This window comes from Rutidosis leptorrhynchoides, chromosome 7, assembly GCF_046630445.1.
Source record: "Rutidosis leptorrhynchoides isolate AG116_Rl617_1_P2 chromosome 7, CSIRO_AGI_Rlap_v1, whole genome shotgun sequence".
Classification (NCBI taxonomy): domain Eukaryota; kingdom Viridiplantae; phylum Streptophyta; class Magnoliopsida; order Asterales; family Asteraceae; genus Rutidosis; species Rutidosis leptorrhynchoides.
The window spans coordinates 160,778,364-160,850,452 of NC_092339.1; the positions used below are offsets into that span (position 1 = coordinate 160,778,364).

Consider the following 72,089-nt stretch of genomic DNA (forward strand, 5'->3'; position numbering starts at 1 on the left):
TTCATCTGTTCCTGTGAGACACACCCGTCTGGGAGTTTGTACCAACCCTTTTCGATTATATATCAGATTTTGTTTGAGTTGGCATTACACCTTGTTCATTTTCGTTTTCCATGAAAATCATCACGTTCTCGCTCATCAACCATAATGTTTATATATGCTATCAATACCGGTGCTGAGAGAAGCTTTAACGCTAGAGAAACTGGTCACGACGTTTATAAACCTGTACCTTCCTTAGACAATGTGTACTCTATAAAACTATTAAACTGGGAAGTTTTAACTTAGCGGTTGAAACAAACTGGTTATCTGAAGATACAATCGAGGCAGCTACGACCAGAAGACTATTCGAATTTCTTTCACCGACGATAATAGTGTACGAAGAAGAGATCAGTACACCATCATGTTACACTAATTACTCGAAGGTCCAGAAGTACAGGAGATGAGAATGTCTCGCAATTCTGGCACATGTGAGCAAAGATGAGCCGACATTTAAGAGACCCAAATATTTCCCAACTATTAGAGATTGTCCTGAGGTTACACGTCCACCCCACCATGAAGTTGAATTTCGGATTGATTTGGTGCCAACAGCTGCACCCGTTACGCGTACAATATACGCATTTGCACCTTTAGAACTACAAGACCTTCCCATAGTGAAGAACATAAGGGTTGTAATACCCTAAATTCCCAAGTTGGAGCTTCAGTCTTGTTTGTTAAGAAGAAGGATGGGTCGATGAGATTTTTTATCGACTACAGAGAATTGAACAAATTGACAATCAAGAATCGGTATCCGCTACCGAGGATTGATGACTTATTTGATCAACTACAGCAATCTAGTTGTCATTCGAAGATTGATTTGAGATTCGGGTATCACCCATTGAGAGTCGAGGAAGATGATGTCCCGAAGACAGCGTTTAGAACACGTTATGGACATTATGAGTTTACAGTGATGTCGTTTGGTTTGATGAACACACCAGCAGTGTTCATGGACCTCATGAACCATGCGTGTAAGTCATACATAGATAAATTCGTCATGGTGTTTATTGAGGATATATTGGTGTACTCTAAGAACAGAGAAGAGCACGGACAGCATCTATGTTCGATACTGACTATGCTTAGAGATGAGCAGTTGTATGCAAAGTTCTCTAAGTGTGACTTTTGGTTACCAGAGGTACAATTTCTTGGCCATGTTGTAGGGGCCAATGGAATACAGGTCGATCCAGCAAAGGTTGAGTCGGTTAAGAATTGGGAAACTCCAAAGACGCCAACGCATATTAGGCAATTTTTGGGTCTAGCTGGTTACTACCGGAGATTCATTGAAGGATTCTCTAAGATCGCCCGACCATTAACCACGTTGACTCATAAGGGCAAGAAGTTTGAGTGGTCAGAACCGCAAGAGACTGCATTTAAGTTGTTGAAAGAGAAGTTAACAACTGCACCAGTATTGTCTCTACCCGAGGGAAGTGAAGATTTTATGGTTTATTGTGATGCCTCACGTCAAGGAATGGGTTGCGTGCTTATGCAACGAAACAAAGTTATTGCTTATGGATCGCGTCAGTTAAAGATACACGAGCAGAACTACAATACGCACGACCTTGAGTTAGGAGATGTTGTCTTTGCACTTAAAATGTGGAGACACTACCTGTTTGGAACCAAGTTTACTATCTTCACTGACCATAAGAGTTTACAGCACATATTCGATCAGAAACAACTCAACATGCGACAACGGCGTTGGATGGAACTACTTAATGATTATAACTGCGAACTTCAATACCATCCCGGCAAGGCGGATGTTGTGGTGGATGCTTTAAGCAGAAAAGAGCTAGAGGAACTCCTTAGGGTTAAAGCTCTTAACATAGTTGTCCGTACGAATCTCACATCACAAATCCGCGAAGCACAACAAGAAGCCATGAAACAAGGAAATGTCAATGTTGAATTTCTCAGAGGAATGGATAAGAAGTTTGACATCAAGGAGGATGGAACACGGTACTTTGCTAACCGAGTTTGGGTACCAAAGTTTGGTGGATTGAGAGAACTAGTGTTGGAGGAAGCACACAAGTCGAGATACTCAATTCATCCGGGATCAGATAAGATGTACCAGGATTTGAAAGCGTTTTATTGGTGGCCAAATTTGAAAGCTGATATAACTACTTATGTCGGGAAGTGCTTGACTTGCGCTAAAGTCAAGGCTGAACATCAGAAGCCATCAAGATTATAAATTCAACCAGAGATTCCCCGGTGGAAGTGGAAAGGAATTTCCATGGACTTTATTACGAAACTGCCGAGAACGGCGGGAGGTCACGATACCATTTGGGTTATCGTGGATCATCTCACTAAGTCCGCACACTTCTTACCGATAAGGGAAACCGATAAAATGGAGAAGTTGGCTTAGATCTACATTAAGTCATCTCTAGGCATGGAATGCCTATATCCATTATATCCAACCGCGATAGCAGATTTACTTCTAGGTTTTGGCAATCATTGCAGAAAGCAATGGGGGCCTGTTTAGATATGAGTACAGCATATCACCCCCAGGCGAATGGCCAGAGCGAATGAACTATTCAGATTTTTGAAGACAAGTTGGGAGCGTGTGTCATGGATTTCGAAAACAGATGGGATAAGTATTTACCACTGGCTGAGTTCTCATACAATAACAGCTACCATGCGAGTATTAAAGCTGCACCTTTCAGGGCATTATATGGAAGGAAGTGTAGATCTCCCATTTGTTGGAGCGAGTTGGGAGATAGTCAGTTGACAGGTCCTGAGAATATTCAGGAGACGACTGAGAAAGTGCTACAGCTTCAGGAACGACTGAGAATGGCTCGAAGTCATCAAAAGAGTTACGTCGATGTTAGACGGAAGGACATAGAGTTCCAAGTTGGTGACACACTTATGCTTAAAGTATCACCTTGGAAGAGTGTTGTACGATTTGGGAAACGAGGTAAACTGAGTCCTAGATATGTTGGACCGTTTGAGATAACTGAAAGAGTTAGACCAGTAGCTTACAGATTGGAACTACCACAAGCACTCAGCGGTGTTCATGACATTTTCCATGTATCCAATCTAAAGAAGTGCCTAGCCGATGATAATTTGATTATTCCTTTAGAGGAACTACGCATCGACGACAAACTTCATTTCATTGACGAACCTGTTGAAATCTTGGGCCGTGAGGTCAAACAGTTGAAGCAAAGCAGAATTCCTATCGTTAAAGTTCGGTGGAACGCGAGAAGAGGACCAGAGTTCACGTGGGAGCGTGAAGACCAGATGAGGCTGAAGTATCCGCAATTGTTTCCCGAGGAAACTACTTCAGTGGACGATCACTAAAATTTCGGGACGAAATTTTCAATAACAGGTGGGTAATGTAACAACCCTGATTTTTCCGTTACTTTCGTTAACCTTCCGTTAGTTTATTTAATGGCGATTATTTAACTTTTATGCGTTTATGTGTATTAAATGCGTACTTGATCTTCGAAGGGTTTCAATAATTAATATGGGTTGATATTAATTCAAATAAATATTTCGGATAATGAAATACGATAAAAACAATACGATTTTGATAATAGCTTTTTGAGCAACGAAACGCTCGGGTTTATTTTAATAATTAATTTTATTAATTATTAACTTTTTAAAATATTTAATTTATTGGGTTTTTAATAAATTAAGCGATTGGTTGCGTTTAACGATCGGGTTAGCGTTTCGGGCCTTCGGTACGACTAAACAGCACTTAAAACGGACCACGATTACACGAAATTGCAAAACACGAGCCCGGGCACTCCCCATGGGCCCCATTCGAACTCCCCCTCCCCATCCTTTATTTTTAAATTTTTGCAACTTGGAGGACTTAAGTGTTGATTAGTGGAACTATGGCTTAATATAAATAGTATGTGTTAAACCTAAACTGCATTATCTCCTACCCAATTTTTTTGTGCAGTCGATTTCTTCCCCTCCCCCATGAACCATCGCCCATCACCATCCCATAGCACCATCAATTTTTGCTTTTTAGCTTAAGAGTTCAACATCAAAGTTTCAATTCGCGTTATCCTCTACGTATTGGTGTAATTTATTTGGCGATCTAAGGTATATTTACATGAACCCTAATCATAAAAATCTGATTTTTAATAAATTTTCATAGTTATGTTGTCAATTGCTTAAGTCTATACGCGTACGTGTTAATCGTTATCGTTATTTTGATCGTTTGGTGCGCTAGGGTTTAAAAACGAATTTGTATTTGCTTGATCAGAAAAATTAAGTTTTTCAAATGTTAATTATTATGTTATAATCAGATTCCTTGCGAAAAACTATTGAGTTTAGGCTTTGGATTCGCTTGATTTCGTTTCCGTATGATTAAGTTATGTCGATTTGAATTATCATTGTGTTTTTGTTGCTTGATCAGAAATCTGGTATTGATAGACAACGAATTGGCATGTGAGACTTATATCACTGGAAAGATAATTTAAAAACACTCAATTTAGATTAGGATATCATGTCGTTTGCTTATGTATAGCCCGAGATATGCTAAAATTAGTGTAAATGTAGTTTTATACAGCACTTGCATGAAAATAACCTTATATGATAAAATGTAGAAACTTTTGTGATTAAAGCTTTGCATATTTGAAAAATATACAAAAATTACTTCATCTTTCATGTAGATATCATAGGTTAATTGTATCTAGATCTTCAGATAATCGTATGCGAATGTGACTAACGAAATGGGAATCGAATCTGTAAATTGAACACGGTTTTGTACTTTGTGAATTTTTTATATTGATTGAGCATGTATGCTTCTGAAAAATGAAACTTAATATGATATGTGACTTATTGTTAGTTTATGTCAATCTCTGAAACCTTATGCATTGGGCACAATAGAGCTATACTTTATGTGAATTCTGACTTGAACTGAAAACTGAATGATCAACTTGCACGAATAAACTGCACAAATTGGCTAGACAAAAGTGGCTAGATTTTTGAAATGTGTTACTTTGATTTGTTCTTGAACTATGGCCACTGGTCTTGTATCAATTTCATGTTCCTAACTCCGGATATAGCCAAAATGAAATCAGTGCGCGGTCAGAAACTGACTTGTCAAACCCCAAATGTATTCCTTCTGATTCCTGACTTTTAATTGTCGTATGAGTCCCTGGCTGGACTTATTGGAAATGATTTTAAGTGTAATTATGATCTGGAGTTTGTCATATTTACTTGAATTTTGTACTATGAGATAATGTGCTAAGTATGCTACGTGTTCATAAACTTTGTGCAGAACGATAAACTGAAATTGTGAAAATGATCATTCATGACCTAAAACGTATTGTTTGACTTAGGTTTGACTTATTGACCAATATTTGACATGAAACTACTGATGTTGACTTTAGTTGACCTCATTGACCAAGTTTGACTTTCGGTTTGACTTCGGTTGACTTTGTTTGACTTGCATGATATAGTTGACTTTTTACTTTGAAACGCGTCGAGTCGAGCAATAAGACAACATACACTATGAAACCACACTTATATAAGATACATATATTGACCAACCTACAAACGTATACTTAGGTTACATTACTCGGGTCTAAACCGTACAAGTCATTTGTCTTTCATTCCGAGCTTATTCAAAGGTGAGTCTACAGTCCCGCTTTTTACATGTTTTCAGGGATGAGAATACACGCTGTTATATTTACATTTTCAATTACTTTTATATTGACATGAGTATTACACATATGTATAATGAGTTTGTTCAAAAAGCCTCTAGCTTGAATACTTTTAATACCATCGGTGTAAGCACAATTTAGATGGACGGATCCGTTAGGTTGACAACCTCACCCACTATAAAAGCAGTGGTGCATTTATTTTGAACATTAGATACACTCGTACAGGTGTATAACATTTTAGGAGGTAAAGGCGGGTATAGTGGTTCCTATACTCGGGTCATTGCTAGTATTCAGGTGCTCGGTGTATGCAACGATGGAATCTCATGGTCAAGGAAATCAAACTATTTTTCTGATAACTGTTTTTCTTCAGATACAGTTACATTACTTTAAACCTGTAGATTCACCAACATTATTTGTTGACCTGTTTTGCGTGTTTTTATTCTCAGGTATTAATTGCTTCCGCTGTAAATTGTTGTCGTTACGTAGAAGTCAAGCTAAGCACTGGGACCAGAGTTAACGTTCCGTCAAAGGGATTTTGACGGGGTGTTACAGTTACGAATGTTCCTGCGGCTTGCATGGACCTTATGAAGCTAGTATGCCAACCTATGTTGGATAAATTTGTAATTGTGTTCATTGACGACATACTCATTTATTCCAAGAGCATGAAGGAACATGCATATCATTTGTGTGAAGTGTTGAAAACATTGAAAGAGAATTTTTATGCTAAGTTCTCTATATGTGAATTTTGGCTAAGGGATGTGCTATTTCTTGGTCACATCGTTAATAAGGAAGGGATTCAAGTGGACTCGGTGAAGCGAAGCTATAGAGAATTGGGAACGACCGACTATGCCAACGGAAATTCGGAGTTTTCTCGGATTGGCCGGTGCTTATCGTCGGTTGTTCAAGATTTTTCCAAGATTGCTTCTCCTTTAACGAAGTTGACAAGAAAAAATGTAAAATTTAATTGGGAAAATGAGCAAGAAATTGTTTTTCAATTGTTGAAAACCAAATTGATTCAAGCTCCGGTGTTGATGTTACCGGAAGGGGTCAAAGACATGATGGTATATTGTGATGCCTCGATTAATGGTCTCGGTTGTGTATGAATGCAAAGAGGTAAAGTCATTTCTTATGTCTTGAGATAGCTAAAAGAACACGAGAAGAACTACCCGACTCATGATCTCGAATTGGTGGCGGTGGTTCATTCCTTGAAGATATGACATCATTATCTTTATGGTGTTGAATGTACGATTTATACAGATCCTATGAGCTTGAAATATATCTTTGATCAACGGGACTTGAACAACCGTCAGCGCCGATGGTTAGGTCTCTTGAAGGATTATGATTGTGAAATACTTTACTATCGTGGCAAAGCTAATGTTGGTGCGGATGCGTTGAGTCAAAAGAATCAATACCCGAGGATACGAGTAGAATCATTACGTTTGACCATTACTAATGAATTTCTCAAAAAGTTTGGTGAGACTCAAATTGAAGCTTTCATTAATAATAAATTTGAATATCGAATTAAGGGACAAACAGAGTCCCTTAACTACTACATTTTGACCCTACAAATTGCATGTTTGTACTACTGCATTGTCTCATAACAAATGTACACAATGCTATTTAGAGTTTTCCTAAATCAAATATCCACTTTGTATTTGAAACAATCAAAAGAGTTTTCACTGAGAAAGATGATATTTTATCAGTGAAGAGTGAAGTTGGTAGATTTTTAATGGAAACTTATAATGGGATGAACTTGAAATGTATAAATTACGTGAGCACTTTCGATAGAGTAAATTACTTTGAAAATTACACGACATTGGAAACATATGAGCGGTTGTCAAATCACCAATTAACAAGTGGCAAGTCCAGTAAGGACACATTGTGGGTCCCTCAACTACTACATTTCTTTCTTTTTTTACGTCGGTTACACTATAAAGCTCATATATAAAATATATACTGCACAGATATCTCGCTTACTACTTTGCTAAATTTCATTCCTTTTAAAAAAAATTTACCCAAAAAATGCATATATACCGCAAAAAGAGATATCGTTCACACTTTCGATTAGTAAATAACTTTATAAATATAGAATCGGTGGCAAATTTAGCCAATCACTCGTTAACAAGTGGCATATCTCGTAGTGACATTATAAATTCAAGGCTTTACGGGGCTTTTGTGGTCCATCAATTCTTATATTTATTTCTTTTTATGAATTTTTTTACCCTATAAATACAGTAACAATGAGATGGATTAAATTCATACTATAGCTCAACTTTCTTCATGTTCTTCTATTATATTATATACTCTCACTTATATTCGTTTAAATTCTCCTCCCGATTTGAAAGCTCCAAAAGAAGAAACACATAATTACAATAGGAGAGACAAACAACGAAATTTGGCTCTTGTGAAGTTGGTAGGTAACATTCATTTTATTTTTACTCTCTTCTCATTTTATATTTCCACGTTACTGTTTTTGTTTTTCAAAAAAAGGTTCTTCACTTGATAAAATAACCAATAAAAATTAGTAGTAAACTTCATATTTTATCATATTAATAATGTTAATCATTTAATTCATATTAATTTTCAAATCTAAATTAATTTAAAAATAAAATTAAAAATTACTCAATTAAAATCTATCGATGGATAAATATATATATATATATATATATATATATATATATATATATATATATATATATATATATATATATATATATATATATAGTGGTAGGATCAAGAGGGAAGTAACCATTCGGGGGGAAAAAAATATTTTTTTTTTCGTTTTTTGAAAAAACTTTAATCACGAACATTATAGATGAGATGAAAATATGAATATTTAGTAGAGACACTTTGTGATAAATGTTTTTATTTTGGCGGGAAAACGCTCGAAGAAGTAATATATAACAATTATCGTGTTTTTCGAGCGTACTTTGAAGTTTTAGCTATTGGGGTTTAGATATTAGGGTTTAGATATTAGGGTTTATAGGCTTTAGATATTAGGGTTTAGAAATTTAGGGTTTAGGGTTTAGATTTAGCGTTTAGATTTAGGATATAGATTGAGTTTTTAACACGAACGGTTTAGAGTTTAGGGTTTAGGGTTTAGGGTTTGGTGTTTTGGGTTTATGGAATAAACCCAAAACACCAAACCCTAAACCCTAAGCCCTAAATCCTAAACCCTAAACCCTAAACCCTAAACTCTAAATCGGGCTAAATTTTACTTCACAAAACATGAAGAAAAAAAACGTTCATATTCTTCACGAACAATATTATCTTGAATGTTATTTTTGTCTATTGTTTTCCCGCATAAATAATAACATTCATCATGAAGTGTCTCTTCTAAATGTTCATATTTTCGTGTGATCTTGATGGCGGAAAAAAAAAAATTCAAAAAAAAAAAAAAAAAAAAAAATTTTTTGCTTCCCCCGCTTCCCCCCGATTGGTTACTTCCCCATTGATCCTGCCCCTATATATATATATATATATATATATATATATATATATATATATATATATATATATATATATATATATATATATATATATATATTGAGAGATTAAAATCTATTGAGAGATATGTTCTACGTTAATGATGTTTTTATAAATACATAATTTCATATATAATTGTAAATATTGAGGAATATTTATTTAAATTCATAAATTAAGTTGAGATCTAATGGACTAATGAGAGCGCGACATGTACCGCGAAAATCACATGTGATTGAAAAAAATTGAAAAAATGTTTTTTTCGAAAAAAAGAATTTTAAATTTTTTTTGGAAAAAAAATTTTAAATTTTTTTTTTACAATCAAATGTGATTTAACTGCACAATCACATGTGATTGAATTGTACAATCACATGTGATTCGATTTGACATGCATAATCACATGTGATTGGGTTTACAATCGCACCACATGTCACGCTCTCATTGGTCCCTTGGATTTCAAGCAAATTAATGGATGTAAGGGATTACAACTCTGTAAATATATATATATATATATATATATATATATATATATATATATATATATATATATATATATATATATATATATATATATATATTGGGGGGAGATCAAGGGATAAGTGACTTTTTAGGGATAAGGGGATAAGTAAAATGATATTTTTATATCTTTTACATTAGAGCTCCAATTTAAAAAAAAATCCGTGATCTACTGACATTGTGTAGATTCTGAAAAAAAAAAAAATTTCAACAGGAGCTTAAAATGCACCTGATTTAGAGTTTTTTTTTATATCTTTTTTCAACAGGGGATAAGTAAAAAAAAAAATTTTGAGTTTTTTTTTTAGGATCTAGCCCGATTTAGAGTTTAGGGTTTAGGGGTTAGGGTTTTCGGGTTTACTCCGTAAACCCTCAACCCTCAACCTAAACCCTAACCCCTAAACCCTAAACTCTAAACTGTTCGTTTAAAAACACGTTCTAAACCCTAATTTCTAAACCCTAAACCCTAAATACTGTTTTTTTTAATCAAAAGTTATTTTTTCTTTGTTTTTTTATTAAGATACATCTGCTGCATGAAAGGCAGTTAACATGCATCAAACATCGGATAACATGCATCAGATGCATCTTAACGCTCCAGTTAAAAAAAAATTATTTTTTTTCTGAATCTACACACTGAAAATAGATACCAACAAATTTTTTTTTTTTTAAATCGGAGCTGTAGAATTAAAGATATAAAAATCACAAAATTACTTATCCCCTTATCCCACTTATACCCACTTAGCGCTTGATCTTCTCCTTATATATATATATATATATATATATATATATATATATATATATATATATATATATATATATATATATATATAACCAAAAAGTTTTTCTTAATTGTAGTTGAAAGTTATTTATGAATTGTTATACATATATATTATATTATATGTATAGATTATATATATTATTTACAATTATTATTATATATATTATTACCTTTTATGTAAATCCAAATTAATTATTATTACTCCGTATTACTCTACCTTTAATGGAAATTAACGTAGTACTTTCTTTAGCATATCAATGGTTGATTTGCTCCCTAGCCTCCTTATCATCTTGTATTTATTAAAAGGTAACTTGATAAATAAAAGTATTTTTTTAATTATAATCTGTCATTTTTAAAGTTAATTTATCGTATATTTTTGTAATTTATATAAAATCATTTTTTTTTCTTCAATTTATCAATTATATCTCACATACAATTTTATATAGATGAATTTTTTACTAACCAAATATTTCATAGTTAAACTTTTCCGCTCATTAACAGTAATTTAACGCACGGGCTCAAAGTCCAATATTTATATTTACGAAATCATAAATATACAACTTCCGTGCAACATACGGGCTCATAACCCTATATATACACTAACATGTGACTTACATATGTTTTATACAAGAGTTATTATATATTATATAATGATAACATATAACAAATATAAATTAGACTTTACTAACGTATTTTCATGTGACACGTTCCATGAAAAATATTCAAATGACTCATATAAAGATATTAATTGTGAAAAGTAAAAAAATGTGTAGACGTTAAGTTAGTAATACCACCCAATATCACTTTTAAAATTTATCAATACCATGGACTCTTAAACTCAAAAGAACTTTTAAAATTTGTCAACACCACGGGCTCTTAAACTCAAAAGAATAATTGTTTGAAAAAATCAATTAATTTTGTACGATTATTTTACCCACCCGTGCAACGCACTGGGTCTAACGTTTTTTTTATCTTCGCTATTTACATACTTGAATGATATAATCTGTTACAATTTTTGCACGGCTTTTTACACACCCGTGCAACGCACTCTAATTCTAATTAATTAATATATTTTGTTACTTTTAGAAGGTGTTCAATCCCCAACCTCTTATTCCATTGAGTTCGGCTCAGCCCCATAATATTGAGAGAGCTCTTGTGAGTATTCAATGATAAACACCATTAACGAACATCAAATTGGTAAAGATTTGTTGTATTTTCTAAATATGGTGAATGTACAAATTTGTTGTTAGTGTATTTATCTTTTAAGTCTTTATAATAATTTTTAAGTTAATTTTAATGTGCTTTCTATGAAATCTCGCAGGTAACAAGACTTTGTTTCAATCCAAAAACATGGAAGATGGCATAGAGAAGCTAGCATTTAATCTACAAAACATGCGATTCGAAAACTTCTCGACTTTCATAACTTGCCCGAGGTACTACTACGCCTCGATCGCCTCGCTAAACAATACCTTTCGTGACCTCGTTGAAAGTGGTGAGATCTATGAGCAAAGACGCGAATGTCGAGTAACTGAACATTGGGTTCATTTTTCATGCGAAATGTTGAAATGGGAAGCTTTTGATCCAGTTACCAAAAACTGGATTGATATGCCCATCATTAATGCGGATAAATGTTTCGAACTATCTGATAAAGAGTCACTCGGTGTTGGGACACAACTTTTGGTTCTTGGTAAAGAAATGTTTGGCCAAGTGATTTATAAGTACAGTTTGTTAACAAACTCATGGTCCCCACAAGAACCAATGAGGACCCCACGGTGCCTATTTGGGTCCGGAAGTCTTGGAAAGATTGCAATATTTGCGGGAGGAGTAAGTCTGACAAGTGGCAAAACTGTTGATTATGTTGAGAGCTACAACAGTGAGACGGGAGCGTGGGAAATGCTCCCGTCCCTTTTGAAGCCACGGAAGATGAGTTCGGGTGTTGTTATGGACGGAAAGTTTTATGTCATTGGGGGTAGCGATGGGATTGGTAAAAAGGCTATGATGTGTGGTGAAGAGTATGATCCGATTTCTAAGAAATGGAGACATGTTCCAAATATGTCTCCTGGTGGTGGGGCCGATTTAATGGCTCCACCGCTTCTTGCGGTTATTGATAATCAACTGTATGCAGCAAACTGTGCTGAAATGGTGGTTAAGAAGTACGATAAGGTGAAGAATGTGTGGGCGAATATTGGACCGCTACCGAGAGCAGATAGTATGAATGGATGGGGGATTGCATTTAGAGGATGTGGGGATCGAGTGATCATTGTTGGTGGTTCTAGAAAACAAGGTGGCAGTCATCTTGCAATATACTCGTGGGTTCCAAGCAAAGGGCCACCAGAATGGACCATAATTGGGCACAAAAGGACAAATAATTTTGTTTATAATTGTGCTATAATGGGTTGTTGAGCCAACTTTACTATCATCAATGGGTCAATCTTAAGTATTTTAGTGTTTAAATAAGTTGTAATACAACATAGTCAAATTGGTCATTGGTCTTATCAATTGCTTAAAATCTAAACTGAAATATTTCTTCAACTTTAAAGGATAATAATTACTCCGTAATTAATAATTCATAACTTATGTATGATAAAGTATAGATAATATGGCTAATAATTTCATGTTTAATATATATACAACATAGTCAAATTGGTCATTGGTCTTATCAATTGCTTAAAATCTAAACTGAAATATTTCTTCAACTTTAAAGGATAATAATTACTCCGTAATTAATAATTCATAACTTATGTATGATAAAGTATAGATAATATGGCTAATAATTTCATGTTTAATATATATATATATATATATATATATATATATATATATATATATATATAAAAGTTCAAACGGGAAATAAAAAAAAGGGCGAAAACTACGGTAACAATTAAATTACAAGGATTTTACAGGTTAGTTGGTTGAATCACTTATACATGTTGATGAAGAGTATGATTAAGCACAAAGAATATTTTGAAAAAACCTATAATTTAACTATATAATCAAATATAAAATTTTCCGTTCACATGTACAGATGTGTTTATGAACATATAAACATTTTGTATAATTCACAATTGAACATGTGATTTTTGATTTTGAACATTATACATACATACATGCATGCATGCATGCATGCATGCATGCATGCATACATACATACATACATACATACATACATACATACATACATTAATATATGTTTTGAATAAAAATAGCTTGACTATAATAATAATAATAATATTACTCCATTAATATATATATATATATATATATATATATATATATATATATATATATATATATATATATATATATATATATATATATATATATATATATTCATGAATTCGCGTAATTAATAATTAACTCATAACTTTAATTACGGATTATAATTAAGAACTTACAATGGAAATAAAAGTTAGTTTTTTATATAATTAGTCTTGTTTTATTTTTATATATAAAATATATTTATGATATATAATATAATATAATATAACATAATATAATATAATATAATGTAATGTAATATAATATAATATAATATAATATAATATAATATAATATAATATAATATAATACAATATAATATAATATAATAGAATATAATACTCCCTCTGTCCCATATTGATTGTCTCCAGATAAAAAACACACAGTTTTAAGAAAATGTCATAAAAGTACCGTATTTTCTGTTTACATTTTAGTTTTACCCTTACATTTTCTTTTACCTTTAATCCTATCCACATACATTAAAGGTTTAATAGAACTTAAAGTTCTTCTTATATTCTATTTATGGAAGTCGATAATTAATTTGTTACATCTTAAAATAGAATACTGGACAATATATTAGAGACAGGGGAGTATAATATAATATAATATAATATAATATAATATATAATATAATATAATATAATATAATATAATATAATATAATATAATACAATATAATATAATATAATATAATATAATATAATATAATATAATATTGTCTTTTTAATTACTCATATAATCAAACATTAAAGCATAAGGCACTGTAGCAAGCATCAAATCAAATTTTTTGTTTTTAATTTTAAAACTCAAAAGAACATATTGCAAAGTTAATAAATTGATATTTAATAATTACTCATATAATCAAACATAAAAAGCACGAGATATTGTAGTAAACGTCACATCAATTTTGTTTTTTTTATTTTAAACTCATTATTATTTATTTCTTAGTTAATAAATTGATATTTAATAAAAGAAATGTAATGCTGCCCAATTAGTAGTTTAGCCAATTGGTTACCTGAAGGTCCCAGGTTCATCCCTGCTAACGATAATTTTCATTTTAATGTTCAGCCAACTCCAATCCTTTTTAAAATTATTTCAATTTAGTCTTCTCAACATTTTTTTTTCTTAATTTTCTCATCTTTTAACAATATTTCTATTAGATTTTTAATTACTCCATTTCTTTACAAAATTTTTTATATTTCTCTCACATTTTACAATCAATTTCATTTTAATTTTCAGCCACTTCCCATCCTTTTTAAATTTATTTCAGTTTGGTCTTCTCAACATTTTTTTCCCAAATTTTCTCATCTTTTAACAATATTTTTTACTAGGTTTTTAATTACTCAATTTCTTTAGAAAAGTTTTTATATTTTCTCATACATTTTACAATCAATTAACAAAAGTATCTAAATTATGTAGGTTCTCATTAGTTTAATTATTGATGATTAAGTTACTTTTGGTTGATCTCTCAAAACGGGATATTGTCTTTTTAGTAATATGGAGTATTATTTTTATTATAGTCAAACTATTTTTATTCGAAACATATAGTTAAAAAAAACTTGCATATGCACCGGAGCGTTAAAAAAGCTTTCCTTACGCGACGGAGTGGTGGCTACCGCAACCCGCAGAAGACCCCAAAGCTTTTTATAATCAAATTACATATAGCTTGTTTGATTTTTTATGTTCTTTTTTTAGCTACATCTTTACCTTAATAGACATAACTCAAATTGTATTATTATTTGGTTGATAACATTGCCAAATTTACACCATTACTGAACAAGCTTCAATCACATAAGAAATTGTTATGCAAATTTTATTAATTTCGGGTATCTGATTCCACGTTGCCTTTTGACATTTCTTGATTGTTTTAGTAAGATAGAGAATGGAAATTTTGTTAGAAATATGTGCATTATGCTAGTGAATTATGTTAATGGTGAATCGTGTTAGAATTATGTGTGTGACGAACCGAAAATTTCTGATCAAATTTAAACTTAGTCTTATTATGATTTCGACACGATAAGCAGAATCTGTATATATGAATCTCAAAAAAATTTAAACTATTACATGAATGCATTTAATCTTTGACTATTCCTGACGATTCACGAACAATTGTTTGTAAATAAATATGTGAACAATATATATATATACATATATATATATGATTTTTGTACATAACTAAAATACTGTGTTTATTGAAATAAATATTCGTATATGATGAATGTTACATAATCATTAATATGTAATATTAATATATTACATGTAATTACAGGTTAAGATTATAATTGCTATGTTAATATTATTATCATTATTTTATCATAATATTTTTTTATCATTCATATTATTATATAAAGTATATATATATATATATATATATATATATATATATATATATATATATATATATATATATATATATATATATATATATATATATAATTCGATAAGTATAAGTTGATATGATGTTAGTATTATTATTATCATTAATAAAAATAATAAAATTTATAACTAATAATATAAATGGTACCAATAATAATATTAATATTGTTATTATTATTAGTATCTGTATTAAAATCAGTGTCGAAAAATATTATTATTATCGGTAGATAATATATGAAAGCTACTATATATATAAATTGATATAGTATTATTATTAGTAGTATTATTGTTATCATTAAAAATATTAGTACTAGTATAATTAGTTTTATTGTTATTAATAATATTATAATTATATATTTTATAGTTGTATTATCAATATCATTAGTAATAATATTATTATTATTACTATTATATTACTATAAATTTGTATTACTATTATTTATAATATTAAGAGTATTATTATTTTAGTTATATTTAATAATAAGATTAATTATAAGGTATAAATATAAATATAAATATAAATATAAATATAAATATAAATATAAATCAAAGAGATACACAAATACGGTTCTAAATACAGTTATATGATTATTGTTAAATACAGATTATAAGTAAATATATATGCCAATACAAAATACGGATATATATAGTTACAAATACAGTTCATATATTTATATAGGTATATAAATACGAATAAATTTATATATATATATATATATATATATATATATATATATATATATATATATATATATATATATATATATATATATTATATTTACGTAATCCGTTTCCCATCATTATCAAGTGACGTTGCAATTTATTTTAATATTACAAGCTGGTACGAATCAATCCCAATTAGTCCTATAAACAAACAAATTCTGTTAGTAACGATTAGAATTTTCTAATTTTTACCTGATGTGATTTTCTGGTTGTACCAATCAAGCTAGCCAACAAACGATAATTGTGATTACATTAGCTATAAATTATATCGGTTAACATTTATATATTACTCCACTAGTGCCATTTGAATTAAAACAACAAAAATCAAATTCAATTTGAAGAAAACTGCACGATATCTCTGTTTTACTTTCATTTTTCAATTTCAACGAATTTGAAATGAATTTCAAAATGTGATAATGCAGTGTTACTAGAAATAACTCGTTTAAACTAACTGAAAAGTTTCAAGTTCCAATTTTTCCTATCAAGTTCAAATTTTCAAGTCAAATCTTATTTTCAAAAGTCAAACGTATAGTTCATAAGAGAAATTCGAGTTTAATTGGGTGTTTTCAGATTAAATTGAGAATGGAGAAAGTTTCCAGTAATGATTTAACATTTTTTCGTGTTATGATCTTTAGCTAAACGTCTTAAAAATGCGAAATTGATTTTTAGTTCATACGTGTTCTTGATAAACTATTACAAATTGAATTTCTTTAAATTTGTTTAAATTAGTTCAATAAGAAATTATGAGTAGTTTCTGGTTGTTACTAAGACTTAATTCCACTCTTGAAATCATTGATACAAATGGTTTAAGATTTTGATCGATTAATTTGGGGAAGATGATGACGATTTTTTGAATACAGTTTAAATATTTAACTATGGGTATTAAATCAGAAAAAGTTCAAATGGAGCATTGGTTGGCTGTTTGTTTGTGTAACCAAGAGGTCTCGGGTTCGAGCCCGGCTTGGGGCATCTTTTTGTTTAAAACCTATTTTAGTAAGGTATAACTTTTTATTTTTATTTTTATTATTATTATTATTATCATTACTTATTATTATTATTATTACCAAATATCATTACTTAGTACTATTGTTATTATTAATACTAATATTAATATATGAAATATTATTATTATAATTATGATCATTATTAGTATTATTATCATTATTATGAACATAATACAAATTATTATAAATATTGTTATTAGTAACATTTTACAAATCGTTAGAATTATTATTGTTAATATCGACACAAGTATTAGTAATAACATCATTATTATTAGTATGGTTATAATTAAACTTATTATCATAATTAACAAAATAGATATTGTTATAATTATAATTATTATTAAATTAGGTATGATTATCAAAAATTAATATTTTCATAACCGTTATTATTAAAGTATCCATTTTATTAAAAACTACCGATATTATCATTATTATGAGATTAATTATTGAAAACTATCATTAATATATTTATTAAAAGAATTATAAATAATATGGTCATTTTTATTATTATTAGCTTTAACACCTATTATTACCTCAAATATTACTTAGTATTACTAAAGTACTGTTTTAACTAACAAGTAATATATATATATATATATATATATATATATATATATATATATATATATATATATATATATATATATATATATATATATATATTTGTTACATATAACATAACGAAACTTAATTTTTTTTATATAAAATGAATATAGGTTATTAATATAAAAGTTATATCATTAATAATAATATATATATATTTGTTCGATTGCAAGTATAGGTATTAATATATATACAAATGATATAGGTTCGTGAATCTGAGGCCAACCCTGCATTGTTCAATGTCGTCATATGTATTTTTACTACAAAATACAGTATTGTGAGTTTCATTACTCCCCTTTTAAATGCTTTTGCAATATATATTTTTGGAACTGAGAATACATGCGCTTTTATAAATATTTTACGAAATAGACACAAGTAATCGAAACTACATTATATGGTTGAATGGATCGCAGTCGAATATGCCCCTTTTAGCTTGGTAGCCTAAGAATTAGGGAACAGACCCCCTAATTGACGCGAATCCTAAAGATAGATCTATCGGGCCCAACAAGCCCCATTCTAAAATTTGGAATGCTTTAGTACTTCGATATTATCATGTCCGATGGGTGTCCCGGAATGATGGGGATATTCTATATGCATCTTGTTAATGTCGGTTACCAGGTGTTCACCATATGAATGAATTTTTATCTCTATGCAGTTTGCGAAATGCCTGATATGAGAATGATGTTTATGAAAATATGAAATCTTGTGGTCTATTAAAATGATGAAAATGAATGATTATGATAAACTAATGAACTCACCAACCTTTTGGTTGACACATCTTACTACAGTTAGTGCATCGATAGTGTATAGACAAAATTCATATCTTAGCGTATCTGTTACTATAGACTTTACCTAACAGCTTCCGTAGATTCCTCCGTAACATATGGGATTTTAGTATTATATATGCATATGTAAATTATGTATTGCAGGGTACTATTCTACATCCTATAATCTATTTCCTAACGAAAATCCTTCATCTGATCGTACGAGATGAATCCCTCAACCAGTTCGAGTCCTTCGGATTCCGATAAGCTATTCCGATAGTCGTTCCGATCGCTATTCCAACATGGATGTTCACCTAAGCTCCGAAAGCAGCATCACCAGCATGAATCAGCCATCCCCAATTTATCTGATGGGTTTGTAGTTGACTTAATCAAAGGAGACGCGAAGAAGGCGATTCTTTCCACCAACCAAATTGCCCTCTTGACGAAGAACCTGAAGCACTTACCGGCGAATCTATCTGAAACACCATTTTCAGCCTCATTTCTAGAGTAGTTAGACACGATTATATTCTATCCACAATTTTAAACCTTATTTATCCGCTTATTCCGACCGACAATCATCCCGGAATAATAGAAGAAGTCAACGAACTTCGCGCTCGAGTAATCAATTTGGAGAATATAGTGCAAAATTTACCAGCTTCAGCAACATCATCGGCACCAACAGTACCATCAATAATAGCACCAGTACCATCAACAATCCATGCCTCAACATCTCATTCTGTACCTCGAGTATAATCATCATTCTACGTGACGTTCTACATCATTTATCTTCATTCGACATAGCGATTATGTAATCTCTAATGTTTTAGAGATTATATATTCTTATTCTAACGGTAAATCAAATGAGTTTAATATCATATTGACTCATTAAATCCATGATTACATCTAAAGAAAATATATAGGTATATATATTTTTTCATAAAGATTGTGATTAATTTTTTTTTTGTACAAACTGTTAATGGTGAAAATATTTTAACGGGTAGGTAATACTCGAGGAATATTTAGATTTCACATTAATAATTACACTGTACATTCTTTTAAATCTAATTCAACAGTCATTTACTATCCTATTTACAACCACCGATATACGTATCCGTTCACCGCATAATAACCCTTTTCATTCAATTTCATATTTGGATTTTGATCTATCAGAATCCAACAAGTGGCATAATGAAGAAAACATTGAACAAAATAAAATTTGTTAGAAACAAACAAATTAACTATGAGAAATTTTGTTAAGAATCCACGCTAACAAAATTCTAGCTAACTGTTAATTCCCTATTACATTATCGCAATTTATTTATCGCAATTTATTATCGCAATTTTTATTCTCGCAATTTTATTTATCGTCATTTAATTTCTGTTATTTATTTTACGCACTTTAAATATCGGGACACGTATACAAGGTTTTGACATATCATATCGACACATCTATATATATTATTTGGAATAACCATAGACACTCTATATGCAGTAATGCGAGAGTTAGCTATACAGGGTTGAGGTTGATTCTATAATAATATATATACTTTGAGTTGTGATCGAGTCTGAGACATGTACACGGGTCACGATACGTATTAATTAATTCGAATAGTATATATTAAACTATATATGAATTATTGGACTGTTAACCGTGGACTATCGACTGTGGACTAATAACATTGGACGATTAAAATGAATTAAAATATTGATTATAACATATGAAACTAAACATTTCTTCAAGTTTGCCACTTGATTTCATCTTAACCCTCATTTGTATCTTGACGATTACAATCTGTGTTCAAACCTTTCATGATTCTTGAAAACACCTCAATCGAGAGGATGAACTAACCGCACTTCATCTACAGAAGAAAAGATTGATGCATATAGTTATCCACTTAAAAACACTCAGAACCTGAGTAAACGTTTAACACGTATCTGTGCTAGCTCCTTTGGCGTTGTTATTACCGAAAATCAATTTGCAATCCCATTCAAAAGTAGTCAATTTTTTCACAGCTTCAGCAAATCAATTTCGACTTTTTATTCGAATAAACTCTATTATAACTTTGATATATAAATTTGCCTTTCGTCATCATTACCGGGGAACCGTTTATATTCCATCACGTTAGCAGAAACTTACCAGCAACTTCATTGATCTTTGACTTTCCGAAAAATCATTATATTTATCGAAACCCTATCCACATCTTATAACGAGAATTGCCATACCAATTGCCGAGAACTAGCAATCAGCATTTTGAAATATCGTAGCGTTACTACATCAACAGTTATATGTATATATATGACATGTATCTCTTAGAATTATGATCTTCCATTCTAAAATTCTGAAAAGCACCCAGTCTGCGAATTAATGCTCTGAATTTTGAAAAGTTGAATGAAGCAACAAAAACTGTAAACGACCTCAACAGCCAAAAGTTGATGATAAAGAATTGTATGTTGGCAAAGCTCAGAAAAAGTTTGAAACTGAAAAACTGATTGAGCAAACTACGAAGGAGTCTCTGAACAAATCACAAGGACTAAACTTGTACATTAAGAATCCTGATGATTCTGTTTCTGATGAAATCTTTAGTGAATACCTTGCTTCTGACTCCAAACTCTTGCGGACAAATTTTCTTCACCATCCTTCGATATTAGAAATTCTAAGATATCATCGTATCTTTCATTATAAATATCCTCCATATTTCTGAAGATATTTTCATAACTATTCTTATCTGAAATCATTAATATCTTCGTGATATTAGTGTTACATCATATAGAAACTGTTAGTTTCTATATTCTGTAAACTTTCGAGTTTAAAATATGAATGTTATTGAAGTAATGTTGGGAACTGATGCATGAGTTAGTATAATATAATGACACTTGATCAACGTGATTATATTATAGTAACTCATGCTGAGTTTCTAAATGGAACATGATGATTCACAGATTATAACGTCATCATGTGTCATGTTACATAACTCTTTCATGACGATTAACTTCTGAACATATCAAGAAAATATATTCTTGATAGTTCTATTCTCAGTGATTCTGGTAATTTGACAAATCAAATCGTGCTATTACGTTCTTTCTCGTTTAGAACATTAAGTTCATTCGAAACTCCATACTTACGAATTCTGGACCATTACTCGCTTTACTAGAGTTCGAGAAGAGAATAAAAAGGCAAAGAGCTCCGAAATATAAGAGAAAATATAAAGCCCAATAACAACACGGAGGTTACAAACCGTGGATATTAATACGAATAGCAATATAAAGACACGGTAGAATTAAGAATAGTGTCAAGGTAATAGTAAAAGTAAACAGATTTTTCTGGTGGAAGATTGAAAAGAAGGATGACAGAAATGATAATTAGGAAAATATCAAGGATTAGAACTGGATTAAGCATTATCACTATCTTTTGGATGTATGAACTAAGAAAGAAAATATAGGAATGGTGAAAATAATGGAACGGAAAAGTTTAATTTATAATGGAAATATTAGACAGAATAATCGAGGCAGATCACCGTATTTAATTATAGAGATCTTAATTTCCTTACTCGCCGAAGAATCAAATCTTTTAGATTTCGAAAATTTTCTTTAAATTCCTTGAATTCTGAAAATCCACCTTGACTACATCAAAAGTTAAATCTCGATCTCAATCTTTTGAGACAGCTTCATTCATACGCTTCGAGTAATCGAATTGGTTTATTCATATTACTCAACGGTGATAAAACTCTAATTATCAATTCATATTCGTCATGAAAACATTTTTATTGTTACTCATGACGACCTCACTCAAATTTCGGGATGAAATTTCTTTAACGGGTAGGTACTATGACGACCCGAAAATTTCCGATCAAATTTAAACTTAATCTTATTATGATTTCGACACGATAAGCAGAATCTGTATATACGAATCTCAAAAAATTTTAAACTATTACATGAATGCATTTAATCTTTGACTATTTCCGATGATTCACGAACAATTATTTGTAATTAAATATGTGAACAATATATATATACATATATATATGATTTTTGTACATAACTAAAATACTGTGTTTATTGAAATAAATATTCGTATATGATGAATGTTACATAATCATTAATATGTAATATTAATATATTACATGTAATTACAAGTTAAGATTATAATTGCTATGTTAATATTATTATCATTATTTTATCATAATATTTTTTTATCATTCATATTATATATATATATATATATATATATATATATATATATATATATATATATATATATATATATATATATAATTCGATAAGTATAAGTTGATATGATGTTAGTATTATTATTATCATTAATAAAAATAATAAAATTTATAACTAATAATATAAATGGTACCAATAATAATATTAATATTGTTATTATTATTAGTATCTGTATTAAAATCAGTGTCGAAAAATATTATTATTATCGGTAGATATTATATGTAAGCTACTATATATATAAATTGATATAATATTATTATTATTAGTTTTATTGTTATCATTAAAAATATTAGTTCTAGTATAATTAGTTTTATTGTTATTAATAATATTATAATTATATATTTTATAGTAGTATTATCAATATCATTAGTAATAATATTATTATTATTACTATTATATTACTATAAATTTGTATTACTATTATTTATAATATTAAGAGTATTATTATTTTCGTTATATTTAATAATAAGATTAATTATAAGGTATAAATATAAATATAAATCAAAGAGATACACAAATACGGTTCTAAATACAGTTATATGATTATTGTTAAATACAGATTATAAGTAAATATATATACCAATACAAAATACGGATATATATAGTTACAAATACAGTTCATATATTTATATAGGTATATAAATACGAATAAATACATATATATATATATATATATATATATATATATATATATATATATATATATATATATATATATATATATATATATAAATTTACGTAATCCGTTTCCTATCATTATCAAGTGACGTTGCAATTTGTTTTAATATTACAAGCTGGTACGAATTAATCCCAATTAGTCCTATAAACAAACAAATTCTGTTAGTAACGATTGGAATTTTCTAATTTTCACCTGATGTGATTTTCTGGTCGTACCAATCAAGCTAGCCAACAAACGATAATTGTGATTACATTAGCTGTAAATTATATCGGTTAACATTTATATATTACTCCACTAGTACCATTTGAATTAAAACAACAAAAATCAAATTCAATTTGAAGAAAACTGCACGATATCTCTGTTTTACTTTCATTTTTCAATTTCAACGAATTCGAAATGAATTTCAAAATGTGATAATGCAGTGTTACTAGAAATAATTCATTTAAACTAACTGAAAAGTTTCAAGTTCCAATTTTTCCTATCAAGTTCAAATTTTCGAGTCAAATCTTATTTTCAAAAAGTCAAACGTATAGTTCATAAGAGAAATTCGAGTTCAATTGGGTGTTTTCAGATTAAATTGAGAATGGAGAAAGTTTCCAGTAATGATTTAACATTTTTTTCGTGTTATGATCTTTAGCTAAACGTCTTAAAAATGCGAAATTGATTTTTAGTTCATACGTGTTCTTGATAAACTATTATAGATTGAATTTCTTTAAATTTGTTTAAATTAGTTCAATCAGAAATTATGAGTAGTTTCTGGTTGTTACTAAGACTTAATTCCACTCTTGAAATCATTGATACAAATGGTTTAAGATTTTGATCGATTAATTTGGGGAAGATGATGACGATTTTTTGAATACAGTTTAAATATTTAACTATGGGTATTAAATCAGAAAAAGTTTAAATGGAGCATTGGTTGGCTGTTTGTTTGTGTAACCAAGAGGTCTCGGGTTCGAGCCCGGCTTGGGGCATCTTTTTGTTTAAAACCTATTTTAGTAAGGTATAACTTTTTATTTTTATTTTTATTGTTATTATTATTATCATTACTTATTATTATTATTATTACCAAATATCATTACTTAGTACTATTGTTATTATTAATACTAATATTAATATATGAAATATTATTATTATAATTATGATCATTATTAGTATTATTATCATTATTATGAACATAATACAAATTATTATAAATATTGTTATTAGTAACATTTTACAAATTGTTAGAATTATTATTGTTAATATCGACACAAGTATTAGTAATAACATCATTATTATTAGTATGGTTATAATTAAACTTATTATCATAATTAACAAAATAGATATTGTTTTAATTATAATTATTATTAAATTAGGTATGATTATCAAAAATTAATATTTTCATAACCGTTATTATTAAAGTATCCATTTTATTAAAAACTACTGATATTATCATTATTATGAGATTAATTATTGAAAACTATCATTAATATATTTATTAATAGAATTATAAATAATATGGTCATTTTTATTATTATTAGCTTTAACACCTATTATTACCTCAAATATTACTTAGTATTACTAAAGTACTGTTTTAACTAACAAGTAATATATATATATATATATATATATATATATATATATATATATATATATATATATATATATATATATATATATATATATATATATATATATATATATATATATATATATATATATATATTATATATATATATATATATATATATATATATATATATATATATTAAACATATAACATAACGAAACTTAATGTTTTTTATATAAAATGAATATAGGTTATTAATATAAAAGTTATATCATTAATAATAATATATATATTTATTCGATTGCAAGTATAGGTATTAATATATATACAAATGATATAGGTTCGTGAATCTGAGGCCAACCCTGGATTGTTCAATGTCATTATATGTATTTTTACTACAAAATAAAGTATTGTGAGTTTCATTACTCCCTTTTTAAATGCTTTTGCAATATATATTTTTGGGACTGAGAATACATGCGCTTTTATAAATGTTTTACGAAATAGACACAAGTAATCAAAACTACATTATATGGTTGAATGGATCGAAGCCGAATATGCCCCTTTTAGCTTGGTAGCCTAAGAATTAGGGAACAGACCCCCTAATTGACGCGAATCCTAAAGATAGATCTATCGGGCCCAACAAGCCCCATTTTGGAATTTGGAATGCTTTAGTACTTCGAAATTATCATGTCCGATGGGTGTCCCGGAATGATGGGGATATTCTATATGCATCTTGTTAATGTCGGTTACCAGGTGTTCACCATATGAATGAATAATTATCTCTATGCAGTTTGCGAAATTCCTGATATGAAAATGATGTTTATGAAAATATGAAATCTTATGGTCTATTAAAATGATGAAAATGAATGATTATGATAAACTAATGAACTCACCAACCTTTTGGTTGACACTTGAAAGCATGTTTATTCTCAGGTATGAAAGAAATCTTCCGCTGTGCATTTGCTCATATTAGAGATATTACTTGGAGTCATTCATGACATATTTCAAAAGACGTTGCATTCGAGTCGTCGATTTCATCAAGATTATTACTAAGTCAATTATAGTTGAATATATTATGAAATAGTATGCATGCCGTCAATAGTCGATGAAATGAAAGTTTGTCTTTTAAAAATGAATGCAATGTTTGTAAAATGTATCATATAGAGGTCAAGAACCTCGCGATGTAACCAAATGTAATGTATTCATCCAGATGAATTAGGACGGGTCATTAAAATGTGCATAGTGCTAGTGAATTATGTTAGATATGAAAATAATGGTTAAGTTGATGGTGTGAGAAAGAAAAACATTCTGTTGGGGGAGAATGTGGGTTTATGCTTAATGATAATACTAATCTTAACCCATATCAATAAGTGTTTTGATGATGAAACATGCACATAACTAGAAGTGATGGTAGACATCTTGACATAAAAACACAAGTTCACTAATCCACACTTACTCTAGCAAAAGACCAAAACCAAACAAAGCTTAGATTGAAATTTAGGCTACACGGTTTGGTCCACGGTTAACCGCGGGTCAGACCATGGAACCCTGCACTCTGGTTTATGAAACCAGGAGTGCACGATCGACTCCACGGTCAACTATAGGTCGACGGCAGAAGGTTCTGTCTGAACTTTTGATCAAATTTAGTTTGACCACTTCGGGGCATCTATAATTTATAAAACTTTTTTAAACATGCTTAGAATAGTTGCCTCCTTCATACCCAAAGGAGTTTTGGTCACTAGAACACTAATCTTCGTTAAACACACCTAATGACACCTTAATGATCCTAAAATGTGTTACAAGAAAAAATGTGTTAAACACACTAATCTTCGTTAAACATATGTGTTACAAGAAAACAAGTGATCCTAAAAGGTATTTAGACTTACTTAGGATGGTAATCAAGTCCCAACCAAGAGTTGCTCCTTCCTTATACATGTGTTGGACATTAATGTATACTTATATATTAATCTTGCAAATGCCACTTTGTTAGTAAAACTTACATAGCCTTGGTTCAGTGCTATGCTATCACTATATGTTTAATCCTAGATTAATTAGTGATCTCTTGCTAGTCATTACATGAATATTACTTGACTACTTGTTATTTATACATGAGTATTATTTGACTATGTGCTAAGTACTAATTTGTTAAGTAGTTACTTAATATGTATATGTATGAACCTTGTCTTGCTATGTGCCACAAGTTGGAAATCCATCAACTTGTATTTGGACTACTTCATTATATGCTTATGCTAATGTGTTATAATCTAGTGATCTTAAAAGGATGAAGAATCAATAACACACATATGATTTGCTTAAGTAAAAAAAAAATCAAGTTTAATAATGATTTAGACTTGATTAACTTGATGTCTTATAACATGCTTAATTTATATTATTTGCTTAATTTGTTAAGATATCATAAACATACTTAATTCACAAACAAGTTTAAAATTGAATACCAATGTGCTTTGTGATTAAAGTGAGTTGTTGTCATTAATGACATGTTTACCAACCAATAGGATTTTAGCAAATGTGTTAATTACAAATAAAATATTATGACACAACTGAGATTGCCTCAAATGATTATCATGACTTGTATCCAAGAATGTTAGACTTTTCATTTTAAACATGTCAAGTCACTATCAAGGCAATACATCCAAGATAAATGAATACTTTATACATATAGCACTTGTATAGGATGTTGGGTATCTTTTGCAAGTATTAAATGAAGTAAAGACTCCAAAGATTAAAGTTCGGAACTGATTCAAATGGTTATACAACGGATAGAAGTTTTTGGACTTGACCGCGTGTAATCGACCCACGGTCGACCGTGGTCCCAGCCGCATCAATGGCTACATTTTATCTCTCTCCATATAAATAGCAAGACTTGGAGAACTTTGAAGACTTGGACCTCTTGCATGCTTCAACTCAAAATTATCAGAGAATCACAAAGAACATAACTGATATACATATGTTTGTGATTAGCAAGAGAAGTTTTATAATCTCATAGATTATAGAAGGGGTTGTAAACTTACTATCAAATTAATATCTTTGTGAGTTTACATAGTGTTGTATTAATCCTTAGAATTATCTTAGGATTGTCATCACTAGAAAGGGTGAGTCTTGTACTTTGTAATTAGAAGCCTATGCTAGCTTATTTATCATCTTCCTGAAAGGAACTAGGGAGTTGATTAATTCTATTGGGGATTGATGTGTGCGAGATATACTAGGAAATAGTATTATTTTTATAACGAAATACTATTAAATACGATACAATTTTACACAAGATATTTATTTATTTATAGAATGGATATACCTAAACCTTGCTACAACACTTATAGGCAGTGTACCTAATCGTACAGTAGTGTTGTTTTTAGTAAGTCCGGTTCGTTCCACAGGGATCTCTAAAACAAGCTTAACGCTATATTTTTAAAAATACAAAAAAATATATAAGTAGTATTATTATTATAAAAAGGGGTTTTTTACCGTTTAATGACCGGTTTGTCGATTTTAAAACTTTAGTCGCAGTTAAAACCTAATGTAAAATATTAATTATATAAAAGACATAATTTTAAACGTAAAGTAATTAACGATAATGAAATTGCGATAAATAAAAGTGCGATAAAATAAAATTGCGATAATTAAAGAGTACGATAATTAAAAGTGCAATTAAATACAATGACAATAAATAAAAGTGTGATAATTAAAAGTGCAATTAAATATGAAATAAAAGGAATTATGCTTATTTAAACTTCTGTAATCATGATGTTTGACATGTTGATTTTAGTTTATTCCCATGGGTTAATTGTCCTTTGTCCTGGATTATTCAATATGTTCATCTGGTTTTTGTCCATAACAGTCCATCAGTCATAAATATAAAGTGCGAGTGTCCTCATCAAATTATCCTTATACCCGAAGTCAAATATTCCAAATAATTGGGGACTTAAACTGTAACAAGGTCTTAATACTTTGTTTAATAATTACACCAGGATATTGACTGTGTGTAACCCAAGGTTTTAATACTTTGTTAACAATTACGCCAAGTGTCCTTGTACATAATTCACCCCTGTTTTAATAAGTCCATTAACTATTAATCCATTCCCGTGTCCGGTTAAATGAACGATTATTCGTACATATAAATATCCCGCCCATCGTGTCCGATCGAGTGTATATGATTATTTATAGGTACGTCCAATTGTAAATCTTTATATTAAAATTAACAAGCTATCATTTAGTTAAACAAATATAAAGCTCATTAATAGCCCATAGTCTAATTTCCACAAGTGTCGTTCTTTTGTCCAAACCCCAACTATGGAACAAAGCCCAATTACCCAATTTTAAATATTTTAGCCCAACATCATGATTACTTCGTCTTAAATAAGCATAATAATAACTTAGCTACGAGACATTAAATTAAAAATAACATTAATCATAACTTACAGTGATTAAAAATAGCGTAGCGTTACACGGAAAGAATTTTGACTTACACCCTTACAACATTCGCTAACATACCCTTATTATTGGAATTTAAAATTAAAATTAAAATTAAAATTATAATATAAATATATATATATATATATATATATATATATATATATATATATATATATATATATATATATATATATATATATATATATATATATATATATACGTGATAGATAGAGAGATGGATAAAAGATGGATATATCGTTCACCAAACTGCGAATTTATAGGCATGTGGCCAACTTTTCAGGGCCATGCGATCGCATGGCTTTTACTCTTCCAGGCCATGCGATCGCATGGCCAGCTGGTGAAGTTCACATGACTTTGTTTTCATTCTGCCGACGGTTTATATTATAATATATAATATATAAATAATTTATATAATTATTTAAATATTATATTTTATTCTTGCGCATAGTAGACTTGTAATTTTTAGTCCGTTGCGTCGAGCGTTGAGAGTTGACTTTGGTCCTGGTTCTGGATTTTCGAACGTCCTTGCGTATAATTTAATATCTTGTACTTTGCGTTTCGCGTCTTGTACTCTTGTAATTTTGAGACGTTTCTCATCAATAATTGGAACCACTTTGATTGTACTTTGTACTTTTGAGCTTTTTGATCGTTTGCGTCTTCAATTCGTCGAATCTGTCTTTTGTCTTCACCTTTTATTATTTAAACGAATATCACTTGTAAATAGAACAATTGCAACTAAAAGCTTGTCTTTCTTGAGGGATAATGCTTTGAAATATATGTTCATTTTTAGCATTATCAAATATTCCCACACTTGAGCATTGCTTGTCCTCAAGCAATATAGTCTTGAAATAAAAATACTAGAATCACTTCTTTATTCTTCACACTTTGTACATCAGTGATTTCTATACGGCGGTATAAACAATGGTAGTAACGATGTGGTTTACAGTCCCACATGACTATAAAAATTTAGATCCTTTAAGGAAATTGGATCTTTATGAAAATATTTGATCTTTTGAAAATTTAATCTAGCTTTTACCCTAGATAAATTTTCCAGAATAACCCTTCACCGGTGTTTACAAATTGTTTTTGTGGGTTTGGTGGGTTTCAGATTTGAAAATTTTAGCTCAAAACTTGTAGTTTTGTGTCACCCACTTGCTAACCTTGTATTGGTAAAGCAACACGTCCAGTATACTTGCTCCGTATATTACCTTTCGATAAACTACCGTCCGGTTATAAAGGAAAGCGTTGAACAAGCAACTGTTAAGGCAATGTCCCCTGACATGCTTTTAATTATGGTCTATAACGTGTCGGATGCAATTACTATCCTTGGTAGGAGCAATAGTAAAGCTCACCCTATAGTTTTTCGATCTGGCACAAGGTCCTATCTTTGACCATGCTATGCAACCACCGTTCTTACGGTTGACACCCGATTTGGTTCAGGTGACCTAATGAATTCCAGGTGAATTCCCAGGATTTTACGTTCAATGGTAATGAACGTATTGAAAATGGGTTTTTAGAAAACAAATCGGTTTGTAGTTTTGATCAAAATATTTTCTCGTTCAAGCTCGAGTTTAGATATCATCGAATTCCATGAGTTTGTAATTCTCAATCTTTAAGGTCAATCTCAAGGATTGAGTAATATCAGTCTTAAAAGCTGATTTTTGATCTTTTAAGGAGATTATCCTTTCTGGGGATCTGATTCATTAGTCTTATCAAGCTAATTTGCACGGTGCCCTCCCCATTTTACGAGACAGATCCTCTCACGGTTAGGATAAGTCTGACCACTTAGCGACCCTGTTTGATGCTGAGGTCCGTGGATTTCCTGCTGATTTTTGAGAAAACTTTTCAAGGTTTTTCCTAGACTCTACAACTGGTCTGGACGACAACTTCCTGACCTAAATCAAGAAGCGCGTGTCTTTTTCGGAAGACTTTACTTCCTTTTAATGATGGAATTGATTCATCGTGTAGCTCCATCTTTCTTTCAAATATATTACAGTAAATCGGGTGAAACTGATTAGTTTAGTCTAAAGCAAAAGCATCTTCAGTTATTTGTACAAAAATATGTGATATATGTTCAAAATAACTTGGTAAATTTTTCCCACACTTGGCTTTTATTTTCATTTCTTTGCCTTTTTATTGTCCTCTATTCCATTTTAAATGAATTCTAACATTTTGGTTTGTTTCTCAATTTATGTCCTTTCCGAGGTAACAATAATTTCGGTGTTAACACCTAGTTTTATCGTTCATAAATATGTATAAACATGATTTTGAAATCATTTAATTGAAAATTTTGAAAAATTTTACTAGAATTGGGTAGTCAGTATATAAGACTAGGGCTGTTCTTTATTATCAGAGAGCACTAGATTCTAATACAACTACTGCGTTACTAGTATTTCTAATGGTAACCAAGTGTATAAGTCAAAAATTTTTAAAATCCGAAAGAATTTAACCCCTTCCCACACTTAAGATCTTGCAATGCCCTCATTTGCAAGAAATCAGTAACAATTTAAATTATTGAGGGTGATTAGCGTAGAAAAATGATTAAATTTTACCAAAGTTTTCAAACGTATTGGCGTTTGTTTGCTGAATGATAATGGTGCACATCATTTGTTCATTCCGTCTTGTTGTTACATCACATTTGTTTTTTGTTTTGTCGTCAAAAGTACTAGCTTTTGCTGAACTTAATGCCAGTCTTTGAAAATGCGCTGTTTTACCCTGTTGTGTACAATTGACAATATACATACATACAAATATAAACATGCATGGTAATTTGAAATGGGACTTAAAATCCCACTTTCGAATCAAATATGAAATATTAGTACAAAATAAAAATATTAAACATTAAAAGTATCATAATATAATGTGTTTAAACATAAACAAACAGAAATAATAAAAATAAAAGTCATAAAAATTACCAACAGGAACTAAATCAATCTGGATAGGGGTTCCAGTTCATGCCGTCGTCCGGGTTCCATGGTTGGTGATAGGTGTACTGGTAGGCCTGGTTAGGGTCGTAGAGAGTATATGGTGGTCTAATCTCGGGCTGGTGTGGAGGATAGTAAGCGGGTCGGGTCGGGACGTAGTGATCCTGAGGTGACAGTTGGCTCATAATCTGACGCTGATGATAGTCCCATCTATCATGTTGTCGTTGCCTGGAATGCTCGTAATCATTTCGGGCTTGCCACTGCTCCATCCGTCTAAATCTCTCCGCGTTTGTCATATCTACCTCATCTACACGCTGGTAGACATCAGTCATAGCCTCCCGAATGACATCCCTAATGTCATCTGCTTCCTCCATCTCCTCATCTGAGCCTCTCTCTACCTAAGGATGACTATCTTCATAGGGTATTGCCTGGTTACGTCTACTCTTTAATACCTTAGCACCCGCATAAACCCTCAATCCTAAAAGCTCAACCTGTTTCCTACATTCTAAAAGTAGACCCCCTTGGTCCTTATCTACACCCAAATACTCTCCAATGAGAGTAACAAAAATACCTCCTCCTATTATCCCCCCTTGCTGTATTCCTTCCACCATCTTAGACAAATAAAAACCAACACAGTAAGGGATATTAACAAAGCCTCTTGGGTCTCGAATACACTTTAGGTAAAATAAATCATGTAAGGTCAATTTTTCCTTGTTGTGACCTCTCTGTGTAATCGAGTTAGCCAAAAATCTATGAATTATACAAAGCTCAGCTCTGTTAATATGTAAGTAGATATGTGTTCATGCCCGCCCAAAAACATTATAATCTGACATACGCATCCAGACGGCGTTCGCATCAAAATTCCTATCTACCCTTTCACCACGATAAATCAAATTAATACAATCGGGTAGTAGTAATTCAGCGGGCGTATATATCTGCAAAGCCCTGGCCATGTCCAGCATAGACATCCTGTACATCCTACAGCCAAGTATAAATCTAAGAAAACTTCTATCATCTAATCTATCTACATCTACATTTATTGCTATAGTACTCATCAGCTCAACACACCATTCCTTATATACAGGCCTACGAATGGTGAATAAGCGTTCCCAATCGGTAAAAGAAGAACTGCCATACCTTTGAATCAGTAGCAGTCTAACACGGTCAGCTAGTTGGGCCCTTTCCAAAGGATCCCAATCAATTACCCTAGGCACCTCTACATCTTTCGTTACTAATTTGAATTTATTACTTTGATATGCCGGGTAATCTCTCCAGCTTCTATCGAATCTCAGATTAGGATGCAATGTATGTTCAGGAATCGTTGGGTATTCTACTGGCGGATGCATCAGAACTACTATGAATTCATTAACAAACTGTAACGGATCATAATAAGGTACATGTTGATCAGGCTGATGTTGTTGTTCCTGTTGTGGTTCTTGTTCGGGTTCTGGCTCGTATTGCGGCTCATATTCTGGTTCAGGTTCCTGTTGTGGTTGTCTAGATGATGATGAAGCACCAGCAGTATCGGTTTTCTGCAAAACACATTAAACACAAAATTTGTGCATCCAAATATGCATTAGTGTTAGCAAAATAACAATTTAAATTAACCACAATAACATGTTCAATCAAAATTAAACTTATACACATTTTCACATTTTTTACAATTCTACACTTTTTCAAATAAGCACATATGAAAATGTATACAAAGTTCATAAGCATTTAACTTAAATAACATGTTAAAACAACCTTTACTTGCAATTAAACAAGTCTCAAATGGCAATTATATCAAATTAATCAAGTTCATGAATTTTGTACCTAAAAAGTCCACTTTAATCTTCAAAAATCATGTTTAGGATCAAAGTTTGGATCATTTAGCTATCTAAACATGTTACACTACTTAATTTAGCAATAATTCATGACAAAAATTGGCCATAACCTGTTTATATCAAAAAGTCCCAAATTGCTCAAGAACACAAACCCTAGATTTCTAAAAAATTTGAAGTTTTTGGCTTCAAATCATGTTAAATAGCATCAATCTAGGTTATACATGCATAATATACTAACAATTTAACTCTAATTACACTAAAAATTAACAAAATTGCATTAGGTAAAATATTGGTAATTATCACAAAAACTAGAAAATTTATGAGTTTAGGGGTGTAATTTTTTACCTTTTTGTTGAAGAATCCGAACATAGGCATGATTAGAGCAAGAAATTTGACGAATTATGGTGAAAATTTGGTGAAATTTGGTGAGGTTTTGAGAGAGTTTCGTATGTGTTTGTGTGTGTGAAGTGTGGAGACAGACTGCTCGCTGGAGCTTTTGTATCTGACCTGTTTTCCAGCTCCATGCGATCGCATGGAGTTGCAGTGCAAACCCCATGCGATCGCATGGGGTTCCGGGTACAGTACCATTTGCTTTTTTTTTTTTTTGTATTTTTATAAAACCTTATAACTTCTAAAACATTAATTAATAAAATTTTAAAAATTTGTTTCTTTTTAGGAGCGAGGGTGTTTCGGATCGTTGTCCTAAACCATCCCTCGACAAAATTTTAAAATTTGTCAATTCAAAGCGCGGTTTTAAAAGTAAAGATTTTTGAGTTTCTTTTATGTTTTTGGCATACTTTAATTCAATAAGATTAAAAATAATGATAATAAAAGTTCTCGTCCCTCCCTTGGGCAAAGCAATTTCGGTTCAACGACCTAGTCTTCAACTCACGACGAATTTTTAGAAATCAATTTTTAACTTAGCGAAATAAAGTAAATTTTTGTTTTTAAATTCACACCAAACTTAAATTTAAAATGCATAAAATTAATAATTCATATTAAAAATTCACACCAAACTTTAAATTATATTTTTGTTTTTATACATACAAACGTATATTAAAAATATTAATTTTTCAAATATTTACAATTTTAAATATATTGATTTTTTTAAAAGAAGTTTACAATATTAATTTAATATTAATTTTAAAAACAAAGTAAAAATAAAATTAAAAATCTTTTTAGTCTTTTATCCCACTTTAATCAATCAAATATTATCAAAAATATGCGCCCCTCTTTTCGGTAAAGTAATTTCGGTTCCATAACCTAGTTTAACTCATGACGAATTTTTGAAATATTTTGATTTGATTGATTAAAGATATTTATACCTTAAGAATAAACGGTAAATTTCGCAGTGATGTAATAAATTTTTGTATGATATCAATAATTTCGGTCGCAAAACCTAATTTTATTGAATACCAATTTAATACTTTATAGCGAACGATTTAGCGTTTATTATCAAAAGGTTCAAAGCAATAAAATAAAAATAAAAAATGTACATACTTACCTGTGAAATGGAATTCTCAATGACCTGTTTTAGCCCACTCATAAGATAGTCGGACTAATTGGTTTTCCATAGCTACATAGGCGTAACCTCGAGCATTCAACGTTTTTTCTTCGAAACATATGAACGGTCCATCTCTGCATAAAGTAACAAATTCGGTATTGGAATATGTCTGATTCGTCGAGCATTTTCCTTCGTGTGACCATTTTTCGCATTTGTGACATCTTTCAAGGTGTCGTGCTCTTCTTTTCGCTGCGGATTTTGATTTTCCTTTACCAAAATGTAACTTATTATTTTCGTTCCTGGATTCTTTTCTTACTCCGTCCAATTTACCTCTGATTAATGATACCAATTCACTTAGAAGGGTGTCATTATTACGTTTAGTGATCAAAGCATGTAGCATTAGACCATGGTTTAATTCACAGGAAGTCTTCATCTCGTAAAACCATAAAAAAATAAAAATTCAGAATGGGGGAAGAAGGCTAGTTCTTTAGGGTCTGCTAGGGAAAGACCATTCGGGTTTCATTCTCGGAAACTACACGAAAACAGAATATCTAACTCTAACAGAAATACATATTATCCTTTAAAGATTCAAACCTCCCCACACTTAGTTAGCTGTGGTGTTGAAATTGTGATTAACTTCGTTGTCAACTTCCATCGGACTATCTATGTAATGTTTAACTCTGTGACCATTAACTTTAAATTCAATCCCATTTGAATTTATTAATTCTACTGTTCCGTATGGGAAAACTCTTTTGACTATGAATGGTCCAGACCATCTTGATTTCAATTTTCCAGGAAATAGCTTGAATCGTGAATTGAAAGAAAGAACTCTGTCTCCTTAAATTCTTTTGAACTTCTGATTCTTTTATCATGCCATTTCTTCGTTCTTTCCTTATAGATTAACGAATTTTCGTATGCTTCATGTCTTAATTCTTCTAATTCGTTTAGTTGACTTAATCGTAGACGTCCGGCTTCATGTAAATCAAGATTACATGTCTTCAAAGCCCAAAATGCTTTGTGTTCAATTTCTACTGGAAGATGACATGCTTTTTCGTAAACGAGTTTAAAAAGTGTGGTACCAATTGGAGTTTTGTAGGCTGTTCTAAAAGCCCAGAGTGCATCCTCCAATTTAATGGACCATTCCTTCGGATTTAATCCTACAGTTTTTTCTAGAATACGTTTTAAAGCTCGGTTGGTATTTTCAACTTGTCCACTTGTTTGTGGATGATATGCAGTGGAGATTTTATGAGTTACTCCATATCTTTTGAGAACGTTCGCAAGTTGATTATTACAGAAATGAGTACCCCGATCACTTATTAAAGCTTTCGGTGTTCCAAACCTAGCAAAAAGACGTTTTAAAAAGTTGACTACAACTCGTGCATCGTTAGTTGGGAGAGCTTGTGCTTCCGCCCATTTAGATACATAATCAATGGCAACGAGAATGTAGAGATTATTATGAGATTTTGGAAATGGACCCATAAAGTCAATACCCCAAATGTCAAATACTTCACATACTTGAATGAAATTTTGTGGCATTTCATCACGTTGACTTATTTTTCTGGCCCTTTGACAAGCATCACAGGATTTACAAAGAAGGTGTGCGTCTTTGAAAATTGTAGGCCAATAGAATCCAGCATCGTAAACTTTTCTTGCTGTGAGTTGAGGCCCATAATGCCCTCCTGTTGGTCCTGTGTGACAATGGTTTAAGATTTGACAAGCTTCATATCCGAATACACATCGGCGTATTATTCCATCGGGACAACTTTTAAACAAATATGGATCTTCCCAGAAATAGTATTTTATATCACTAAAGAATTTCTTTCGTTTTTGGTATGACAATCCTTTTTCAAGGAATCCACATACTAAGTAGTTTGCATAGTCTGCAAACCATGGAATTTCATTATAATCTATCTTCAATAGATATTCATCAAGAAAGTTGTCTTGTATGGCCGATTCATTTAGAACTTCTAATTCAGGATTTTCAAGAAGAGAAAGATGATCAGCGGCGAGATTTTCTGCTCCCTTTTTATCTCGGATTTCAATATCAAACTCTTGTAAGAGTAAGATCCAACGGATTAATCGTGGCTTGGCATCTTGTTTTGAAAATAGGTATCTAAGAGCAGAATGGTCGGTATAGACCACCGTTTTAGCTAGAACGAGATATGAACGAAATTTGTCGAAAGCAAAGACAATAGCAAGGAGTTCTTTTTCAGTAGTTGTGTAATTTGTTTGTACTCCTTATAACGTCTTACTAGCATAATAAATAGGTTGAAATCTTTTTTCAATCCTTTGTCCTAAAACGGCTCCCATTGCAAAAATCACTTGCATCGCACATAAGTTCAAACGGTAGATTCCAATTTGGAGTTATCATGATCGGCGCATTAGTGACTTTTTCTTTAAGTATATTAAAAGATTTGATGCATTCATCTGAAAAGATAAATGGAGCATCCTTTTCTAGGAGTTTATTCATAGGAGTAGCAATTTTAGAAAAATCTTTTATGAAACGTCGGTAAAAACTGGCATGCCCTAGAAAACTCCTAACTCCTCTAACATTTGTGGGATGTGAAAGTTTAGCAATTACATCTACTTTAGCTCTATCCACTTCAATTCCTTCCTTTGAAATTTTATGACCAAGAACGATGTCTTCTTTAATCATGAAATGGCATTTCTCCCAATTAAGAACTAGATTTGATTGTTCGCATCTAATAAGCATTCGTTCAAGATTAACTAGACATGATTCAAAAGTATCACCGAAGACTGAAAAGTCATCCATGAAAACTTCCATGCATTCTTCTATCATGTCGTGAAAAATCGCCATCATGCACCTTTGAAAGGTTGCAGTGGCATTGCAAAGTCCAAATGGTATGCGTTTGTAAGCAAAAGTACCATAAGGGCACGTGAATGTGGTTTTATCTTGGTCCTCGGGTGCTATTGAAATTTGAAAATATCCGGAAAAACCATCAAGAAAACAATAGTAAGTATTTCCGGCTAATCTTTCCAACATTTGATCAATGAAAGGTAAGGGAAAGTGATCTTTTCTGGTGGCGTCATTTAATTTTCTATAATCTATAGAAATACGCCATCCTGTTACAGTCCTAGTAGGAATAAGCTCATTTTTCTCATTTGTGATGACAGTCATGCCACCCTTCTTAGGCACGCATTGAACTGAGCTTACCCATGGACTATCAGAAATTGGATAAATTAAACCTGCATCAAGGAGTTTAATTATTTCTTTTTTAACAACATCTTGCATATTAGGATTTAGTCTTTGTTGGCGTTGCACATACGTTTTATGACCTTCTTCCATAAGGATTTTATGTGTACAATACGAAGGACTTATTCCTTTAATATCATGAATTTTCCATGCAATAGCTGGTTTATGAGCTTTTAACATAAAAATGAGTTGAGATTTTTCATTTTCAGTAAGAGAAGACGATATTATTACAGGTAATTCAGATTCACCATGTAAATAAGCATATTCCAAATGGTTTGGAAGTGGCTTTAACTCTAATGTCGGTGGTTCTTCTATCGATGATTTATATCGATATCTGTCTTCTTCTTTTAGCATTTGAATTTCTTCTGTTGTTAGTTCATATCCATTAGCCATAAGTGTAGCTAACATTTCTGTTTCATCAATTGGTTCAGTTCCTTCTCCTAAAGAACATTCTCCTGTTCCTTGTAATTCTGGAAATTCTTCTAACAATTCTGCATGTGATTCTATAGTTTGAATATAATAACATGTATCACTTGCAGATTGCTGTTGTTGCATTGCTCTATCAACTGAAAAGGTAACACTCTCGTCCTCTATACTTAGGGTCAGTTTCTTACCAAACACGTCTATTATTGCTTTAGCCGTGTTTAAGAATGGTCTTCCTAATATGAGAGGAACTCGAGAATCTTCTTCCATGTCCAGAATAACAAAATCTACTGAAAATACTAAAGTACCAACTTTAACTAGCATGTTTTCCATTATCCCTCTAGGATATTTTACTGATCGATCGGCTAGTTGTATACTTATTCGTGTTGGTTTCAATTCTCCAAGGTCTAGTTTAGCGTATAGTGAATACGGCATTAGATTTATACTAGCACCTAAATCTGCCAATGCTTCTATTGAACTAAGACTACCCAGAAAACATGGAATTGTGAAACTTCCTGGATCTGATAATTTTTCTGGTATCTTATTCAACAGCACTGCAGAACAATTAGTATTCATAGTAATAGCCGAGAGTTCTTCCATTTTCTTTCTATTTGTGATTAATTCTTTCAGAAATTTAGCATATCTAGGCATTCCTGAAATCACATCAATGAAAGGAAGATTTACATTTATCTGTTTAAACATATCCAAGAATTTGGATTGTTCGGCTTCAAGTCTCTCTTTTCTCATTTTACTCGGGTAAGGAAGTGGTGGTTGGTATGGTTTAACATAAGGTTTAGCCTTAACTGTGTTATCTTCATTAACCTTTTCAACTACCGGTTCTTTTTCCTTATCTTGTTCAGACTGTGGTTCTTGTGGAGTAGGAATAGCTTCATCAGAAATTACAGGTATTTCAGGTGGTTTAAGTGTAATACCACTTCTTGTGGTAATGGCTTTAGCTATTTCATTCCGGGGGTTAGCATTTGTATCACTAGGTAGACTTCCCGGTTTTCTTTCACCTATTAACCTTGCTAGGTTACTTACTTCTTGTTCCAGATTTTGAATAGAAGCTTGTTGATTTCTAAATGCTTGAGCATTTTGTTCATTGATTTGTTTCTGAGATGTGAAAAACTGTGTTTGAGATTCAACTAGCTTCGACATCATATCTTCTAAATTTGGATTTTTATCATCGGTTTGTGGTGGTTTATTTTGAAAAACAGGTATTTGTTGGTTGTAAGTATTATTGGATACTTGCTGATTACTAGGACCTTGTTGGTTGTTGTATGGAACATTTCGGTTATAATTCTGATTTTGATTGTAGATTGGTCTTGGCGGTTGATAATTATTCTGATAATTATTTCTAGGCCTTTGGTTTATGTATGAAATATTCTCTCTTTGTTCCATTGTTAGTTCAATACTGAGACAATCTTTTGTCAAATGTGATCCTCCACACTGCTCACAACTAATTTGTATTGAGTGAATATCCTTAGTCATCTTTTCCATTCGTCTCTCGACAGCATCTATCTTTGCTGAAATGGAATCAAAGTCATGGTTAGAATCAGCTCTAGCTGCTTTAGATGATCTAACGATATCTTTTTCTTGGTGCCACTCATGTGAGTAGGAAGCAGTGTTATCAATAATTTTATAAGCGTCAGTTGCTGTTTTCTTCATAATGGAACCACCAGCTGCTATATCGATGTCTTTTCTTGTAGTGATGTCGCATCCTTGGTAGAATATTTGTACTATTTGACAAGTGTCTAAACCATGTTGTGGACATCCTCTCAATAACTTTCCAAATCTTGTCCATGCTTCATATGAAGTTTCATTTGGCTTTTGTGTGAACGTAACAATTTCTCCTTGAAGTCTTACGGCTTTAGATGCCGGAAAGAATTGTTTAAGAAATTTTTCAACTAAAACGTCCCATGTATCAATCGCCCCTTCAGGTAACGATTCTAACCAATCTTTGGCTTCTCCCTTTAAAGTCCAGGGAAATAACATGAGATATATCTGTTCATCCTCAACTTCTCGAATTTTAAATAGTGTGCAGATCCTATTAAATGTACGAAGATGTTCATTTGGATCTTCCTTCGGTGCACCACTAAATTGGCATTGATTAGTCACCATGTATAGAATTTGTCTTTTGATTTCATAATCTGGTGCATTAATGTCAGGTTGAGTAATTGCGTGACCTTGGCCAGTGCGTTTAGCTCGCATTCGGTCTTCCATACTTAGAGGTTCCAGATTCTCCATAATTGAATTTGTTGAATCGGAATCACTAGAGGATTCTGATTTAATGGTTGGTTCCTCGACAATCTCTGTTTGAATGATTGGTGGTTCTGGAGGAAAGATTAGTGGTTCAGGATCTCTGAATTGTCCCTGAATATCCTCCGGATTCTCAATTGTGAGGTCGGGTTCAAAAAATGGATTATCGAAAATTTGAATTGGAGTACTTGGTTAACTGGATGACGATTCTAAAAAAAATCAACAGCGACAATACTTGCTAGATGTCTTGATCGAGTTACAGGTGGTGAACGTACAAAAGGTGGTGAACGTTTTGCTCGGTGCATTCACTGAATATCCTATTAGTTATAAAAAATAAAAATTATATAAGTTATCAAATTAATAGACTTTTCTGCTTTTGCCCATGTTTCGAATAGCCAATAGATGCAGCAGGGAGCCAGAACCCTTTAAATCGGAAGCTCACAACTCAGCCACTAACAAATCCAACTATTACTACGAAGCAGAAAATTGGATGTCTATCAATTTAACCGCTTAAAATAATTTTTCGTTGAAATTTAAAGAAATTTTAGATAAGAAATAGAAAAAATCTAAGTCCTAAAAACTAGATCGGTGAGAAATAAGAAAGAAAAAGAGCGCTTCGAAAAACGTCGAAAAATAAATGGTCGAAAAATAATAATAAAAACGTAGCGCGTTGAAACTTAAAAAGGAACTAAAAACTAAGAATTAAAAGTTGCGTCTAAAAATATTAAAGCTTAAAAGAAAAACTATATCCCAAAACGGCAATAACTTAAAAAGGTATTAAAATATAAAAATGGCGTCGCAAAATTCTAAAGCACCTAAATCTTAGTCTAAAGAAAAAGCACTTAAGAGATTTTATGCCAAAGCCTAAAAATATAGAAATAAAAATAACTATGGCAAATACTATGACTTAAAACTAAATACGAGCAGGAAAAAAAAACAAATATTACGCTAAAAACAAATAAAAAGATACAAAATATAAAAATAAACTTAAAATTGTAAAAAGTACAATTTTTATAAAAATATTATTTTTATATTATTTATTTTATAAAACTATTAATTTTATAATTTATTTAAACTAATTTAACTTAATAATACAAATTAAATAAAAACTAAACTAAATAATTAAATAACTAAACCCTAATTAGGGTTATAATAATAATAATAATTAATAATAATACTCTGTAATGATTGCTGTTGGAGTCAACTGTGGCGTGTCAGAGACCCTCATGCGATCGCATGAAATTTTGCCTTCGGGGTCATGCGATCGCATGAGCTAGGGTTTCAGGCCAGTATATGGGCTGCTACAATGATCGGGCCGAGACTTTTATATTTTTTTTTCTGTTTTCTGATTTAGATATTTATATAATATATTTATATAAATTAAATAAAACTTATATTTTTACAAAATAAAGATAAAGAAACTTTATAGAACTTATATATTTTACAAACTCTTAAAAATACTTAAATTTTCTTTTTTTCTTTTTATATTTTTATATTTTTAAAATTAAAAACGTATATTTTTACAACAAAATAACTAAAACTTACTAAAAATCTTTTTTTTTCTATATATAGCGTTGTGCTTCCGGCGTTTATGTGTTCCCCAGCAGCGGCGCCAAAAATACTTGATCTTATGCGAGGGGTATATGAAATAGTATTATTTTTATAACGAAATACTATTAAATACGATACAATTTTACACAAGATATTTATTTATTTATAGAATGGATATACCTAAACCTTGCTACAACACTTATAGGCAGTGTACCTTATCGTACAGTAGTGTAGTTTTTAGTAAGTCCGGTTCGTTCCACATGGATCTCTAAAACAAGCTTAACGCTATATTTTTAAAAACTATATTTGTAAAAATACAAAAATATATATAAGTAGTATTATTGTTATAAAAAGGGGTTTTTTACCGTTTAATGACCGGTTTGTCGATTTTAAAACTTTAGTCGCAGTTAAAACCTAATGTAAAATATTAATTATATAAAAGACTTAATTTAAAACGTAAAGTAATTAACGATAATGAAATTGCGATAAATAAAAGTGCGATAAAATAAAATTGCGATAATTAAAGAGTACGATAATTAAAAGTGCAATTAAATACAATGACAATAAATAAAAGTGCGATAATTAAAAGTGCCATTAAATATTAAATAAAATGAATTATGCTTATTTAAACTTCCGTAATCATGATGTTTGAGATGTTGATTTTAGTTTATTCCCATGGGTTAATTGTCCTTTGTCCTGGATTATTCAATATGTCCGTCTGGTTTTTGTCCATAACAGTCCATCAGTCATAAATATAAAGTGCGAGTGTCCTCGTCAAATTATCCTTATACTCGAAGTCAAATATTCCAAATAATTGGGGACTTAAACTGTAACAAGGTCTTAATACTTTGTTTAATAATTACACCAGGATATCGACTGTGTGTAACCCAAGGTTTTAATACTTTGTTAACAATTACGCCAAGTGTCCTTGTACATAATTCACCCCTGTTTTAATAAGTCCATTAACTATTAATCCATTCTCGTGTCCGGTTAAATGAACGATTATTCGTACATATAAATATCCCGCCCATCGTGTCTGATCGAGTGTATATGGTTATTTATAGGTACGTCCAATTGTAAATTTTTATATTAAAATTAACAAACTATCATTTAGTTAAACAAATATAAAGCTCATTAATAGCTCATAGTCTAATTTCCACAAGTGTCGTTCTTTTGTCCAAATCCCAACTATGGTACAAAGCCCAATTACCCAATTTTAAATATTTTAGCCCAACATCATGATTACTTCGTCTTAAATAAGCATAATAATAACTTAGCTACGAGACATTAAATTAAAAATAACATTAATCATAACTTACAGTGATTAAAAATAGCGTAGCGTTACACGGACAGAATTTCGACTTACACCCTTACAACATTCGCTAACATACCCTTATTATTGGAATTTAAAATTAAAATTATAATATAAATATATATATATATATATATATATATATATATATATATATATATATATATATATATATATATATATATATATATATATATATATATATATATATACGTGATAGATAGAGAGATGGAGAAAAGATGGATATATCGTTCACCAAACTGCGAATTTATAGGCATGTGGCCAACTTTTCTTTGCCATGCGGTCGCATGGCTTTTACTCTTCTAGGCCATGCGATCGCATGGCCAGCTGGTGAAGTTCACATGCCTTTGTTTTCATTCTGCCGACGGTTTATATTATAATATATAATATATAAATAATTTATATAATTATTTAAATATTATATTTTATTCTTGTGCATAGTAGACTTGTAATTTTTAGTCCGTTGCGTCGAGCGTTGAGAGTTGACTTTGGTCCCGGTTCCGGATTTTCAAACGTCCTTGCGTACAATTTAATATCTTGTACTTTACGTTTCGCGTCTTGTACTCTTGTAATTTTGAGACGTTTCTCATCAATAATTGGAACCACTTTGATTGTACTTTGTACTTTTGAGCTTTTTGGTCGTTTGCGTCTTCAATTCGTCGAATCTATCTTTTGTCTTCACCTTTTATTATTTAAATGAATATCACTTGTAAATAGAACAATTGCAACTAAAAGCTTGTCTTTCTTGAGGGATAATGCTATGAAATATATGTTCGTTTTTAGCATTATCAGGGATTAATACTTGTTCAAGGTGAAGACAAGTTAATCTAAGTTAGAGGTAATCTTTCAAATGGATAGAAGGATTAGGTTTGTTATCTAAATATGCTTTAGTGTTAGCAAAATAACAAATTAACATAATTACAATAACATGTTAAATCAAAATTAAACTTATACACATTTTCACAATTTTAACAATTCTACACTTTTTTCAAATAAGCATATATGAAAATGTATACAAAGTTCATAAGCATTTAACTCAAATAACATGTCAAAATAGTCATTACTAGCAATTAAACAAGTCTCAAATGGCAATTATATCAAATTTATCAAGTTCATGAATTTTAGATTTAAAAAGTCTACTTTAATCTCCAAAAATCATGTTTAGGATCAAAGTTTGGATCATTTAACTACCTAAACATGTTACACTACTTAATTTAGCAATAATTCAAGACAAAAATCGGCCATAACCTGTTTATATCAAAAAGCCCCAAATTGCTCAAGAACACAAACCCTAGATTTCTAAAAATTTTGAAGTTTTTGGCTTCAAATCATATTAAATAGCATCAATCTAGGTTATACATGCATAAAATACTAACAATTTAACTCTAATTACACTAGAAATTAACAAAATCAAATTAGGTAAATTATAGCTCAAGAACACTAAAAATCAAATTTAAAGAGGTTTAGGAGTGAAATTGTTACGCTTTTTGATAAACTCCTTATCAATTTCATGTTTAGAGCGGATTGTAGCAAGAAATTTGGTAAATTTTGGTGAAAAAATGATGAAATTTGAGAGGGTTTTGGGAGAGTTTTCGTGTATTGTGTCTGTTGTGGTGTAACGACCCGCACTTTTTCGATCGTTCTATACTTATAAGATTAATATTTACATAAATTAAACCTTACCAACATGATAAGCAATCCAAATTGTCGAGACTTATGTTTTTCGAAAAGAGTTTTACACAACGTTTGACCGTCTAGTTTGACCGATGATATCACGAACTATACAATATATGATAATTATACGTTTGTGTATATATATGTATATATACATATTTAACATGACCTAAGAATGTTTTAATATCTCATTTTGTATTAATAACAATAAGTTATAAGTATATTTTGAAACTACTAACTTAAATTTTCAAAACGATAACCATACGTAACGTTATTTGACTTAAATACTTATGACCTATAATGTTTATACATATATCGTATAAGTAATGTATTTAATCACTTTTAAAGACTTAAATACATAAAACAATATAAGTATATTTACAAAAGATAGCTATATTTGAATCCTCGTTCCGTTTTCTCAAAGATTTCTATACGTATACCTAGGGTATATGTACCCGTATCATACGCAGCTTCTAGATGTATTTACTATTGGTATATACCAATAAAAATCTGCTCCTTAGCAGCCTTAAATGATTAAGAAACATGTGGAACCAACCATTTGTCAAGTAGCATGAATTATTTAGCAAGAAAACAAAGTTAGGTATCTTTTTTTCCTTTATAACCTAAAAACGTTTTTATGCATGCACACCATTTCTTCACCCCATTTTCTCATACTTACACTTCCATTTCTCTCTCAAAATACTCTTAACTTCATACTTGATCATCTCCAAGCATTTTCCCCATCATTTAGCTTCAAAAACAACACTTAAACCTCATAAGAAAACCTTACAAAAACACTTCAAGAAATCCTTCCAAGAACACCAACTTACTTCCAATCTTTCATCCACTTCCATCACCCTTTTGGTTCTAGGTTCTTACTCCTCTTTTACAACAACCTTGTCCAAGGAACTTGAGGTAGAATCTATGTTCATAACCTTATTCGATTCATATATATATAGCTATCTTATTTTGTGGTATAAAATTTTAACAACAAGAACATAGTTTGAATGTTTTCAAACTTGTTTGCAAACTAAATAGATCCTTCTAACTTAACTTTTAAAATACTCCAAGACCTGTAATATAACTTAAATATATGCTAATTTAACAAGGTATAACTTGGTTTTTCAAAGATTATCTTAAAAACTGTTTTTACGACGTCGGAGTGCCACCGGGGACTGTTTTGGGTTGGATAATTAAAAACCATCTTAAACTTTGAATTGGAAGTTTATCTTCTGGAAAAATGATTTTTAATATGAATATGATAACACATAAAAATTTCATGATTTAATTCAAAGTATAAGTATTTTTAGAAAAATAATCATTTAAGGTTGTTTACATGATGGAAAATGATTAACTTCATAAGTTTCACTAAAGTTTGACCTATGCCGTGTGATTTTGAATACAAACTAAGGTATTTACAGTTCATAGTCTTAAAGAGGGACTCGATCCAAGGAGATGGCAAGTTGAATCAACGAAAACGGAGTTGTAACGAAGAAACTATGACCGAAACAAAATCGGATATCCAAGACTAGTTTAGCCACGAAAATAATTGGGAAAAATTAAATAAATCACATCTTTTTAAGTTAACATGATATTTTATATATATGTACTTATAATTCAATTTTATATGGTTCAGGATCACCCGTAAACAACACGAGAAGATTAATCATAAGATCCCATGATTGTACGCAACACGTCATTTGACAACACCGGTACTTTATGTACGCAACACGTCATTTGACAACACCGGTACCGTGGGTCAAGATTAATCTCGACCAATACATATACGATGGGGTTTTATTTATTTCATTGCGGGTATATTAAACATCTACAAATGAACCATTAAAATTGAATTATTAACAACGAACTGCTAACTACGGACTAAGGAATTATTCAAAGTATTAAAAGTATAACAAGTATATATATGTGACGTTTGTTTAAAAAGAAAAGGTATTGATATATTATATATGGATAGGTTCGTGATATCAACCGGAGACCAAGTCAAATTATATATATATCTTCAAGACGAAAGTGAGTATATAGTCCCACTTTTAAGCTCTAAATATTTCGGGATGAGAATACATGTATTTTATGTTTTACGTTATGGACACAAGTAACTGAAAAATATATTCTACGTTGAGTTGTACCACTGGCATACTTCCCTGTAGCTTGGTAACTGTTATTTACAGCGGTATTGTAAACGCGAATCCTGTTGATAGATCTATCGGGCCTGACAACCCCAACCGGACTGGACGACCAGTATTCAACGGTTGCACAGTACTTCGTTTCGTGACTACACTTGGTACGGTGTAGTAAGATTTCATAATAAAGGGAATATGCGACGTGATTAAATGTTAAGTATGGTTACCAAGTGCTCAACCACTTAGAATATTTTTATTAAACTGTTTATATACGAAATCTTGTGGTCTATATATATATATTGCTGCCGGCATTAAACCTATATCTCACCAACTTTATGTTGACCTTTTAAAACATGTCTATTCTCAGGTGATTACTAAAGCTTCCGCTGCATTATGTTGAATTTGAGCAGGATCTTGCGTACGCATATTTGTGTCAAAAATAAAACTGCATACCCAAGGATTTGTGTTGTAAAATATGCTCGAAATCGTGTTGTTATCATTATATGTAAAGTTTGTAAGTCGAAGATTATCGCTAAACGATAATCATCTTTTTATTGTCTAAAGCTTGTAACAAAAATAATGGTTATGGTTTGTAATGTATAATATATGCAGTTTCTCTTTTAAAAATGTCGCATATAGAGGTCAATACCTCGCAATGAAATCATACGTTATCTAACACGTTCTTATGGTTAAGGACGGGTTATGACATGTGGTATCAGAGCGGTGGTCTTAGCGAACCAGGTTTGCATTAGTGTGTCTAACTGATAAGTCGTTAGGATACATTAGTAAGTCTGGACTTTGACCGGGTCTGATTTAAAAACCATTGCTTATCATTGTTGGTTAAAATTTATATGTAAATATTATGTAGTACTAATGGGTTAGTTGTTGTGTGATAGATGTCGGGCTCAAAACTTGTCATCACGTTCAGCGACTCCGAACCAGAATCTTCAGATGGTGTTCCAATCATTAACCTATCCGATGACGAAAATAATATCTTTGGGGAAGACTCACAAATTCCGGATGAACCGACTATAGAGAACCCGGAAAGTGAACCCGAGGAGGAAAGTGAACCCGAGGAGGAAAGTGAACCCGAGGAGGAAAGTGAACCCGAGGAGGAAAGTGAACCCGAGGAAGAAATACAGGAAATTACAAAAGACGAGTTCGAACTAGGAAAGAAACGAAAGGCTAATGAATTAGAAAATTCAAATCCCGAGTTTAGTAAGGATGATGTGGCACCAACTCCACTAGACACTACCACCCCTATTCCCGCTATTCCTATTCGTTCTATCCCGGCATCCAGTTCTTCAGTCCCACAGCCAAAATATAGGCAGACAGCCAGGATAAGCGTTAAGCAATTCTTTGAACCTAAACGTCCTAGAAAATAGACCAAACGATGCGCTGCCGTATTAAACCATGGGATCATATAATGTTTTGTATAATATTATTAGTGTGGTTTGCTTAATGTTCGATGTAAGATAAGCATATGTAAAATAGTGAAGTGTGAAATGCAATAATTTTCCATGGTTAAGTATTATTTAGATGGTAGTAATTGATTCTGTACTAAGCTATTAAGTATGGACATTAACGGGTAGGTACTACCCTAGATATAATTATAAAACGCTAATAAGAAGAAAAGGCTTTTATAATAATACCTGGTTCATATTATTAATAAGCTATAATGTACTGTAAATATACACTACATCTATAATATTCCATGTGAATAATTATTTTCTTTTCATTCTTATAGAAGAATATGGCGCGATTGAACCGAATGACGGAACAAGAAATCCAGGAACTCATCAATCAACGAGTGAACGACAGAATGTTATGGGTCGAGGCTGCAAGAGGTGCTGCAGTTAACCCAAATCCTCGTGTGGGGTGCACTTACAAAACTTTTCAAGCTTGCAAGCCCTCATCATTCAGTGGAACAGAAGGACCGATCGGTTTAACCCGATGGATAGAAAAGATGGAGACTGTGTTTAAAATCAGTGGTTGTGTTGAAAAGGACATGACCAAGTATGCATCATGCACTTTACAAGATAGTGCACTCACGTGGTGGAAAAATTATGTGAAGGCTGTAGGAGGAGATGTAGCTTATGATACTCCATGGGAAGAATTCAAAACAATGTTAATCAACGAATATTGTCCAAGGAACGAGGTTAGGAAGTTGGAAGATGAATTACGAAGTCTGAAGGTTGTTGGTACTGAAATCACCAACTATAATCAGCGATTCATGGAATTAGTTTTGCTATGTCCTGAATTGGTTCCAACCGAAGAACGGAAGATTGAAATGTACAAAGATGGTTTGCCCAAAAAGGTCAAGGCAAACGTTACAGCATCGAAACCTAAGACAATTCATGAAGCTATAACCATGGCAAACGAGCTAATGGATCAGGTCATCATGGATAAGAAAGTATCCAATACTGATGTGAAGGTATCAGGTAACAAAAGAAAGTGGAATGGGAATTATGATCGAGGTAACCAACAACAATCTTTTAAGAAACAAGAAAACACGCAAGGTGCGGGTAGTGGTTTAAGCTTTGGTTATAAAGGACAAAATCCTTTATGCAACCGATGCCACAAACATCACTCTGGTTACTGTAATGTGGTATGCAACAAATGTAATCGAAAGGGTCATCTTGCTGAAGATTGTAGGGCTCTCGTTACAAATACAAATGGTACCAAGACTCTTGCCACCAATGCAAATAGAACTGCTTTGGCTACCATTACTTGTTTTGGGTGTGGAAAACAAGGTCACTATAAGAGCCAGTGCCCGAATCCAGAGAAGAATATCGGACCTGCACGTGGGAGAGCATTTGTTATTAATGCTAGAGAGGCATGTGAAGACCCGGAGCTTGTTACGGGTACGTTTACCATTAATAACTTATCCGCATCTATTATATTTGATACTGGTGCTGATAGAAGTTACGTGTGTAGAGACTTTCACGCTAAATTGAATTGTTCATCATTACCTCTAGATGCTAAGTACATGATTGAGTTAGCTAATGGTAAACTAATTAAAGCCGATAAAATTTGCCGTGATTGTAAAATAAATTTAGCCGGAGAAACATTTAAGATTGATTTGATACCCGTAGAATTAGGAAGTTTTGATGTAATAGTCGGCATGGACTGGATGTCCAAAATAGGAGCCGAAGTTGTGTGCGCCAAGAAGGCAATTCGCATTCCTCGTAAGAATAAAACGCCAGTAATGATTTATGGAGAGAAGGGTAACTCAAAGCTAAAACTCATTAGTTATTTGAAAGCTCAAAAGTGCTTGAAGAAAGGGTGCTATGCTATCTTAGCACATGTTAATAAAGTCGAAAAGAAAGAAAAAGAGAAGTGCATCAATGACGTGCCTGTGGCAAGAGATTTTCCTGAAGTATTTCCGGAAGAGTTGCCAGGATTACCTCCATTTAGATCTGTAGAATTTCAAATAGATCTTGTACCAGGAGCTGCACCGGTTGCCCGTGCTCCATATAGACTTGCACCGTCCGAGTTAAAAGAACTTCAGAGTCAGTTAAAAGAATTACTGGATCGTGGATTCATACGACCAAGTACTTCACCGTGGGGAGCTCCAATTTTATTCGTCAAGAAGAAAGACGGATCTTTCCGAATGTGTATAGATTATCGTGAATTAAATAAGTTAACTATCAAGAATCGGTATCCACTACCGAGAATTGACGACTTATTTGATCAACTCCAAGGATCATGTGTGTACTCGAAAATTGACCTAAGATCGGGCTATCATCAATTACGTGTCAAAGAAGAAGATATACCGAAAACTGCTTTTCGGACACTCTACGGTCATTACGAATTTTTGGTTATGCCGTATGGATTGAAGAATGCGCCAGCTGTATTCATGGACCTCATGAATCGAGTTTGTAGTCCATATTTAGATAAGTTTGTTATCATTTTCATTGATGATATTCTTATCTATTCCAAGAGTGAGCAAGAGCATGAGCAGCATGTAAGGTTGATATTAGAGTTGTTAAGAAAAGAACAGCTATATGCTAAATTTTCTAAATGTGCTTTCTGGTTGAAAGAAGTGCAATTTCTTGGCCACGTTGTTAGTAGCAAAGGAATTCAGGTTGATCCAGCAAAAATTGAAGCCATTGAAAAATGGGAGACTCCTAAGACACCAACGCAGATACGCCAATTTTTGGGTTTAGCCGGTTATTATAGAAGGTTTATTCAAGATTTTTCCCGAATAGCTAAGCCGTTGACAGCATTAACGCAAAAAGGGAAGAAATACGAATGGACCTCGGAGCAGGAGAACGCATTTCAATTACTGAAGAAGAAGTTAACTACGGCGCCTATTTTATCGTTACCTGAAGGGAACGATGATTTTGAAATATATTGTGACGCTTGGCGACAAGGTTTTGGTTGTGTTCTTATGCAACGAAAGAAAGTTATTGCATACGCATCTGGACAAATTGAAGATTCACGAGCGGAATTATACGACGCATGATCTAGAACTGGGAGCAGTCGTGTTTGCGTTAAAGATATGGAGACACTACTTATATGGGGTTAGATGCACTGTGTTTACTGATCATAAAAGTCTTCAACATATTTTCGATCAGAAACAGCTGAACATGAGGCAACGTAGGTGGGTCGAGCTGATAAACGACTACGATTGTGAGATTCGCTATCATCCCGGGAAAGCGAATGTAGTGGCTGACGCATTAAGCAGAAAGGAACGAGAACCAATTCGAGTACGAGCGATGAACATAAAAATTCGCATGAATCTCAACTCACAAATCAAAGAAGTTCAACGAGAAGCACTTACTAAAGAAAATATAGGAAATGAAATAATGAAGAAGTATGAGAAGCAACTCGTTATGCGGGAAGATGGAATTCGATATTTTGCAAATCGTATTTGGGTACCGAAGTTGGGTGGATTAAGGAAGTTGATATTGAACGAGGCACATAAGACAAGATATTCGATACATCCTGGAGTTGGAAAGATGTACCAAGATCTTAAGACGCATTATTGGTGGCCTAATTTGAAGATAGACGTTGCAACATATGTTGGGGAATGTTTAACTTGTTCCAAAGTCAAAGCAGAACACCAGAAGCCGTCAGGGTTACTTCAACAACCAGAAATTCCAGAATGGAAATGGGACGGTATTACCATGGATTTCATCACGAAGTTACCAAAGACTGCCTGGGGATACGACACCATTTGGGTAATTGTTGATCGTCTTACCAAATCTGCACATTTCTTGCCTATAAAGGAAACAGATAGAATGGAGAAATTATTACGATTATATATAAAGGAAATAGTTTCAAGGCATGGAATACCTATTTCCATTATATCTGATCGTGATAGTAGATTTACCTCAAAGTTCTGGCAATCACTACAGGAGGCACTAGGAACTCGTTTGGATATGAGTACCGCATATCATCCGCAAACAGACGGGCAGAGTGAAAGAACAATTCAGACTCTTGAAAACATGCTCAGGGCATGTGTGATCGATTTTGGAAACGGATGGGATAAGTATCTACCATTAGCAGAATTCTCGTATAATAATAGTTATCATGCGAGCATTAAAGCTGCACCATTCGAAGCATTGTACGGAAGGAAGTGTAGATCTCCTATCTATTGGAATGAAGTAGGAGATCGACAATTAACTGGTCCCGAGATCATACATGAAACTACTGAAAAGATAGTACAAATCAAAGAGAGATTGAAAACAGCCCGTAGTCGCCAAAAGAGCTACGCCGATGTCCGAAGGAAACCATTAGAGTTTCAGATCGGTGACATGGTTATGCTAAAGGTGTCACCTTGGAAAGGTGTTATACGTTTTGGAAAAAGGGGTAAACTGAACCCAAGATATGTAGGCCCGTTCAAGATCATCGAACGCATTGGACCGGTAGCTTATCGACTCGAGTTACCGCAACAACTCGCCGGAGTACATAATACCTTTCACGTCTCGAACCTTAAGAAGTGTCTTGCAAAGGAAGACCTCACCATTCCTCTTGAAGAAATCCATGTCGACGAGAAACTACAATTCGTCGAAGAACCAATCGAAATCATGGACCGTGAAGTTAAACAGCTCAAGCAGAGCAACATACCGATCGTTAAGGTTCGTTGGAATGCTCGAAGAGGTCCCGAGTTTACGTGGGAACGGGAGGATCAGATGAAACAAAAGTATCCACACTTGTTTCTCGATGACGCAAAATAGGTACAATTTTAAAATTTCGGGACGAAATTTATTTAACGGGGAGGTAATGTAACGACCCGCACTTTTTCAATCGTTCTATACTTATAAGATTAATATTTACATAAATTAAACCTTACCAACATGATAAGCAATCCAAATTGTCGAGACTTATGTTTTTCGGAAAGAGTTTTACACAACGTTTGACCGTCTAGTTTGACCGATGATATCACGAACTATACAATATATGATAATTATACGTTTGTGTATATATATGTATATATACATATTTAACATGACCTAAGAATGTTTTAATATCTCATTTTGTATTAATAACAATAAGTTATAAGTATATTTTGAAACTACTAACTTAAATTTTCAAAACGATAACCATACGTAACGTTATTTGACTTAAATACTTATGACCTATAATGTTTATACATATATCGTATAAGTAATGTATTTAATCACTTTTAAAGACTTAAATACATAAAACAATATAAGTATATTTACAAAAGATAGCTATATTTGAATCCTCGTTCCGTTTTCTCAAAGATTTCTATACGTATACCTAGGGTATATGTACCCGTATCATACGCAGCTTCTAGATGTATTTACTATTGGTATATACCAATAAAAATCTGCTCCTTAGCAGCCTTAAATGATTAAGAAACATGTGGAACCAACCATTTGTCAAGTAGCATGAATTATTTAGCAAGAAAACAAAGTTAGGTATCTTTTTTTTCCTTTATAACCTAAAAACGTTTTTATGCATGCACACCATTTCTTCACCCCATTTTCTCATACTTACACTTCCATTTCTCTCTCAAAATACTCTTAACTTCATACTTGATCATCTCCAAGCATTTTCCCCATCATTTAGCTTCAAAAACAACACTTAAACCTCATAAGAAAACCTTACAAAAACACTTCAAGAAATCCTTCCAAGAACACCAACTTACTTCCAATCTTTCATCCACTTCCATCACCCTTTTGGTTCTAGGTTCTTACTCCTCTTTTACAACAACCTTGTCCAAGGAACTTGAGGTAGAATCTATGTTCATAACCTTATTCGATTCATATATATATAGCTATCTTATTTTGTGGTATAAAATTTTAACAACAAGAACATAGTTTGAATGTTTTCAAACTTGTTTGCAAACTAAATAGATCCTTCTAACTTAACTTTTAAAATACTCCAAGACCTGTAATATAACTTAAATATATGCTAATTTAACAAGGTATAACTTGGTTTTTCAAAGATTATCTTAAAAACTGTTTTTACGACGTCGGAGTGCCACCGGGGACTGTTTTGGGTTGGATAATTAAAAACCATCTTAAACTTTGAATTGGAAGTTTATCTTCTGGAAAAATGATTTTTAATATGAATATGATAACACATAAAAATTTCATGATTTAATTCAAAGTATAAGTATTTTTAGAAAAATAATCATTTAAGGTTGTTTACATGATGGAAAATGATTAACTTCATAAGTTTCACTAAAGTTTGACCTATGCCGTGTATTTTGAATACAAACTAAGGTATTTACAGTTCATAGTCTTAAAGAGGGACTCGATCCAAGGAGATGGCAAGTTGAATCAACGAAAACGGAGTTGTAACGAAGAAACTATGACCGAAACAAAATCGGATATCCAATACTAGTTTAGCCACGAAAATAATTGGGAAAAATTAAATAAATCACATTTTTTTAAGTTAACATGATATTTTATATATATGTACTTATAATTCAATTTTATATGGTTCAGGATCACCCGTAAACAACACGAGAAGATTAATCATAAGATCCCATGATTGTACGCAACACGTCATTTGACAACACCGGTACTTTATGTACGCAACACGTTATTTGACAACACCGGTACCGTGGGTCAAGATTAATCTCGACCAATACATATACGATGGGGTTTTATTTATTTCATTGCGGGTATATTAAACATCTACAAATGAACCATTAAAATTGAATTACTAACAACGAACTGCTAACTACGGACTAAGGAATTATTCAAAGTATTAAAAGTATAACAAGTATATATATGTGACGTTTGTTTAAAAAGAAAAGGTATTGATATATTATATATGGATAGGTTCGTGATATCAACCGGAGACCAAGTCAAATTATATATATATCTTCAAGACGAAAGTGAGTATATAGTCCCACTTTTAAACTCTAAATATTTCGGGATGAGAATACATGTATTTTATGTTTTACGTTATGGACACAAGTAACTGAAAAATATATTCTACGTTGAGTTGTACCACTGGCATACTTCCCTGTAGCTTGGTAACTGTTATTTACAGCGGTATTGTAAACGCGAATCCTGTTGATAGATCTATCGGGCCTGACAACCCCAACCGGACTGGACGACCAGTATTCAACGGTTGCACAGTACTTCGTTTCGTGACTACACTTGGTACGGTGTAGTAAGATTTCATAATAAAGGGAATATGCGACGTGATTAAATGTTAAGTATGGTTACCAAGTGCTCAACCACTTAGAATATTTTTATTAAACTGTTTATATACGAAATCTTGTGGTCTATATATATATATTGCTGCCGGCATTAAACCTATATCTCACCAACTTTATGTTGACCTTTTAAAACATGTCTATTCTCAGGTGATTACTAAAGCTTCCGCTGCATTATGTTGAATTTGAGCAGGATCTTGCGTACGCATATTTGTGTCAAAAATAAAACTGCATACCCAAGGATTTGTGTTGTAAAATATGCTCGAAATCGTGTTGTTATCATTATATGTAAAGTTTGTAAGTCGAAGATTATCGCTAAACGATAATCATCTTTTTATTGTCTAAAGCTTGTAACAAAAATAATGGTTATGGTTTGTAATGTATAATATATGCAGTTTCTCTTTTAAAAATGTCGCATATAGAGGTCAATACCTCGCAATGAAATCATACGTTATCTAACACGTTCTTATGGTTAAGGACGGGTTATGACATGTGGTGAAGAGCAGAGCTCGCTGGACTTTTGTTCCTAAGCTGAAATCCAGCCTCATGCGATCGCATGAGGTTACAGTGTAAACCCCATGCGATCGCATGAGGTTCGGGTACAGTGATTTTCACTTTTTTTTTTATAAAAATCTTATAACTTTTAAAACATATGATTAACTTAAATTTTAAAAATTTGTTTCTTTTTAGGATGAGGGCGTTTCGGATCGTTGTCCTAGTCCGTCCCTCGACAAAATTTTAAAATTTGTCATTTTTAAGCGCGATTTTAAAAGTAAAGATTTTTGGGTTTTTTAAATGTTTTTGGCTTACTTTAATCCAATAAGATTAAAAATAATGATAATAAAAGTTCTCGTCCCTTCCTTGGGTAGAGCAATTTCGGTTCAAAGACATGAATTTTAAAAATCATATTTTTAACTTAACGAAATAAAGTAAATTTTTGTTTTTAAATTCACACCAAACTTAGATTTAAAATGCATAAAATTAAAAATTCATATTAGTAATATTAAAAATTCATACCAAATTTATATTATATTTTTGTTTTTATACATACAAACTTATATTAAAAATATTAATTTTTCAAATACTTAAAAATTTAAATATATTGATTTAAAAAAGTTTATAATATTAATTTAATATTTATATATTAATTTTAAAAACAAAGTAAAAATAAAATTAAAAATCTTTTTGGTCTTTTATCCCACTTTAATCAATCAAATATTATCTAAAATATACGCCCCTCTTTTCGGTAAAGTAATTTTGGTTCCATAACCTAGTTTAACTCATGACGAATTTTTGAAATATTTTGGGTTGAATGATTAAAGATATTTATACCTTAAGAATAAACAGTAAATTTCGCAGTGATGTAATAAATTTTTGTATGATATCAATAATTTCGGTCGCAAGACCTAATTTTATCGAATACCAATTTAATACTTTATAGCGAACAAATTAGCGTTTATTATCAAAAGGTTCAGAGCAATAAAAATAAAAATAAAATCTGTACAAACTTACCTGTGAGATAGAATTCTCAATGACATGCTTTAGCCCACTCATAAGATAGTCGAACTAATTGGTTTTCCATAGCTACATAGACGTAACCTCGAGCATTCAATGTTTTTTCTTCGAAACATATGAACGGCCCATCTCTGCATAAAGTAACGAATTTGGTATTGGAATATGTCTGATTCGTCGAGCATTTTCCTTCGTGTGACCATTTTTCGCATTTGTGACATCTTTCAAGGTGTCGTGCTCTTCTTTTCGCTGCAGATTTTGATTTTCCTTTACCAAACTATAACTTATTATTTTCGTTCCTGGATTCTTTTCTTACTCCATCCAATTTACCTCTGATTAATGATACCAATTCACTTGGAAGGGTGTCATTATTACGTTTAGTGATCAAAGCGTGTAGCATTAGACCATGGTTTAGTTCCCAGGAAGTCTTCATCTCGTAAAACCTAAATAAAAATAAAAATTCAGAATGGGGGGAGAAGACTAGTTCTTTAGGGTCTGCTAGGGAAAGACCATTAGGATTCCATTCTCGAGAACTACACGAAAACAGAAAATCTAACTCTAACAAAAATACATATTACCCTAAAAAGATTCGAACCTCCCCACACTTAGTTGAAATTGTGATTAACGTTATTTTCAATTGGATCATCAACAACTTGTATATCTTTGACTTTTACTTCAATCCATTTGTTGATTTCCTCCGTAACTTTCACAAGTTCAACTAACATCGCCTTTTCTTTTGGCGATAAATTGGATATTAATCGATTACATAACTTAAAGTTTCCCTTAATCCTAGCATCGTGAATCCGTTTAAAAAGTTTCTTCGTTGAACTGTTAAAAACGGGTTCATCTAATTTCTTATCATCAACGGGGTTCTTTGTGATTGGATCATCATTAATTGTTTCTTCATCTTCCCCACACTTATTCATTTTTATTGGTTTAATAGTTTTGGTTGGTGGAGATCTAAACTTTCGGTTCACAAAGGTGGTCGATTTATCACCATCCCTAAGTGTCATTCTACCTTCTCTTACATCAATGAATGCCTCGGTGGTTGCTAAAAATGGGCGACCTAAAATTAGAGGAATATCAAGGTTTTCCTCCATATTAATCACTATGAAGTTTGCAACAAAGGTCAAACTTCCCACGTTAACAAGTAAATTATTTGCTATTCCAACCGGGTGTTTAATGGTTAGGTCAAATGATTGAACACCTATTTTGGTTGGTTTTAATTTACCCATACCTAATCTTTTGTATAAGGAAAGAGGCATAATATTTGCACTTGCTTCTAAATCTGCGAGTCCATTATATACAGCACCATCATTAAGCAAACAAGAAATGATAAATTCACCCGGGTCTCCTGCTTTAGTAAGTCGAGTTAGTTTGTAAACCTTTTTCGGGTGTTCTTTTCTTGGTTCTTTCACTTCTATTTGAACTTCTTGTTCACATTTTTCTTCGTTTCTTGGAATGGGAGGTTTGTATAATAATTCTTCTTCATCACTCAAATTTGAATCCTCCCTATTTTCCAATTTTGATTATTCATATGTTGTTGATAACATATTTATGTTTTCATTTTGAAGGTTTTCTTGGGTGGTGAAATTATGATTGACTTCATTGTCAACTTCCATCGGACCATGTATGTAATGTTAACTCTCTGACCATTAACTTTAAATTCAATCCCATTTTAATTTATTAACTCTATTGTTCCGTATGGGAAAACTCTTTTGACTATGAATGGTCCAGACCATCTTGATTTCAATTTTATAGGAAATAGCTTGAATCGTGAATTGAAAATAAGAACTCTGTCTCCTTCTTTAAATTCTTTTGAACTTCTGATTCTTTTCTCATGTCATTTCTTCGTTCTTTCTTTATAGATTAACGAATTTTCATATGCTTCATGTCTTAATTCTTCTAATTCATTTAGTTGACTTAATCGTAGACGTCCGGATTCATGTAAATCAAGATTACATGTCTTCAAAGCCCAAAATGCTTTGTGTTCAATTTCTACTGGAAGATGACATGCTTTTCTGTAAACGAGTTTAAAAGGTGTGGTTCCAATTGGAGTTTTGTAGGCTGTTCTAAAAGCCCAGAGTGCATCCTCCAATTTCATGGACCATTCCTTCGGATTTGATCCTACGGTTTTCTCTAGAATACGTTTTAAAGCTCGGTTGGTATTTTCAACTTGTCCACTTGTTTGTGGATGATAAGCAGTGGAGATTTTATGAGTTACTCCATATCTTTTGAGAACTTTTTCAAGCTGATTATTACAAAAATGAGTACCCCGATCACTTATTAAAGATTTCGGTGTTCCAAACCTAGCAAAAAGACGTTTTAAAAAGTTGACTATAACTCGTGCATCGTTAGTTTGTTTCTGAGATGTGAAAAACTGCGTTTGAGATTCAACTAGCTTCGACATCATATCTTCTAAATTTGGCTTTTTATCATCGGTTTGTGGTGGTTTATTTTAAAAATTAGGTCTTTGCTGGTTGAAAGTATTATTGGATACTTGTTGATTGCTAGGACCTTGTTGGTTGTTGTATGGAACATTTCGGTTATAATTCTGGTTTTGATTGTAGTTTGGTTTTGGCGGTTGATAATTATTCTGATAATTATTTCCAGGCATTTGGTTTATGTATGAAACATTCTCTCTTTGTTCCATTGTTAGTTCAATACTGAGACAATCTTTTGTTAAATGTGGTCCTCCACACTGCTCACAACTAATTCGTATTGAGTGTATATCCTTAGTCATCTTTTCCATTCTTCTCTCGACAGCATCTATCTTTGCAGAAATGGAATCTAAGTCATGGCTAGAATCGGCTCTAGCTGCTTTAGATGATCTAACAATATCCTTTTCTTGGTGCCACTCATGTGAGTGGGAAGCAGTGTTATCAATAATTTTGTAAGCGTCGGTTGCTATTTCTTCATAATGGAACCACCAGCTGCTATATCGATGTCTTTTCTTGTAGTGATGTCGCATCCTTGGTAGAATATTTGTACTATTTGACAAGTGTCTAAACCATGTTGCGGACATCCTCTCAATAACTTTCCAAATCTTGTCCATGCCTCATATAAAGTTTCATTTGGCTTTTGTGTGAACGTAACAATTTCTCCTTGAAGTCTTACGGCTTTAGATGCCGGAAAGAATTGTTTAAGAAATTTTTCAACTAAAACATCCCATGTATCAATCGCCCCTTCAGGTAACGATTCCAACCAATCTTTGGCTTCTCCCTTTAAAGTCCAGGGAAATAACATGAGATATATCTGTTCATCCTCTACTTCTCGGATTTTAAATAGAGTGCAGATCCTATTAAATGTTCGAAGATGTTCATTTGGATCTTCCTTTGGCGCACCACTAAATTGGCATTGATTAGTCACCATGTGTAGGATTTGTCCTTCGATTTCATAATCTGGCGCATTAATGTTAGGTTGAGTAATTGCGTGACCTTGGCCAGTGCGTTTAGCTCTCATTCGGTCTTCCATACTTAGAGGTTCCAGATTCTCCATAATTGAATTTGTTGAATCTGAATCACTATAGGATTCTGATTTAATGGTTGGTTCCTCGATAATCTCCGTTTGAATGATTGGTGGTTCCGGAGGAAAGATTAATGGTTCAGGATCTCTGAATTGTCCCTGAATATTCTCCGGATTCTCAATTGTGAGGTCGTGTTCAAAAAATGGATTATCGGAAATTTGAATTGGAGTACTTGGTCGACTGGATGACGATTCTAAAGAAAAATCAACGGCGACAATATTTGCTAGATGTCTTGATCGAGTTACAGGTGGTGAACGTACAAAAGGTGGTGAACGTTTTACTCGGTGCATTCACTGAATATCCTATTAGTTATAAAAGATAAAAATTATTTAAGTTATCAAATTAATAGACTTTTCTGCTTTTGCCCACGTTTTGAATAGCCAATAGATGCAGCAGGGAGCCAGAACCCTTTAAATCGTAAGCTCACAACTCAGCCACTAACAAATCCAACTATTACTACGAAGCAGAAAATTTGGATGTCTATCAATTTAACCACTTAAAATAATTTTTTCGTTGAAATTTAAAGAAATTTTAGAGAAGGAATAGAAAATTCTATGTCCTAAAAACTAGATCGGCGAAAAAATAAGAAAGAAAAAGAGCGCGTCGGAAAACGTCGAAAAATAAAAAGTCGAAAAATAAAATAAGAAAGTAGCGCGTCGAAACGTAAAAAGGAACTAAAAACTAAGAATTAAAAGTTACGTCTAAAGGTATTAAAGCTTAAAGGAATTCTATATCCAAAACGGCAATAACTTAAAAAGGTACTAAAATATAAAAATGGCGTCGCAAAATTCTAGAGCACCGAAATCTTAATCTAAAGAAAAAGCACTTAAGGGATTTTACGGCAAAGCCTAAAAATCTAAAAATAAAAATAATTATGGCAAAAACTATGACTTAAAAACTAAATATGAGTGAAAAATACAAAAATTACGCTAAAACAAATAAAAAGATACAAAAATATAAAAATAAATTTAAAGTTGTAAAAAGTACAATTTTTATAAAAACATTATTTTTATATTAATTATTTTATAAAACTATTAATTTTATAATTTAATAAAACTAATTTATCTAAATAATACAAATTAATAAAAACTAAAACTTAAATAATAAATAATTAAAAACCTAATTAGGATTTTATAATTAATAATAATACTCTGTAATGATTGCTGTTGGAGTCAACTGTGGCGTGTCAGAGACCCTCATGCGATCGCATGAAAATTTGCCTTCGGGCTCATGCGATCGCATGGGCTAGGGTTTCGGGCCAGTATATGGGCTGCTACAGTACGGGCAGAGTAATTTTATTTTATATTTTTTTTCTGTTTTAATAAATAATGATATAAATAAATAAAAACTTAAAAATTAAAATAAAAATAAAGAAACTTTATAATTCTATATATATATAACAAACTATTAAAAATATATAAATATTTTGTTTTTCTTTTTATATTTTTGTATATTTAAAACGTATTTTTACAAAAGCGTATTTTTATAAAAGTAAACTAAAAATTAATAAAAATCTTTTTTTTATTGCGTTTCGCTTCCGGCGTTTAATCTTTCCCCGGCAGCAGCGCCAAAAATACTTGATGTGTGCGAGGTGCACTAGGAAATAGTATTATTTTTGGCAACGAAATACTATTAAATTCGATACAATTTTACACAAGATATTTATTTATTTATAGAATGGATATACCTAAACCTTGCTACAACACTTATAGGCAGTGTACCTAATCGTACAGTAGGGTAGTTTTTAGTAAGTCCGGTTCGTTCCACAGGGATCTCTAAAACAAGCTTAACGCTATATTTTTAAAAACTATATTTGTAAAAATACAAAAATATATATAAGTAGTATTATTATTATAAAAGGGGGTTTTTACCGTTTAATGACCGGTTTGTCGATTTTAAAACTTAAGTCGCAGTTAAAACCTAATGTAAAATATTAAAAATAAATAAAACTTAATTTAAAGCGTAAAGTAAATAACGATAATGAAATTGCGATAAATAAAAGTGCGATAAAATAAAATTGCAATAATTAAAGAGTACGATAATTGAAAGTGCAATTAAATATAATGACAGTAAATAAAAGTGCGATAATTAAAAGTGTAATTAAATATGAAATATATAAATTATGCTTATTTAAACTTCCGTAATCATGATGTTTGACGTGTTGATTTTAGTTTTATTACCATGGGTTAATTGTCCTTTGTCCTGGATTATTCGATATGTCCATACGGATTTGTCCATAATAGTCCATCAGTCATAAATATAAAGTGCGAAAGTCTTCGTCAAATTATTCTTATTCCCGAAGTCAAATATTCCAACTAATTGGGGATTCGAATTGTAACAAGGTCTTAATAGTTTGTTTAATGAATACACCAGGTTATCGACTGCGTGTAAACCAAGGTTTTACTACTTTGTTAACAATTACACCAATTACCCTTGAATGTAATCCACCCCTGTTTCAACAAGTCTATTAACTATTAATCCAGTTCCGTGTCCGGTAAAATGAACAATTATTGGTATTTATAGATATCCCGCCCACCTTGCCCAATCAAGCGTATGTGGTCATATATAAATACGTCAAATTATAAGTCTATATATTAAATTAACGAGGTATCATTTAGTTAATATAAAACCCATTAATAGTCCATAGTCTAATTTCCACAAGTGTCGTTCTTTTATTCAAACCCCAATTATGGTACAAAGCCCAATTACCCAATTTTAAATATTTTAGCCCAATATCATGATTACTTCGGCTTAAATAAGCATAATAATAACTTAGCTACGAGACATTAAATTAAAAATAACATTAACCATAACTTACAGTGATTAAAAATAGCGTAGCGTTACACGGACAGAATTTTGACTTACACCCTTACAACATTCCCTAACATACCCTTATTATTAGAATTTTAAAATTAAAATTAAAATTAAAATATAAATATATATATATATATATATATATATATATATATATATATATATATATATATATATATATATATATATATATATATATATATATATATATATATATATATATATATATATATCTTATGAGTGAGTAAGAAGGAAGAAAAAGATGTGTTTTAGGTTCGTGCAAAGCCTGCCTTTTATAGGCATGTGGCCAGAAAAAGGCCTCCATGCGATCGCATGGTTTTATAACTGCCAGGCCATGCGATCGCATGGCCTGCTTTTCCAGCTCACATGAGCTTGTTTCTTCTGCCGACGGTTTATAATAATATATATAATATATAAATAATTTTAAGAATTATTTAAATATTATATTATATTCGTGTGCATAGTTGACTTGTAATTTTTAGTCCGTTGTGTCGAGCGTTGAGAGTTGACTTTGGTCCCGGTTCCAGATTTTCGAACGTCCTTGCGTACAATTTAATATCTTGTATTTTGCGTTTCGCGTCTTGTACTCTTGTAATTTTGAGACGTTTCTTATCAATAATTGGAACCACTTTGATTGTACTTTGTACTTTTGAGCTTTTTGGTCTTTTGCGTCTTCAATTCGTCGAATCTGTCTTTTGTCTTCACCTTTTATTATTTAAACGAATATCACTTGTAAATAGGACAATTACAACTAAAAGCTTGTCTTTCTTGAGGGATAATGCTATGAAATATATGTTCGTTTTTAGCATTATCAACAGTCGATCATCAGAGTGTGACAGTCAATCGTTGGTGTTGTAGAGACAGTTGAACGACTGTCTATAATAGTCGACTGTCCGTGTAGAGACAGTCGATCGACTGTCTATGACAGACTACCTACTGTGTTATTTTGGGGAAATTTATGCTAAGTGTCGATTTTTAGCCGTTATGCTGCTTGTATGTCTAATTTTGATTAGAGAAATATACTAACTTAGTTTATGTTGTTCCCAGGTGATTAGAACAAGGATAATGCTCAATAGATAAACATTTGAGCCATTACTGATAATCGGTGAGTGGGAATGTCTCCGGGTGTAGTTTATAGTAGAAAGTTGTGCTGTTAGGATTTACCATTGTTAATTGTCTTATGTAGTATTTGTAATGCTGTAGAATTGCTGATTATACTGTAAAGTGTAGGGTTGCCTTGCGTTAGCTAATAGCCATAGTAGTTGAGTTGCTTGTGTCTGTTGCCTGGTTGTGCCATTTGTTGTTGGAAGCTCGATTGGTCAGGTTCCCCTCAAGAGGTGAATCTAGAATGGTTAGGTTCATCTCAAGGAGGCCAACCTCGATTGGTTGGGTTGGGCCATGTGGACTACTGTTTGTTGAGTATAGTTCGGAATAACGTATTCGTTGCGTGAGGATGGCTATATTAGAGGTTTAGTAGTTAGGACTATCGGTAGGCCCTGGCCTGATAAGCTAGCGGTTGAAGGCCCATACAAGCCGCTGGTGTCACGACCCTACTTTTTCCGTTATCTTTTCCGTTAATTATTTAACGACCGTTAACTGTTATTCGTACCACGTCATTTCTATGACCTATATTATTATTTTTGTAATAATATATATATTAATTATTATGTGTTATGTAAATATTTGTATTCATATTTTTAAGTTATACGTTTCTACGTGTCGCGGATTTCTATCCGGTGAATCTTTTCGGTTTTTAAATCAACGGTCGAGTTTTTGGGATTTTTAAATCCTAAATATTTTAAATATGATATTTTAAGATCATATAATTAAATATAGTATTTATATTTATTTTTTCGTCGCGTAGTTGTTATCTCTCCGATATTCTAATCGCGTAAGCGTGTTTTCGCGTTTCGGGTTTCGTTCGGGAATTCGGGCCACAAGTTATTTAACTTTTATCAAAATTGGGCTAGTGGGGCCCACTCCACACACCCCCATCGGCCGAAACCCCTTAAAGGGGGGGAGTACTTGTTTTCCCATTCTATTTTTCACTTTCACATTTACAAAAATTCCCTAAACCTAAATCTTATAATTTTCTCCCAACTTCTCCTTCCCCTTGCTCCCTTGCCATCGCACATCATCACCAACATCATCATCCTTCATCAAATCAAAGCTTGGATCATCAATTGTTATACATAAACGCGTTCTACTAATCACCCTCTACACGATTCTATCACTTGTTTCTCGATTAGGGTATAAACCCTAACCCTAGATTTTTAATTTTTCATTACTTTTCTGTTTTTGATGCTTATTTTGATAGTATGTTAGTTACATGTTGTTGTTATGATGATTGTATGCGTAGAATTGCTCAAATACACATGTTTTCGGTTTGATTTAATTGGGACAGCAGCTTTTTTGTTCTTTTCTGATATTGTAACTGTTATAAAAGTGAAAATAAAGTATCTAGATGAGTTCCTCTCATCAATACATTAATTTTAGACTCCGGATTCATGTCGTTTCGATTCCCGGAGCCCTAGATATGATCAAAATGGTATTTTGTTAAGATTGAAATGTGATATTGATATGAACCAGGTTTGGTCCGACTTTGTGACCATATTTGGAGTCCTTAGAGTGTACTAGTGTTTTAGGATTGATGATGGGATGAACTTTCATGTTCGGGTCATTAAATCCGAACCACGGATCACCGGTTATGGCTAAAACACGTTTTTGAATGAATTGAAGTTCCAAGTGGTGTAATGGCTGATCATCATGACTTGTGGACTGTTCTTGGTGTGTTCTGGAGTGCATCAATGTATCGGGTGGTTTGATTAGGTGGAGATATATATAAGGCTCGCCGAAAACCGACACCCGGGGCTCAAGATACGACCCGATGAACTCTTGATTTAAAACTTATGGTTAATAATTAAACTTATGACATAAATAATGATTTTCATTATTATTAAATTACTTATGATATAAAAAGTAATTATTATAATTTAAGACTTATGATATATATTTATTATATCATTTAATTATTACTTATGATTTAATTAACATTTCAATTAAACTTATGATTAATAATACTTTTATTATTAATGGAAAATACTTATGATAAGTATTAAACTTATATTATAAGATTATTATTATAAGACTTATAATAAGGATTAATTAATTATTTAATTATTATAAGGCTTACTTATTATTTAATTATAATTTAATTATTAAATACTTATGATTTAATGATTATAATTAGAAACTTATGATATGATTTAAAATTTATTATTAATTAATAATACTTATGATATGATTTAAAATTTATTATTAATTAATAATACTTATATTATGACTAATATTTAATTAATTAATTAAATACTTATGTTATATTAATTATATCATTTAAACTTATATTAACTTTAATAATTCATTTTAATTTAATTAAACTTATGTTATGAAATAATTATACACATTTAACTTTAATAAACATTATAACTTACATTATTATTATAACTTACACTTTTAAAATTAACGTTGACTATGTTTGACGAAGGTTGACTTTTGAGTTGACTTTCGGTTGACTTTGACTTTCAGTTGACTTTTGTTGACTTTCTAATTAAGGAAACTTTCCTAACTTATAAACTTTCCAAAAATAGCAACTTTCTAAATTTGGAAAGTTTCCAAAAATAGAAACTTTTCTAAAATAGAAACTTTCCAAAAATAGAAACTTTCCTAAAATAGAAACTTCCCAAAAATGGAAACCTGCTAAAAATAGAAACTTTCTAAAAATAGAAAGCGTGTGTCCGTAAGCTATTTCGATCAAACCGATGCATGCTGAGTATTGTTCTATGTCTACTTGCAACATGTACAATAGCTATCATACTAAGACTTAACCTAAGTTAGTTATTTATATCGACATGCTTTATTTATAGGTCGGCGTTGTGATCATTCCTGATCACTGTACTCGTTTGTTGTTCGCTTATTTGTGTTGGTTACTTCGTTACTATTAAGGTGAGTTATAGTCCCGTTTTTACATACTTTTCAAAGTATATTTTTAGGATGTGATTACATGCATTTTATTTCACGTTTAGACACAAGTGACAATTAAATTTAAATTATTCATTGTGAGTTGGACAAAAATATTCTCTAGTCTGGTAACTGTAATCACTGGTTTCTACTGGTGAACGCGAATCCTACGGATAGATCTATCGGGGTTGACAACCCCATTCCGAGCTAGTCGCGCTAGCAATTTATAATCGAAATATTTAGTACTTCGTATTTTGTTGTAGATACACTGTCCGGTGTTTATCATTTATTGTGTTTGGAAAGGGTAAATAAAGGGTTAAGTGGTTACCAGGTGGCTCATTGTTAATGGAATAATGTTTAATGTTTTCTAACATTTTTAAATCTTGTAGTCTAAAATTTATTCAATTATTTAAACCTATAATTCACTCAACCTTTGTGTTGACAGTTTACTCGCATGTTTTCACAGGTACTTGAGCTGTTTAACTTCACGGTCCATGATTTTAACTGGTTCTTCTAAGAATTGTAGTTTCTCGTCGACTTGGATTTCTTCAAGGGGAATGGTGAGGTCTTCCTTTGCAAGACACTTCTTAAGGTTTGAAACGTGAAACGTATTATGATCTCCGGCGAGTTGTTGTGGTAACTCGAGGTGATAAGCTACCGGTCCAATGCGTTCAATGATCTTGAACGGGCCTACATACCTTGGGTTCAGTTTACCCCTTTTGCCGAAACGTATTACACCTTTCCAAGGTGACACCTTAAGCATAACCATGTCACCGATCTGAAACTCTAATGGTTTCCTTCGGACATCGGCGTAGCTCTTTTGGCCACTACAGGCTATTTTCAATCTCTCCTTGATTTGTACTATCTTCTCAGTAGTTTCGTGTATGATCTCGGGACCAGTTAAACGTCGATCTCCTACTTTATTCCAACAGATAGGGGATCTACACTTCCTTCCATACAATGCTTCGAATGGTGCAGCTTTAATGCTCGCATGATAACTATTATTATACGAGAATTCTGCTAATGGAAGATATTTATCCCATCCGTTTCCAAAATCGATCACACATGCCCTGAGCATGTCTTCAAGAGTCTGAATTGTTCTTTCACTCTGCCCGTCAGTTTACGGATGATATGCGGTGCTCATATCCAAACGAGTTCCCAGGGCCTCCTGTAGTGATTGCCAGAACTTTGATGTAAATCTACTATCACGATCGGATATAATGGAAATAGGTATTCCATGCCTTGAAACAATTTCCTTTATGTATAATCGTAATAGTTTCTCCATTCTATCCGTTTCCTTAATAGGCAAGAAATGTGCAGATTTGGTGAGACGATCAACTATTACCCAAATGGTGTCATAACCCCATGCAGTCTTGGGTAACTTTGTGATAAAATCCATGGTAATACCGTCCTACTTCCATTCTGAGATTTCTGGTTGTTGAAGTAACCCTGACGGCTTCTGGTGTTCTGCTTTGACTTTGGAACAAGTTAAACATTCCCCGACATATGTTGCAACGTCTGTCTTTAAATTAGGCCACCAATAATGCATCTTAAGATCTTGATACATCTTTCCAACTCCAGGATGTATCGAGTATCTTGTCTTATGTGCCTCGTTCAATATCAACTTCCTTAATCCACCCAACTTTGGTACCCATATACGTTTTGCAAAATATCGAATTCCATCTCCCCGTATAATGAGTTGATTCTCATACTTCTTCATTGTTTCATTTCCTATGTTTTTCTTAGTAAGAGCTTCTTGTTGAGCCTCTTTGATTTGTGAGTTGAGATTCATGCGAATTTTTATGTTCATCGCTCGTACTCGAATTGGCTCTCGTTCCTTTCTGCTTAGAGGGTCAGCCACTACATTCGCTTTCCCGGGATGATAGCGAATCTCACAATCATAGTCATTTATCAGCTCGACCCACCTACGTTGCCTCATGTTCAGCTGTTTTTGATCGAAAATATGTTGAAGGCTTTTATGATCGGTAAACACAGTGCATTTAACCCCATATAAGTAGTGTCTCCATATCTTCAATGCAAACACTACTGCTCCCAGTTCTAGATCATGCGCCGTATAATTTTGCTCGTGAATCTTCAATTGTCGGGATGCGTACGCAATAACTTTCTTTCGTTGCATAAGGACGCAACCAAAACCTTGTCGCGAAGCATCACAATATATCTCAAAATCATCGTTCCCTTTAGGTAACGATAAAATAGGCACCATAGTCAACTTCTTCTTTAGTAATTGAAATGCACTCACCTGCTCAGAAGTCCATTCGTACTTCTTCCCTTTTTGCGTTAACGCTGTTAATGGTTTAGCTATTCGGGAAAAATCTTGAATAAACCTTCTATAATAACCGGCTAAGCCCAAAAATTGACGTATTTGTGTTGGTGTCTTAGGAGTCTCCTATTTTTCAATGGCCTCAATTTTAGCTGGATCAACCTGAATTCCTTTGCTACTAACAACATGGCCAAGAAATTGCACTTCTTTCAACCAAAATGCACACTTAGAAAATTTGGCTTATAACTGTTTTTTTCTTAACAATTCTAATACCAACCATAAATACTACTCATGCTCTTGCTCATTTTTGAAATAGATAAGAATATCGTCAATGAAAATGATAACAAACTTATCTAGATACGGACTACAAA

General features: G+C 31.9%; 1 protein-coding gene and 2 non-coding genes across 3 annotated transcripts; all 3 read left to right on the forward strand.

Moving 5' to 3' along the window:
• The first annotated feature begins 11,763 nt into the window (after nt 1-11,763).
• LOC139859736 (F-box/kelch-repeat protein At1g26930-like) lies at nt 11,764-12,816 on the forward strand. The gene has a single exon (XM_071848511.1). It carries the CDS (start codon nt 11,764-11,766, stop codon nt 12,814-12,816), a length of 1,053 nt encoding a protein of 350 aa, XP_071704612.1.
• A 28,879-nt stretch (nt 12,817-41,695) lies between these two features.
• LOC139860750 (small nucleolar RNA R71) lies at nt 41,696-41,802 on the forward strand. The gene has a single exon (XR_011763373.1). It is a non-coding gene; the product is annotated as a small nucleolar RNA R71 (small nucleolar RNA).
• Nucleotides 41,803-62,066: 20,264 nt separating this feature from the next.
• Nucleotides 62,067-62,173, forward strand: LOC139860708 (small nucleolar RNA R71). Its single transcript, XR_011763334.1, has one exon. It is a non-coding gene; the product is annotated as a small nucleolar RNA R71 (small nucleolar RNA).
• The last annotated feature ends 9,916 nt before the right edge of the window (nt 62,174-72,089 follow it).

Bases quoted from the DNA above. Each gene is read 5' to 3' on its own strand.
- LOC139859736 (XM_071848511.1), top strand. From the start codon at position 11,764: ATGGAAGATGGCATAGAGAAGCTAGCATTTAATCTACAAAACATGCGA.